The sequence below is a fragment of the Enoplosus armatus genome, chromosome 19 (genome assembly GCF_043641665.1).
Source record: "Enoplosus armatus isolate fEnoArm2 chromosome 19, fEnoArm2.hap1, whole genome shotgun sequence".
Lineage (NCBI taxonomy): Eukaryota > Metazoa > Chordata > Actinopteri > Centrarchiformes > Enoplosidae > Enoplosus > Enoplosus armatus.
In genome coordinates this window covers 8,326,838-8,387,785 of record NC_092198.1, presented here as the reverse complement: position 1 = coordinate 8,387,785, position 60,948 = coordinate 8,326,838, and the positions used below count along the sequence as shown (strand labels likewise).

At 42.4% G+C, this 60,948-nt stretch overlaps 3 protein-coding genes across 3 annotated transcripts; 1 reads left to right on the top strand and 2 right to left on the bottom strand.

Annotated features, from left to right (window-relative positions):
• Positions 1 to 20,944: 20,944 nt before the first annotated feature.
• LOC139301830 (echinoderm microtubule-associated protein-like 1) lies at positions 20,945 to 28,853 on the bottom strand. Its single transcript, XM_070925289.1, has 7 exons — positions 28,694 to 28,853; positions 25,192 to 25,380; positions 24,054 to 24,183; positions 22,197 to 22,298; positions 21,750 to 21,778; positions 21,518 to 21,544; positions 20,945 to 21,222 (listed from the first exon to the last, which is right to left on the bottom strand). The coding sequence occupies exons 1-7, from the start codon at positions 28,851 to 28,853 to the stop codon at positions 20,945 to 20,947; spliced, it is 915 nt and encodes a 304-aa protein (XP_070781390.1).
• Positions 28,854 to 36,013: 7,160 nt separating this feature from the next.
• On the bottom strand, positions 36,014 to 41,998 carry LOC139302497 (bromo adjacent homology domain-containing 1 protein). Its single transcript, XM_070926203.1, has 6 exons — positions 40,228 to 41,998; positions 39,034 to 39,392; positions 38,584 to 38,743; positions 38,324 to 38,403; positions 36,534 to 36,625; positions 36,014 to 36,203 (listed from the first exon to the last, which is right to left on the bottom strand). The coding sequence occupies exons 1-6, from the start codon at positions 41,996 to 41,998 to the stop codon at positions 36,014 to 36,016; spliced, it is 2,652 nt and encodes an 883-aa protein (XP_070782304.1).
• A 17,409-nt stretch (positions 41,999 to 59,407) lies between these two features.
• ora6 (olfactory receptor class A related 6) lies at positions 59,408 to 60,334 on the top strand. Its single transcript, XM_070926314.1, has one exon. The coding sequence runs from the start codon at positions 59,408 to 59,410 to the stop codon at positions 60,332 to 60,334; it is 927 nt and encodes a 308-aa protein (XP_070782415.1).
• Positions 60,335 to 60,948: the final 614 nt, after the last annotated feature.

The window sequence follows — 60,948 nt, the reverse complement described above, 5'->3', positions numbered from 1 at the left end:
TTATGTGTGTTGACGTTAGTATTTACCTAAAAGAACCACTGGGCCCAAGTACAGTCTAACGGAGCCGCCAGCATGGCCGTGAGCTTGTTTAAATGTATGACAGGTGTTGGACTGGTTCCAGTTCATGTCATACTGTGGAAAAATCGTGACGTGAAACTAGTCGGTATTATGATTTCCTGGTTGGTTAATTTAAACGCCTGTTAGACGCACTGACATTTAAGAAACAGTTTTCATGCTAATTCAAATAATCCTTTAATTACGTTTTCAGAGTTGTTTGTGTTTTCTTTCAGCACCAGAGCTTGCATTCATCGGTCCATGAAGCGAAATACTTAAGAATATTACTTGAAACATACTTTTACTGTACTCTTTCACAAGCAAAAATGTTTGTGTCTGGCCCCATTTTCTCACCATCAGGCTTCAAGACTTTAACATTAGTAGTCGTTATGTGCATGATACAGTACTGATTTTTAGTTTGTTTTTGATGCTGTACGTGTGTGTGTGTGTGTGTGTGTGTGTGTGTATTTGAATGCATGCCAGAGCCTGGAGACCCTGCAGAGAAGACACACACACACAAACACAGGACGTCACATGCACACACAGACACACACATACACAGTCCTAGACTCGACTGCTGAGACCACGCAAGAGCACGCTAATCTGTTGGCATGACAACTGGAGTGGAACTATCGCTTGGCCTAGAAAATATGGCTGTGAAGAAAAGATGAATGAGCAGTGAGATATGAATAAAAAAAAACAGCAACATAAGCCTTCAGACAGTCTGCTCTTTAATTACAGACCCCACTGTCATTGCAGCAGTACTACACAATGTCCTGTCTCATCCTCTGATCGTCAAACAACTGTGTCACGTGGCTGCAGCTGTGTATTATCACGGTATATGCATCCATATGAGTGTATGTGCTGCTGTGAAATACTGTATGAGCTCTAACTCCTGCCCCATAGCCTCGAAGGCACACACTACAGACTCCACAGACCGGAAAGCATATTTATAACTATTTGCGGTGTCTACTGTACATGTTGCCTTGCTTTGGGGGGGTTTGTTGTTCTCTTTTCAAACCGCTAATAAAGCCTTAAACGTCTCTGACAGTCCACGGAGGTCAGCTGGCAAGGCTAAAAGGAGTGAAGCCATAAAAACAGGTCTGAATTTATGGTTAAATTCAAGCTGAGAGCCTGTGAGGAGAGAGTGCAAGGATGAGGTTTCTTTTACTGCTGCTCCGCATGATCGCATAAAGCATTTAAGAGTTTCCTCAACCCCGAGCGCTAATGCTGAGACTCTGAAAAAGGCAGCACAGCAGTGGGAAATCTTGTTGGGGGAGGGCAGAATCAGGAGGTTTAATGTGAGATCAGGTACTCACGACTTTTATGTTTGGCCAATAACCGCATGTATTATTGAGTGTGGTGGACGAGAAAACTTGCTGTAAGATTAACGTAGAGTTTAAGTGGCGTGTTAGCGGTTTGAAGGAGGATGTTTTAATTTCGGTCTTGAGCCACATGTACAAAATTTTCAAACTCTAAAAGGCGTGCTGTCACGTCGGCAAAATGGCCGGTACACAAGGTCTAATAGAGAGCTGGCAAGCTTACTTTGGATGGTTTTAACTCTTAACTGCTGTCCTTACATCGTCTTGCTCCCTCCTGACTTATCCTCCCATCACTGTGAGAAGACGCCAGGCGGAACAATTGAAATTAAAGAGAGGACAGTCTGTGTCTGACCCCGCATGGCTTATATCAGAGAGACGGAAGAGAGTGGAAAATAACTGAGGGACTCAGCGGCAGAGGATTTAGACTTCGGATGGTCCTTTATGTCTCTGCAAAGACGGTCAAATCCTCTGACATAACAGAAGCATCGGCAGAGACAACACATGGTCAATAGATCCCTGATGAGTTGACTGCAGCCCTAAACAAACAAGTTAATCTGCTGTGAACAAACCGTCACACAGCTGAGATTTGATGAGGTGCGCACTCATGAGATTTGAGTCCTGCAGGTGCATGGAGGTCACCTTTAAGGTCGACATTTGGGGAAAAAAATGCTTATTTGCCTTCTTGTCGAGAGTTAGAGGAGAAGATCGACACCACTCACATATTTGTCATTAAATATGAAGCTACAGCAAGCAGCCGGTTAGCTTAGCTTAGCATAAAGACTGTAAACAGGGAAACAGCTAGCCCTGTCCAATGGGGAAAAAAAGAACCACACTGAAGATATAACGTGTTAATTAGCAATTCCCCACTAAGTCTTTACACTAAGCTAAGCTAACTGTCTCCTGGCTCCAGCTTCGTATTTAACAGACATATACAAGAGTGGTATTGATATTCTCACTGAGCTCTCGTTGAGAAAATGTCAAACTATTCCTTTACAGGACATTTCATATGTTTCATGTGTGGCATCAAAGGCTTCACGTCCAGCAAGAGCCAGACATTCCTGTCTAGTGTGTTCTTTGTGGGAATATTGATCTCGACTTAATGAGTATTTGCTGGAATGTTTAATACCGAGTCTAGTGCCTCAGGCCGTCCTCGTCTACCTCCAACTGAAGCTACATGCTAGTCCAAACATATTAGAGGAATCAAACTTTGTCCGCTTCCACTGGTGAGTGTGTGCAATCATTCTCCCAGTCAACCCAGGCATGAGCCCACGAATCAAATGGTTGGGCAGAGGCGCTCAGACCCCCTGCTGAGAAGAAGAAGAGAGAGCAAAAACGAGAGAGACTACGAGGGGCAGAAAGACAAATTGAAGAGCGCAGAAGGGGGAAGAGAAAGAGAAATTAAGACAGAGACAGGAAGATAGATCGAGGAGGAAGCAAGATACAGAGGATAGGGAGCACAGCGGTTGCTTTAAAAAATGCATGCGTCTCCATTTGATGGAGGGGAAAAAAATTTCCCAGCAGAGAGAAGACTGTAGGTGAGAGCATAGCTGGAGCGTTAAAACTCACACTGTCTAAAAGAAACACTTCCTTATCCCTGGAAGAAATGAAGGAGGAAGGAGAGAGTGAAGGGAAGGAGAAAAGGAAGCTGTGGAGATGCCCTGAGGCTGTGCTCTCTCTCAGCCGTGATGCCATTTAACTGCTGCTACTTACTCGGCAGCCTCGCACACAAACACACATACAAATGCACAAACACACACACACACAGCGTAGACATGTTTACATGTGATCCATTTTACAGTTGAACATTTGCTGAAGGCCATTAGGTTAAGTGCTCTCAGTTGCAGTCTACAGTAGGACCTGATAGTCTTAGTGCATAACACACACTCACAGGCGTCCATAATTGGCCGACTCGTCCTCTTTTGAAACACTCGCAGTGCCATGGCGGACATGTGGTTTTGTGTTGTTCCTGTTCGTGCCACAAGTCATCAGTCAGTGGGTTCAATGACCCAGAATATTTCACAAATTTCCAGCAGTGCTTTCTGATGTTTGACATGCATCAGGCCACAGTGCACTGCAGGGAGCAATGCAGACATTTGGACTCCTCTGAGAATCCTGAAAAACAGAGAGCCCTTCCATCATCGCCGTAATCCGTTCAGCTTTCAAGGTGAATAATGCTGCATTCACATGGATTCAGGCAAACTGGACATTATTTAAGTGGTCGAGAGGCCAGCAGAGAATTATCCTACACTAAGGCCTCACTACCCCCTTAAAATATGATGGTGTCACGATGGGGTCTAATCGCCAAAGACTTTCACATTACTATTATTTTTGACAGGAGTTGGGGGCAGACATTTAAAAAGTCAGACAAAAAGACCTGTAACATTATCAGTGTTGTGGGAATCTGACGCCCTTTGAGGACTGACCCCTCTGGCTGACACATTCCTATGGGTCATTTGGTAATAATGCCTTCCAAATCAAACCATATACGCGTTTTCTCATCTGAATATATCGCAAGTACAGCATCAATACCTTCCAAAAACCAATATAAATGACCATTACAAAAATGACTAATGTCTGTTTACTAATCTGCCGTTGGTATTGTTAAGATATGGCTACAAAAAGGAGATGAGGAAGCAATTGGTTTAAAAAAGGACAATTAGTTCAGGTTGAAGAAAGATCACAGTCATGGTTGAATGAAACCAACACTTACTGTCAAGCTGTCACGCTACATCTGCCGCTGCTTCTGAGACACAAAAGAAGTCCTTGTCAGCTAAACAAGGTAACACAGTAATGCTCGCTTTTAATTAATTACTTTTTGGGGGTTGGTAATAGTAGTTCAACCAGCCAAAATAATGCTAGTTAAGTTAACCACTGTTGCATGTGTACTGAAGTTCCATCACATTCATATCACTGTGTGGTGGATATCACACCTGAAGGGCAGAATGGCTGGTGAACAGCTAGCTTCAGCACAGCAGCTGAAATGATGGTTAAAATGAGTTTAAAACAACAGGAGGTATGTCTTTTGGTAATCCTCGTCCTTTTCTTCCTGTTTGACACAGAAAGAAAATGTGTTTCATTTGAAATATTTGATGTATTCTTTGTAATTGAAAACAGGACATGAGGCCAACAAAAAAGGCTACTTTGCTCACTGAAAATCTGCTAATACTAGGTGGTCCATCAAAAACTGAAATTATGAAGTGCTTTATAAATCTTTTTGGATTGAACATCACTGCACTGGATCTTCAGAATAAAGAAAACATTGACACAATTACTAAGAAGGTTGGGTTTCTGCTTGGAGCTTGGAGAGGCATTAAAGCAGAAGGTCTCTCTCCCCCTCTGTATGTGTGTGTGCATTTCTGTGCATACATGTACTATACGTGTCTGAGTGCTCCCATGCATTGGCCAACGCTGGTTGTCATGGTTATCTGGCTATACTGGGGCTACGTCGGTCACCAGGCCCAGGCTGCCGCTAATATCCCAGCATCCCTCACAAAGGTTTTTCCAAGGCGTGCGCCACACCAAAAACCATCATCCAACATATTTCCTTTTTTTTTTCTACAAACACTCCTTTCTCCTCTAATTCTGCTCCCGCTCCGTCCGACTGTTTCCCTCTCACATTTACAATCCACTCTCTCTTCCTTTTGCTTAGCTTTGCTTTTCTCACCATCCCCCCTCTCCCTCCTGGTCTCTTATTTTCTCTCCCTCTCATCTCATCTCATTTCCCTCCTCTCCCTCTCTCTTTTTTCCTCTCTGTCTCTCTTGATGTCTCATTTTTGTATCTCTAATCTCTCTTCTTCTTCTTCTTCTTCTTCTTCTTCTTCCCTCCCTCTCACTCTGCTCTAATGAGCTCACCTTGCTAATAGTATGGTAATTGATGCTGCTGTGCAGCCGTGTCCATTTCCCATTTACAGTGCGCCGAACTAACTTCAACAGCAAGTGAATAATCTGCACAGAAAAAGACACAGCAGTCTGTTTATTTACGTGTATTTTCAATAAAATCCCTCTCTGCTTTTCTAACTGAGTATTCATTGCATAAAATCTGATTTGTGAAACATTAATATTGCTTAAGGGCCAGGATTGGTTTTGTGAAAACACGTTGGACTTTAAACCTCTTTAATCGCTGCAAAAGCATGTATGGTTTGTGTGTGTGTTTGTTGGTGTGCCTCCCTTACGTGTCCCTCTTCAATCGAAGAAGAGGAGAGGTGTGAGGCACAGCCATAAATGTGCGAGACTGTCTTTTTTTCCACTAAAGCTGCAGTCTACACAGACACATCAAACGCTGTTATTTGCTGACATTTCCTGATGTTTGTTGAGGTGGACATTTCACACAGGGTCACTGTGGTGAGACGGCAGTGGATCGAACCTGCTTAATTGTTTATTAGGCTTAAAACACATCAAAATAACCCCTCTCGCAATGAAGTGAAATACTAACCTGGGTTAAAAACAGCAGTTACAACATGTATAGTAGCACGTTAGAGTTAAAATGTAACCTAAAATGAAGCGGGTACAGACACCCTCACTTTCTTTCCCTGTCTTTCTCCCGGTGATGCCGCCCAGCTGCGAACGCCCTCGAACTCCCGTGGAGCCACCAGGGAGCTCGGCCAGGCCGTGATAGTGACACGCTGTGGCCCCATAAAGCTGCTCCGGCCTGGAGCGCCGGCCAAACTGAAAGCTGCTTAGTGGGGCAAAACTCTGGCTGAGTCCCTTAAAGCTGCACTAATCAGAGCTGTTAGAGGAGGAATTGTCAAACGTATCGCACACAAGATTACAAGGACATCTCAGAACATGAACGTAAGGATGGATGGTGATGTATGCGGGCACAGATGGCTAAAAGGAAGCTAAAATAATTGCGAGCGTGTGCTTCATTGTAGTGAAAAGACTCATTCTCTCATGTGGACGTCACACAGCATCAGGTCTGACTCCTTGCATGCCTGAATGCAACAGCTCCATCCGGCACAATTATATCTCAACAAGACAAAGAGCAGGGAAGCTGTTGCATATCTGAGCATGCGCCTTGGAGCGCTATGCAACCATGACGGCAGGCGTCGGCTGTGGATGCAACAAGCCTCCCTGAGCACTTTCACTGTTGATTGGAAGAGGAAGAGTAGCAGAAAAAGAAAGAGAGAGAGGCGTAAACACAGAGAACAAAAGAGCCACAGAGGGCAGCCAACGAGACAAGCCTACATTGGCCACGGGGCCCTGGATGGCAAATAAAACACAACTGCTGCACTGTCAGCCCCTCTGTCCAAACTTGGCAAGCTCCTCCATAGGCCATCAATGCCCTCTGCTTCTCCCAGGAGCCTAACACTTTTCTGCACAGCTAGCTAACACATTAGCATGCAGCCCCATCCCCCTGCAAGGGCAACCAGCCACTCACAGCAGCACTCATCATACACAGAAACGCTTCATATGCAGCAGCAGCTGGGGATCTGTTGGACAATCATGATGCTCTGGCTACATTTTGGGTGGATCTAAAAGACACCAGATACAAACAAAAGCAAATGGAGACATCAGATCAGGGTGTCTCCACCATTCAGGAATTGGTGATGGATCTCTCATCTCCTGGTGGATGACACCTTTCCCACCCTTGGAAGCCTACCTGACTTTGAACTCAGTGAGCTGTGGCTGCGCCCCCAGTTCAGCACAGTAGATCTGGGGGAAGTAAAATCGCTGCGACGGAAGGTTGATGTCCATGGTGTCCACTCTCAGCAGACACACAGGTCAGCCCTGTTTCACGACAACAAAAAAGAAGAAAATGTCTGTATTTATTGTCCGAGTTCCTTTCTCCTTTGTCTGTCTGGAATTTTGTTGCTGACACTTTCGCTAAAGGTCGGAGTTGAGCGCCAGCATCCCAAGTCACCTCCTCCCCGAATGGTCGCAGGGCTACAGAGCGCTACCGCCAGGCAGGCATCCCCTTCCTCTTCGTCTCCACCTTGCACAAAACATTCAATCACCTCTGCTTCCCAGCACCGAACAGGCACACTAACCTATTTCCCCACTAGCAGCCACTGTACACTGAAGCAGCTGTGAGCACAAGAACAAAGATGACTCCAGTAAAAGATGCTGCCTCCTAAAGACACAGGAGAGACAAAAAATAGTCCTGGTTTGTGGTTACCACTTCATCCTTAAGCTGGTAGAGAAGCAAAATTAAGAAGAAAACTGAAGGAGAATTTGAACTGGGGGGGAAAGAGAGGCTTAAAAATATGAGAGCAGCCTTCAGCCACATACAGAGGAGACTGAATGGGAGATGAGAGTCCTTTGGTTTTTACGCTTCAGAGACAGAGGAGGGGGGGTAAGAGAGAGAGATGGAGATAGAGAGAGATTCCCGGTGCTGTGAGGCGTTGCCCTCGCACTGCCTCTCCTCTCTGTGTCTCATTGGATTACCTCCTCCCTCTCCACCCCCCTCCTCCCTCCTCCTCCCTCCCTCCATCCCTCCCATCCTCCCCTCCCAGCTGTGACAAGAGCGATGGGCCGCCAGCCCCTGAGGCTGCTGGTGCTGCCCCTCCTTCTTCTCCTTACCCCACCCCGCCTCCTCTCTCTCTGCTCTCCGCTACTGGCTGCCGGATTGGCCGAGGCGAGGATGCTTAAGCCTGCATGGAGAGAGGGAAGAGAGGCGAGGAGGAGGAGCAACAGATTTTAATTCATCTGATGGCTCCCGTCTTTCCTCGCATATGATTTGAGGTGGCCTGCCGGGCTTGGGTGGAGCTCTGAATGCAACACAATCATACACACCCACACACAAACACACACAGAGGAATATACACACACTGATCTGACAGCTTTTACTGGATGTTCATTAACAGAAAGGGACACAGGTGGAACTGGACAAAGCAATGCATCCCTTTGTTGGAACTCAATTGGCTGTTAATGTAAACCACACACAGTTACAAGCATGTTACACATATCTGAAGATGCATTTACATGTGCATAAGCTCTGTCTACCCAGATGCAAGGAGGAGATTATAAATTCTATACAGTAAGTGGTGTGTGGCCGTAACACTAATCTTCTGGGTAGGTTCCCCATCACAGCGGCCTGCCAGTAACCAATAAATCCCTCCCATATTTACTGTACATCCTCTGACATCCCAGGAAAATACCCCATCCGAGGTCTCTTTCTAGTAGAGCTCACCCCGCTCACATCGCCCACATCTGTCCTGCTGTCTTTTGCCAGCAGGCAATTTCATTGATTGGACAGGCTATAGAACTGTTGGATGACATGGTTGGCACTGTAATCGGTGTGGACGGCAGTGGACACCGCAATTTGACAGCAATTTAGCACTGTTCACTCGCCTGCCGACAATGGCGTTTGGCCACAAATCTTCATGCCAATAACATTTCCTTCTTGTCTGTTTTTATAGCCGTGAGATATTAGTTCACATATTTGCCAGACCCTGGAAAAAAAACATATTTACTTCAAATTAGATGCAAACGTCTGCTTGCAATAAGTTGCATCATGCAGGCCTCTTACAGAAATGAGGCATCATTACAGCTCCACAGCGATTTAAGCACAGGGGTACTCCGGTGATTCAGTACTGCACTTCCACAAAGTTGGGAAGCTTAAAAAGAAGGGCCAGAATGACATACATAGGTGATTGGTCACACCCACAAGTGTGATACATTTGGTATAATGCGCCTGACCTGAGGGTGATGAAAATAGTTAGTTTCACTGAAATGAAATAAAACCTAAAATTCCTTATTCGGTTAACCATTACAGTTGTACATGGAAGAGCATTTCTATGTGTGTCATAGGTGACAAACAGCAAAACAAAAATATACATAATAATAAGTTATTTTATTTTATTTTATTGGGACATCATGAGGTGTCCCAAATGCTGCGGCAGTTGTCTTCTACTATAACAAGAGCAACTGTTGTGCCCTAACATCTGTCAGGTTTGGGCCATTACTGGACTGTTATTGTGTAGTCTGATCCCGACATTAAGCCATTTAATCTCCTCTTGAGACCTCAAATTTAACTTTCTTAAAACAAGCCAAAAAATCTGCCAAAGCAGTGAGATGATTTAATCTATTTTTGACGTGTACCCATCTGTCTTTGTCTGTCTTGTTCATCATACCAGCAATCATTACTGGGATATCCTTGAAAACAGAAAATGTGTACTGTAACAAACTGATTTTTTTCCTCCCACTGGCACAGGACAGTTAAATCAATAAGGCATTCTTTCCAAATTAAACTTTAGCACGCTACTATGATTTACTGACAGAGGACACTGGAACAGACTGAAGGCTATATTTCTATTAAAGCAAATGCATGAATTTGGCAGTGAAAGACTGCTCGCTGACTGAACAGTCACAAGTTATTCAACCTTCTCTCTCTTTTTTTGTTCAAGAAGAGAAGGACTTGTTTACCGTTATATTCTAGTTGTCACTATGGACGCCTTCGCCATAGTGTGTTTGTATGTATTCACTGTGAGAGAGTAGGTCCTTGGTCTCTATCTGAGCAGTGGAGAAACTGTCACCGTGAGCAGAAACACAAGAGAAAGTGAGTACAAGAGGGAAAAACATGCAGCAGGCTGACAGATCAGGGGTCACAGATGGGGAAGAGAGTAGGGATGATTTTACAACAAACGGATGAGGGAGGGGGGAGTTGGAGTAAGATTTGGAGTATGAAAAAAAAGGTGGCGTGAGGGAAGTGGATAGAGGAGTTGACAGATGGACAGACAGGTAGAGCTAAATGCCTGAGTGAGATGGAGATAAACTGCATGGAGAGAGAGAGTCAGGGGGAGGGCATGAACGGGGGGGAGGGAAACAGGAGAGAGCAGGGGGGGAAAAGATGAGAGAGAGAAAAGAGGAGAGGCAGAACAGGAAGGGTGAAAAGACATCCAGCCTCCACTTACAGTATACACCCATCCCCCACCCCTCTCTCTCTCTCAGGTTAGACCCTGGCAGCAGATTGTACTCTAATCCTCAAAGCTACACACCTTCTCTACTGTGTGTGTGTGTGTGTGTGTGTTTGAGAGAGAGAGAGAGAGAGAGAGAGAACAGTGCTACTGTAATAACCTGGCTATTAGCATACAGCAGGAGGGATGGCCTTCTGTCTGACACACAGCGTGACTGAGTAAGTGCATGTGAGTGCATGTCTGTGTTTGTGTGTGTGTGTGTGAGAGAGAGAGAGAGAGAGAGAGAGAGAGAGAGAGAGAGAGAGAGAGAGAGAGAGAGAGAGAGAGAGAGAGAGAGAGAGAGGCAGGGTGGAGAGGACAGACTGGGAGGATGTGATGGAACTTTGGGGTGAATCACACAAAGCAAAGATGGTGAGAAAAATTAAGAAATGAAGCCGCTGATGAGAAACTGTCGGGAGCAGTTTCAAATTTTGGTGTAATTTAGGCTGTATTGCTAAGAGGGTTTTGAGTTTAAGCTCTATTAGGTGGTCAGACTCAAACACATGATTTCCTGGAGGCTGCTAGGTAAAGTAGTCTGAGTGACCTTTAATAAGTATAAATAAGCAGATTTACCTTGGTGCATACGAACTGTTCACATTCGACTTTACAGTTGATGCAACATTCACAATCACAAAGTCTAACGACAGCAGAACGGACAAATGGATATAAATGACTTGTCCAGCTTTAGCTCCATTTTCCAAAGTTTTTTTTATTGAAGCTGTATACTTCACAGCAAGTGCAACTGCATTGCCATTTTCCAATTAAAACAAGTTTTATAATGATAAAAACTTGTACAGTTAATATTCAACATTATTTTCCTTCCTCTAAAGTAACTCAGTAAATTCTACTGAGTACATTTTGTAATAAATGAATATTATTATATTATGACCACAGAAAATTTTTGTCTTTGATTGTCTTGCAGGTGTCTGTTAAAATCATAACATTATAGTTATTTTCATATATCACAATACCTTGTATTATGTATTGTTGCTTGCTCAAGTTGTTGTTAATCAAAGGTCGGGCTATGCTTGAAAAGAACTAGTTTGTATGATGAATCGCCCGACCACACCAGAAGACGAAAGTGTTTATGGCTGGTCCAAAAGCCTACACTCAGAGGGCAGGGTGAAAGCTCTGTAATCACAGAGAGGGATGGGAGGATTTTCTGGAAGGGATTCATACTGTTGCACTTGTTGCACACGGAGAGTGACAGATACAGTTGTGTAAAGAATAAAAGAAAAGCTAGAAAGAGAGGTTCCAGCCATGCAAACCCGTGTGTATGAATGTCAGATTGTCAGATCTGCTAATGTCAGAAAAACACAGATATTGTCGGATGCATCTCAACAGTTCTTCTCCTTGAGCAGCATATTGTAGTATCATTTCCAGCAGTGTTATTTCCTTTATCCAGTTTTTGGCACTGCACAATGTGTTTACATGTAGAGGTTCCGCGAGTGTCTTGGCTGCATCCCATCATGTAACATCTCGTGAAAGAGAGAATGAAACTCTGCAGGAGAGTATCTGCTGTGCAGCAACAGGGTAGTCCACAAAAACCTCTTGCTGACATAGTTGCACGCCTCTTTACTTACGATTCACACACTAAAATACACCACATGAAGGCGCCGTCACTGAGTAGACAAGTCACACACTCGCATGAATGATGTCGAAAAACTTCAAGCTGTCTGTGTACAACATGCATCCACAAACACACACACAGGACACACACATGGCCACAAATACTCACATTTGCCCAGAACCAACACACCACCTCTACCAAGTTTGACTTGTTTGATTTGTGGAGAACTACAGGACATTCACTTACTTGTTTACTGTAATCTTTATCCTTTAGTCATATCAGGGGTTTGCATCTTTTGCTGAAAAGTACTGAAAAGTATTTTTTATCTCCTGAAGGGGTTTTCCGCACCTTTTTAACTCTTCCTCTTACATCCAATACACTAGTCTTCTGTGGTCTGTGGTCATTTGCAATGGCTTCTTGCCACTTAGCAGAGCACCAAACTACGTCTCAGATTGCCTTTGATTGGTTCTTTTGTCCTTTAAATCATGATGAAATAAAACACACCTGCCCAAGAAACACCTGCGTAGCCAATTGTCAAATTGGCTCCTTGAAATTGGGGGACAAAAGGGGGATAAAAGGTGCTACAGTTCCTACACTGTCCACCCAATATAGATGTGAACACCTTCAAGTTAAAGCTGCTCTCTTGTGCAAATACATGCAGATTACACTGTATGTTTCTCTAGCTATCCAGTCACATGTTCTTCTGTATAATCCAATCTGACTTCCCACTCCCTCCATCCCCACCAAACACCCACAATCCACCTGTATGCAGTCATGCTACACAAGGTAAAGTGAGGTGGAGAAAGAAAAGGGATTAAATGAGCGTGAGAGGTGTGACAGAGAGGAGGTTAAAGATCTCTGACGTTTCCTGTCTTCTCGGTTAACTCACACTGGCTCATCCTCTCAGGCCTGGGGATTGAATTTCAGCTGCAAACAAACACACACACACACACACGCAGAGTGCACACACAGTCTGACTCACATGAACCGATCATTTTAATTACGCCACACACCAATGGGAGCTGGCAGAGGAGATGCAGAGGGGGGAAGGGAGACAGAGCCGGGGGAAAGGAGGAGGGAGGGAGAGATTTCCCTCTCATTCACAAAGATTTGATTACCTCTCTCGCTCTCTTAAACACACACACACACACACACACGTCTATGTAGATCAACTTCAGTGCTCTGCCTTGTGACGCCTCAGTGTGCATAATTATGACTCATAAACCACACTGTTGTCACCCAGAATGCACTGTGTTATTATACAGACTCACAACAGAGACAGGACACGTGACCTCACACCTGACACTGGATGTCTCATAGTGTGCAACGTCCTTCTCCATTTTGTGTTGTGTGTGTGTCGGACTGCATTATGACAAACGTTGCTGTTATTGCTCCCAGATGTGATGTGGCTGCAGCATCGCGCACAGGCGTCATGGTACAATCTGTAAGCTACAGCGTCTGCAATATGTAAATATATACAAATCGCTGGAAGTCCAGTAATTTTCCTCATGCAAGCAGAGAAACTAAACAACAAGCTGATGAACTTTCAGTGCTCATACACTCGCAGATGTCTTCTTGTTTCTGTCCCACTTCGAAACGCCAGGGGAGGGTTGAAAAGTTATCTGTTTCCACTTTAACAAAATAGTTCTGATAAAAGTTGGCTTACAATGTAGCTGGCAAGTGCAAAATGAATGAGAAATTGATGACTACAATAAAAGCATTTCAGTTCTTTGCAGCTTTTAGTAGAAAGACTCAACCCTATGTCTACAAAATTGCTGCCTGGATTATGCTCAGTGGCTACATTTTTTCCAGTCCACGGAGTGCTGCATTCTTGTCACAGGGAGGTGGCCGGGGCGGTTCAGCCCGAGGTTCAGGTCAGCTTCAGATTTTTCCGTATTTAACCAAAACCACAATCTTTCCCTAACCTTAACCAAGTCCTTTGAATTGCCTAAACATAACCAAATATGTTAATCATGCCATGGACAAACAAGTAAAACACATCACTGAAAGTTGTGCAGATATAATCAGTATGAACTGTGCAAGTGTGTTCATATAAATTATTTCCTCATTCTGTACACGAAGATGTAATCTGGTTAGGTTTCTTTCTAAATGTGTTTACTCTTATTTGCAAATTAGTAGCATATATTTGTTGGTAGTGTATACTTGGAGACAGAATTGAAAGAGACTGAATGTTTGCATCTGTCATTGTAATCTAAAAGCCGTTGTCCTTCACTTTTTATCAACTGTAATTTAGTGCTTGCCAGCTAGCTCTGTTAACCTATCAACATTATGCAACGTTTAGCTCAAGTGTTCCACATGCAAAATCTAGTGGTGAATAACAATCAATAATGGGAGTCAATATTTGACAAAATAGCAATCAACTTATTAATTCATTCCAACATTTCAAACTGATATATCTAAACATGCATTTCAGATTTTTAGATCACTTGTGTGCAGGAAACAAGCTATAAACACAACACTGACATGTTATCAGCTTTGAAGTTGAAAAGGCTAACTTGTTAGCAACTTGCTTATTTGCACATCCAGCAGCTATGCAGCAACATTAGGCAACAACAAATATGCTAAAACGCACTGTAAAGCTGAGCAGAACCAGGTGATAATTATTTATGGGTTCGTCATGAGTGACCCCTTTCACATTGACATAGTCATTTGATCTATTGTTCATATAAAAATATTTATTATAGCAGCTTTAACTACTAACCAGATGGTGTTTTTATGGTTAAAAACATTGAAAACTGATGTTAGACATATTTTCAGGATCATAAACGTGTTAAAAAGCAGTGCAGTGTTTACCATGTTGAGGGAACATCACGGCATCCTGTGGCTGAAAATTAGTCAGAATTTCCAACATCTTTTGAATAAAATGCAAAAAAACTACCTCAACTTTAAGGTTGTAACTTTGTAACGAGGGTGCAATCAAGAACACACACCTGTGCAACTTCAAAGCACACAGCTGGGCACTGAGAACAATGCACTAGAAATCTGACCTTCACTGCTAGTCATGACTCTGGTACAGCGGGACATTACAGTCATGAACCAAGACATTTTGAAGTATTTCAGTTCAGGCACCAGATGCACCGAATATTGGTTTACAGTGTAGGTGTATTATGGAAGTTATCAACCTCTTTGAAGCTTATTTTCCTCTTACAACACAGCTACAGTGCAAATCATACATTCACTTCAGCACTTCTATGCACTTGCATTAGCCCGTTGTTATGAATGAGTTCCCCTCTATGTGTTCGACCTTGTCCCACATTAATTCAGCACACAAGTTACTATTAATGTTAGTATTCATATGGGTCACACACATACCACCAACTGCTCCTGTCAATGCACATCAGGCAACAGCAATGATGCTGGATCGATGGAGCCCACACTTCACTTTCAGAGCGTAATGAAACACTCACACACATGGAGGTGGTGGGAGGCCACCACGGGCAGGCTCAGGCCGCAGGCAGGACCACACATCAATCCTGATGTCAAACTCCATGAGAGGGGCGGGTCAGTCACAAGCAAATGTATAAAGCAGTCATTTAGTTAGAGAATATGCCACTTAACATGTAGTTAACCGGTACACAAGGCTTCATCTTAATCAACGTGGCACTGTGACGTTATTTGTAGCACAGGACATTCAGTCATTTGCATAAACTGACAGTTAATATGAACTGATTATGAATGATTTCTATATGAAATGTCAAATTTGAATTGAGTCAGTTTTATGAGAAAGATGGTCATAAAAAGAATTAGATAGCCACAAATGTAATAACAAAATAAAATGCTGCTGAAATAGTGTTATTCAAGAGCTTCATGTGAGAAAATGAAAAAAAAATCTGCCATTTTTTTGTCCTTAAAACAGCCATCTAACTTCAGATCTCTCTGTGAAGGGAAAAATGTTTCATTTCATCCCTAGAGCCATGCTGCTAGCGTGGCTATATGGCATGAAATTAACCATTTCTTTCCGGTGATCTCGTAGATTAGATCTTTGTGTTCAAGAAAACACTGCTCTGTGATCAGCTCTGTGTAGTACTAAGGTCTGCATTCAGTATGAGCAGTCAATACGCCAGCAGCATCCACTGTCTGAGGCGCAAAAAAACGAGTACATCACATATCCAGGAGTTATTGGTGTCAGACCAGTAGATTAACGTGGAAAAGAGGCTGCTGCCTTTACAAATCGCAGCCTGTTAATCAATAAGTGGGGAGGGAGGGAGAGACGGTGGAGAAGGAACCTGGAAAGATAAAACGATTAGCCTCCAGAAGAGGAATCAGACATTCAGGCTCCATCAATCCAGGGATCAGTCCTTCAACCCAAATCCCAGGCTAGAATCACCAACCCCGGCTTTACCGTCCCTGGATTTTCCCCCCTACAGCTCCGTCAACCCCTCCACAGCTGGAGATAATTACACTAATAAGTCTAATCTTGACAAATGAGAAACAGATACTGTAACTGTTCGAGCTTTTGACTCCCTCAGTAATTGAAAAAGGAAAAACCCAAACAGGATTAGATATCAAGATCCATCAAGCATGAACTTTGGTCAATTTTATAACCAAATTCAAATGCTTATATAAGATGATATATACAATATGGCTGTTCATACAACAAAGCAGACTATTCTGCAAAGCCAGAGTGTTCTATGAGAAATCACATTTTTAAATATTGATCATGCCTAGAGGGGACTTTATATGATGTGATAGAATTGATATATACTTTGTGTTGATATTAAATCTAAACCCTGGCCAAAAATAAAAACACTTCAAAACAAACCAGCTTCTGCAGTTCGCCTTGATACTGCTGTATATCTGACATTAAGTGATGTATGTTTGAACTGCAGCTCACGGCACTGAGATCAATGCTCATTAGATCACAGCACAACCGTTTGTGTCCCACTAACATGCATACTGTAGTCGCCGCATCAAACTGTGCTGTATGAAGCAGTGGCTTGTTGTGGTGAGTCACAGTCTATGTTGCCACCTACAGAGCACCTCTGTAAAGCACAGAATCACCCATACTAAATCACAGGTGAGTATTTAAATGGCGGTCAGACAAAACCTATAACACGTGTATCAGCTCACAGCTTGTCAGGGTAGTTTACATCAAGCAGACGCTCCTCCATAGTTACACTTCTTTGACTGGCAATGGTTTGTGGATCTATTTACAGCCCTGTGCATTTTGCTTAATGTATATTTTAATATGTTTTAAAGAAGTTGAGTTCAGTGACAATACAGGAATACAGTGTGTCAAAATCCCATCCAGATATACTAATTAAAGTATACTGAAAAAGTCAGTGCGCTTGCATACTAAAAAACATTTGATTTGAGTGTTGATGTACGCTATCGTCCCATAATGCAATGCACAAAGGAAGTGGAGGTTCTGCTCTTAGCTAAAAGAAAATATTAATAAATAAATCCAAAACAAACTGAGAATTGTGGTAAAACAGCTTGTTACCATCAAGATCAGACAGAGCTGAGATGACAGCAGAGAGGCAGCACAGAGAGAAACAGTGAGAGGTTGAGGGGGAGGGGTCAACTTGTTAAAAGAGACACTGACCTATAAGGTACCCTGGTGGCAAAATTCCACTCTGACCTTGGGACGCAGCCTTACACACACACACACACACACACACACACACACTTTGCAATGCCAACAGCAATTAGAGTCAGCTCAGGGTTCCTCCTGTTCATGGTGAACCTGTGCCAAGTGCTGGTGCCTCACCCACATATGTGTAGCAGCAGGCTTGCAGCTGATTGGCTGTAGAGCTGGGTCCTGCCAGTAACATCTCACCTGATAGGCTCTTACAGTCAGCCAGTGCTTGCATCCCCGAGACAGCTGTGTCTGGATGCTGTAATGAATACTCTCAGCTGATTGGTTCTCAGCTGGGAAGGTGTGTGCGCGTGCATGCGCATGAGGGTTTCATCTATGTGCGTGCACACACATAGTTGTGCTTAACAAAATGAAACACATGTGGCTGCTTTGTAAATCCAGTGATCAGATATGTGTCGCCATTAAGTATCATAACGCTTATAACAATTCTGCACGTGTAGTCTGGTTTCCATGACAACACGTCTTTTTCTCTGCAGACAACCTCCACGTGACACATCACAGAGCGAGCTGGAGTCAGAGATGTTAGCTGGTTGCATCAAAGCCCTGTCGCTCTGTATTCACGGCTCCTCTTAAAGGTCCATATTCTGTCGGCCAACAGGTGACCCGCCGGTCAATAAGAGCGCGTGGTCCTCTGATACACCTTTTGTGCTGCGGTGACATGCAGCTCACAGGCCTCTGAATGAAACTGCGCCCACGAAACGAACAATAAGCCCGTTAATAGGATGTTTTGGCTTATCTCGCTATATCCTTTAATATCCCATAATAATGCGCAGTGAATCGCAGCAGCCTGCGCTTTATTGTGCAGCAAAAGAGCAACGCATGCTTCTGCTTACCTCATCTTCCTCTCCCGCCCGTTTGAATAAGATGAAAAATGTTTCCTGTCTGCTTTGTCCTTGAGTTGAGTTCAAGTAAAAAAAAAATATCCAGACCCAGCGACAGCAGCAGCTCTGGGTGTTTTAATAAAAACAGCGATGCTGCCAGCGAAGCCTGCAGCCGGCTGGATGTGCAGATGTTGAGGGTGGAAAAGGCGACAGGGTGTGGAGAATGCTACACGGGTGTCCACAGTTTTCAGGTCTGTCTTTTAAAAATATACAATTGTTCTCCGGTGTCTTGTCAGGCGGCCGGTGGTTCGGTCGAGGCCATTTCAGATGGCAGCACGCCGCTGTCCGCAGGACGAGAAGCCGGGCGGAGTGGCTGACAGCGGCTTCTGAGGTGCCATCTTTTCCTCCCTTCAACCACTGGGAGGCTGGATGGAGAGAGAGAGGCAGAGAGGCACAGAGAGAGGGAGAGAGAGGGAGCAGCCAGCTGAAATATCCACGTCTTGGTGGTTTTGCTGCACGGTAGCGCCCTCGGTCTGGTGATGCAGCTACCGTGCAGGCAGGTGTAAAAAAACAAAACAAACTCACACCGCTTTCTTTGAGAATAAGTTCTGACAAAATAAAATAAATTTATATATGTTTGTATCTTGAGAAAAATAACACACCTACTGTTCTAAATTTCACAGCAAAACAATAAACAGTTTCACATAAATATTAGTGATATGAGTGGATCTAAAATACCACGATTACCACAAATACTTTAAGCCTTTAAGACCCTGCAGAAATAGTTTTATATTATCGTATGGTGTGAGTGTGTGTGTGTGTGTGTGTGTGTGTGTGTGTTTTATTTCCTTCCATCTGATATCTGAAATAAATAACTCAACTCAAAGGCAAATATTTTATGGCATTAACTAGTAAATAAGTGTAATATTTTCATAATATTACATAATATGTGAACTTTCCCTTCCTAACTCTCTTATTTCTGGCTATACTACATGCTGCTGTCCATCTGTCTATCTGGGCAGCAGGGGCGTCACGTTTATTATGAAAAAGAAAGTGAGTGTGTCCTCAAGAAAGAACTTAAACAGATCAGGATCACAGAAAAACGTGAATCTTATTTTTCATAAAAGTGTGTTTTCAGAATGAATTTCTTCATCGGTATTTGCAAGACGCAAAGTGAGAAGTATGAACTAGAAGTTGGTGGTTGTTCAGTAATTTTAAGGTATTTGTATCAAGGTACTGGGTATCTACTATGTACATAAAAGTTCCACCTAATATCCTGCACACCACTCCCTGTGGATTATTTAATATAATAAAAATATTTAAATGTATGCTTTGTTTTGAATGATAAATACAGCTGTTAAATGTCCCATTGCACAGTTTTATGATAATTCAGGTTTTTGCTACATCTCCAGCATTAAAATCAAACTTGTGGCAGTGTTGCCTTCTCACCAGCAGAGGTCCTCCTAATTTCCACTGTGGTTCAAACAGTGGTGAGGATCCACTCTCAGGTTATAGTGGCCTCACATTGGCTTGGCGATCATCAAAAAGTTCATCCCCATGTTGTAAAGGAACTTTTATTTGATTTAGCTGTTCTGGATTCATCGGTGCAGCTTTAATACCCACATGATGTTACCTTTCTCTGAGGATCACTCTTGTCCCTGTTTGGGGTCCTTTATCTCCACAGGAGGGCGCTGAGGCCGCGGACATTTGGAGCTCATTGACTTCATCATGAAAGGTCACAGAGGTAGATTGATCACTATAGATGCACTAAGATATATAGATGGACGCACCTTTTGACTTAAGCTTTATTGGAGTGAAATCGAATCCTAAAATGAGTTTTTCCAACAGTGAGGGTGGAAAATGTAGCAGGCACAGCTCTAGTATTTTCATAAGTCTTCATTTGACTGTTTGTCCAACTGAAAAGGTCATTGCACATGACTTTCACCCTGCACACACTCACACACTTAGCAGCAGACAACATAAGGAAAAGCCATCCCATTAGTGGTCACGTTTATTTATTTTTTATTGTTTTGTCCTGAACTAGAATGAGCCTTTTCTCACTGATTCTGCTACATACTGTAAACCAGTTATGCTTAAAGTGGAACATCAACTACAAGACTAGAAACATCACAGCACTCAGGCATGACACGGACTCAGTGGCATCAAACATAGCCGGGGCTCAAAAGACGTCTACAGACACACGTCCTTAGTTACAAAACTTCACGTACAGAGTGACGGAGAGGACGTTTACAGTGAACACAGGCATTCAGTGAAACAATACGCAGGAGCTAGCACGTGAGAAAATGGAATCTACGACTACACTAAACATGCATTAAAGCTTTCATACTATCCTTGAAATAAATAATCATGCCATAAAACACTGTGTTGACAATTTCAGTTACTCAGTAGAAATGTTTCGTAAGTGCTCATGTTGAACATAACAAAGTCAGGATGACCTACAGAGGAAAATCATGCCATCCCTGCAATTTAAGAAGTGCATTCAGCCCCATTTTAAAATGCATTTCTTGTTTTATCAACATCAGAAGAAAGTCTTTGTTTGGATCTGTTCAAGTGGGCGATTGAGGCTTTTAATAATTAGTTTGGGTTTAGTTGACTCGATGGAAAGGACACATTTGTAGTAAATCTATCTCTATCCGCCTGCCTCAGTAGCAAATCTGAAAGTACTGGCTGGGCGATTTTGTGGGGCTCTTGTAGTTGGACGTGTCCTGCGCTGTGTTCTGGCTGGTTGTGGTCTTCTGCAGGTTTAAGGTGAAGGACGGGGTCGTTTTCCTCGCCTGCTGCCTGCTGCCCCCCTTCGCCCCCTGAGGGTTTTTAGGCGTGGCCGTGGGCCCGCTGTTGGACAGCACTGTGGCCGCAGATTTGGCGGTCTCAGAAGATCCAGTCTTTCTTGTGAGGGGGCTCAGATAGATCTGCATAGTCACTAAGTGAAGTGGTGAAATGAGGTGAGGAGGGTGAGTGAGTAGACAGACAGTGGGGAGGTTGGTCAGCAGGAAGGGTTGGAAGGGAGAAAGAAGAGATTAGGTAAAAAAAAAAAATAAAATAGGGGTGCAAGGGGTGAGGGAAGGAATACAAGTCATGGTGAGATGTGGGGGAAAAATGAAGGATAAAATAACAGCTCGGACACAATGCTCTCAACCTTTCAAGATTGTGCAGATGTAAGTGGATCAAGACTTTATAATGACATGTTAATGAATATTGTTTGGGGTGAATCCTACCTTTGCAGTGTGTCACACGTCTTGTCCCTGCACCAACATAAGACACAGGCCGATTCATTTACAGCACATGTAGCAAACACTGTCATGTCAGTCTTTTGCTAAACCACTTATTTTTTTTATTTTTTTTATAGAGGCTTAGTCAGCAGCTGTTTCACATTCTTGTTATGACTATACTGCCAGATACAGCCTGGAAAAAAACAAGCGCAGAGAAGCAGAGAGGGCGCTCACTTACCTACATTTACTGCAGCCTCCTTGGACTTGCTGCTGTTACAATGAGACACAGATAGAATTTGATATAGAGACACAAGAGGACAGGACAAGGAGAGGAAGAGATACAGCGACAGGGGAAGTCAGTAAATCTGACAACAGATTTTGTGACAATGAACACGTCAGATTGTCAAATCAGTTTCAGGTTGACTAAACAGTTAAAACATCCCATCTACTGGTAATGTTCCTCTGTGGTTTGAGGTGTTTTCACATAAAGCAGGATGTCGTGGGTTGGAAATAATCTTGATTTGATTTGAGAGAAATAGCATTTTAACATATAAATGGGGAGACTGTATTGTGAAATTGCATTTTAAGACATATATTTTAGCTATATAGACAAGACACAGAAAAGGCATTAGTCTTTTCATGGTCTTCTGCATGGAGGTTTAGAAATGCAAGAACAGCTTCTTACCCTTCTGGAAGTTTCTTACAGGTGGAGGCTGCAGAGGTGGGTCGTGTTTTAGTGGTCTTACACGGACTGTCCTTGACACTCCCTGGTGGGCTCTTCACTCCACTGGAAGGGGGAAAAAAATACTGTAAGGTCATGAGACTGATCTGAAATACTCTCAGGCCACAGGAAATGTCAAAGAAGTCAGAAAAGTGCATACCTACTTGTAAAATTTTAATAATTTCTTTATACTTAATGTTGATATGTTGAAATATTTAACTTTAAACACCACCTCTCTGATTGTGTGTGGTCTCTATTCATCTCTTTGGAATTTCCAGAAGGTCATTTGAAGTTGCACAATTTCAAGAGCTTGATTTTAAGTATTTTTGTGGGGTTCGCAAATTCAGCATTATATTAATATCAACATAATCAACATTTTCAGATCCAAGAAGTGAAAAAATCTAGTTGCTCAAATGGGATTGATGAAATTCAGACACTGATAATTCAAGATAAAAAACTTGACCTCTTGAACAAAGAACAGTAGTCTGGAATTGATTGATCAGACTTCTGTCCAATCAGGTTACACTCTGTCACATGATCCAAGAAAGAGATGTTCGGACGAGTGACTGGAAACCTCGGTCATTTGAGTTCTCTACCTGGATTTCAACATTAAGTATTAACATTAACATAAAAGTATTGGTTACATTTCACAATTAGGTACTCAGTTGCTTATAAAATTCAAATCATTGTCTTTAATTAGCTTCCAATACGGCTGCCTCTGGCTCAATAACCACTTTGAGTTTCCCTCAAGTACCTTCAAATTGAGATAAATAGCTCTACATCACACATATTGAGTGAAACATTACTGTAAAATCTGAAACGATTTTGTATTTTCACAGGTGCAACATGTCTTATGCATCAATTTAAACCCATTTTCTTGGGAATTCAGCCTGACATATTTCTGGAAACTGTTGAATTGAAAATAAAGTGCTGTGGTTTTGAACGCTTGGCTGCAAACTGTAATGATGGACCCACTGAACCCGCTGAAGTGGTCAGCGGGATGTTAAATATGCCTCAGTTTAAATATATGTGAGAAATACATGTTTGAGAAAAGGAGGAATGACGAATGGTTGGGAGGCAACTGGAGGCAACAAATAATAAATATAAAAAGCAGAAGAAGAAGAAGAAGAAGAAGCAGGTGTCAATACGAGTGAGAGAGAAAGACCACAGAAGGTGAGATGAGATTAATTTGTGGAGAGAAAAGGTGAGATGAGAGTGGAGGGAAATGAACGACTGCTGCTAATGATGACGGTGGTGGTGCTGATGCTTCTCACTTCATCCTAATACTGAGCGGACAGCCTTAAGTGAATGGAGATTTACCTCTCTCTGTGCAATTATATCAGCATACCCCCGATATAGCAGCAGCACATTAAGGTACTACAGAGAGAACCTCTGAGTAATGCTATCTAATGGCAGTATCATTTGAAAGGTAATGGAGAGGAAGATATCTGCAGAGGATGGTTTGCTGCTTTATTGCTTTGAAATAAAGGCGAGTGTTGGAATAATTATTGAGCGTCCACGTGCAGTGTTTCCTGGATAATGGAGGGTGTCTGCTGATTGCTTCTGCACATTAGATAATGAGAACTGAAGCTTGAGATGTGAGGCTGCAGTTTCATTGTGAGCTTTTCTCATTGGTGTGTAGAAGAAATCAAACCTTTTTGTTTTACTATTTAAATACTGATAAAGGGTGAGTATCATTAAAACAAAACACAAAATATACTTAAGATTAACATTAAAAAGCAATCTTTTACATTGCATGCAGATCTTGGACCGTGTTCTGTTACAGCTCCCAGCCTGCAGACTGAGCAGCAGTGCTTTTACCTGCGGGGTGGTGTTGGGCTGTAGTTCCTGGCTGTGGAGCTGGAGGGCAGCGTGGAGCTCTTCTTCAGGGAGGCAGCGCTGGAGGTCACCATGGGCGGTCTGGAGGGCAGAGCTAGAGACACTGGTCTGGCTGTTTGGGACACACACACACACACACACACACACACACACACACACACACACACACACAAATGGGGTATGATGTAGTATAATGTATTATATATTATGTGTTACGGTGGATAAAAGAAAACTTATGGACATCCTGCTTGTGGTGATTGTTGTGACAGTTTGTCTGCACAAATAAAGCTCCTTGTTGAAAAAAATAATGGGAATTGGATTGTGTGCACGTGTCTCTATGGATGCATATAAAGTACAGAAATATTAGACTAAACTGGTTTTCTGGATGCTTTTTCCATATGTGTCTTTGAGTAAGTACAGAAACATGATGGACTACAGCCTGATGTTGATGCTTCTACTGATTCTTGGGGGTAAAATCTTTTAATATTATATCAGTTGATAATCTTTTTATATAAACTATATATGATATATATACAAGTATTAGGACGGAAACAGTTTTTATCAATTAATCAATAAGAAGCTTAATCGGCAACTAATTGATTAATCGTTTCAGTCATTTTTCAAGCAAAAATGCCAAATATTCTTTAGTTTCAGCTGCTCACATTGTTTCACTTTGTCTTCTATGATCGTTAACTGAACATCTTTTGACATTTTTCACTTTTTATAGACCTTTATACATCTTAGCAAGTGTCCCTCAAACTTAGACATCAGAGAGTTGTGACAATGATGTATGCTGAACATACAATAACAACACTAAATTACTTATTTTTTCCACATTATGTATTATAAATGCCTCATGCATGTTGGCCAACATATAGTGAAAACTTATAAAACCAATATTGCCCAATAATCTCCTGCCGTCCACAATGAACAACACTGGGTTTAACTAATTCCTTAGTAAAGTTCAGCATCAATGATCCATAAAAGAAATCAGTGTCTCTTCTGATATACAGTTCAGGTCTCCAAAGCTGTTACATACATACTGTATTGACATACCTCAAATCCTCAGACTGAGATGTGGGTAAATGTGGCAATAACCCAAACACAGATCTTTGCTCACCTTTGGCGCCCGATGATCTCCTGCCGGCAGCAGCTGCTTGGTGCTCCTCAGAGATGTTGAGCCTCTTGAGGACGTCAGCCAGTGCCATCTTCAACAGCTGGATTTCATCCTCCTGCATCTGCATCCTCTGCTCCAGGTAGGTCAGCCGGTCGGCCACGTCCAAGCCGCTGGCTGCCGAGCTGCGGTCGTCTGAAGGAACGATAGAAAACAAGATGTGTAGGTATGATAGATGTGCTTAACAATAGTGCTGGTCCGTTAAAATAAGCAGAGGAATCTGAGGCATCCATTGAACATTTATCTGTCTCCAAACCATGTCTAAATATGTTTAATTATGCAGATTTCACAGAGCAAAACAAAGAACAAACTCACAAAAACTCACAGAGCAATAGTCAGAAAGACCTTGTTAACCAACAACTCCACATCCAAATGTCTACTTTTAAGGCTCATCTCTTGTGGCAACAAGATATAAATATAATCAGAGAAAGGAGTAAGCTCTTTATCCTCCCCTGGTCGTGCCTATATAGCAGAAATCAAGCTAATGAGGTCACGGCACAGCTGGACACAGCGGATCATCCACACTGTCATCACACAGCAGCATGTAAACAAAGGTTGCTGAGCGCACATCCAAAACACTTTCAACTGTCACCGATATTGTTTTTTCATATACTGCTGGCAATCATCAGTCCAACATAGCAACAATAGTTCAGAGGTGGATACCGTGGGAGACACTGGACACTGATGAGGAGTCAGGGTGCCTCTGCTGGCCGGGTGGGCCCTCCTCCACAACACCAGACGTCTTCCTCCTCTTCCTCTCCTCTCGCGAGCACACTCTCCTCTTTCCTCCTCTGGCTCCAGGAGGACAGGCCGGCTCTCCTTCCATCTGATTTTGATCCGCTGGCTGGTGTCCACTAAGATCTCATCTCCTCATGCAAACACACACACACACACTCACGGAGCAGCCTGTCTGATGTTTTGTCCGCCTCTGTTTACACCTTCCAAGCAGTATTACAGGATCTGCAGCAGAAGATGAGGTTACTGATGTTTTGATCCTCCCACGATTCCTTGGTGGTCGCCTGACACAGTCTGGGGTGCGGTGATGTGTATGACAGCGCTTAAAGCCCTTTTGCTCAGGGTGTGTGCTTGTATAAAGGTGGGGGTGGGGTTGATAACGCTTAAAAACTCAGTAGTCGTCCAATTCAGCCTAAATTGTCTGTGCACGTGTGTGTGCGTGTACTTGCATGTGTGTGTGTGTGTGCGGAGTACAATGATAATCCCTCAGACTGAGCCTCTTTGACCCCGCCCCCACACATAAGCCCCATGTCACTATGAGAGATTGAGACACAGAGAGGAAACAGCAGAAATAAACCTGAAATGTGGCCTGTTTGTGTGTGTGTGTGTGTGTGTGTGTGTGTGTGTGTGTGTGTGTGTGCTTGTCTTGTACATCCACAGAGTTACAGAGGTTACAGTGCAGGTCACTCTGAGTAATAGGGAGGATGAGGAAGAGGCAAAAACAAAAACCAACGCATGCTTTACTGTAGTTACCGAGTGAACCCCAAGGCTTAAAAACACACAGGAGTCAACTATGAAATGCAGTTATGCAATAAAGAATTCTTTTCCAGCAGTTTTCAAATAAAATTGATTATGAGCAAAAAGGATCAGTTGCATAATCTCTGCTCATGTGTGTATTTTTTCACTTGAACTGAACCAATGATTCCAAACCAATGCACCCCAGGAGATATGTCTGCAGTTAGAGAGAGACTGTGACTGTGGAGGAGCTCTTATGATCTGATTAAAAAATCTATAGAGTCAGCTATATATAACTCCTGTTGTGATAAAGAGTGCATGAAAACTAGCAAGTGAACAAAGGTGAAACAGGTAGCTCAAAGTAATTGATACAAGGTTGAGAACAGATAAATGGTGGAAATATTTATCATGAAGTAATGATCAAAATAAATAAAAGTAATGGATAAATGAAAAGTCCAGCTTTCACCACTCCAAATTGTAGGAGTGCAAAAGTGTAACTAAACAGACCTAAATATTTATTATATCTAGGTACCTTTATATCAGTAATAGTTAAATAATTAAAAGCGTAAAATCAATTTAAATGATATTTGAGTTCATGTGACAGGGATGTGGGAGTTTAGTTCAGAGTTTAGTCTATGAAGCCTAAAAACCTGCTGTATAGTTTTTCTAAAAAGCCTGTTGTCTAATGTTCTTGGGAAGATGTGACTCTGACAGAGATGATCTGTTGTGGGCGAAGACTTTCAGTGTAATCATTCAAGCATGCAGCCAGCAGTAATCTGTCTCTCGTGGAGAGATGTGACTCTATGTAGGCCTGTGATTTTCTCTTCCTCCTCTTGTCCTGGCCGTGACATCATCCTCGTGCCACCTCCACACACCCCATATGGGATTGGGATTAGAATAGCACATAATCCCAGCGCTGTAAAAGGGAATTAGCAGCCCAAAGCTCAATCTCTGCACTAACTCAGCTATACAAAGAACCGGCAGGCTCCCTGGACGCCTTTCATGCAAATGTAAACACACATAAAAACACACGCATTACGTATATCTCTGTGCCTCAGACTCACACACACACACACACACACACACGTACACGCAGCTGGGACAGCAGTTCTGAAGTTCATGTGTTCATACATCACACAATTTAGCAAGATGAAAATACATTAAAGAATAAATGCGGCATAGAGAAGCAGTGGAGTGGTTAAATCTCAGCTCCCAGATGGTGTTTCTTGAATGAAGGAACAGCGTCTGTCTGCTCATATCAGCACCCTGCATGCTGACATATACAGTACAAGGCCACGTGTACACAAACAAAATCCTTCACATATTAGTCCACTGATACTAATATCCCTGAGGGGACAGGGCATTTCCCTAAATCTCCTCAGCCGAGGCACATTCCATAACACCCACAATTTGACTGCGTGGCATGTGATACACAGGACAGGTATGCAGGACTAGTGTTTGAGTTTAACTAGCTTGTTCAAATAAAGCATCATACAGCTTGAGTGAAAATCTGTAGTGCCAACATAGACGAGGGGAACAAGAAATATCGCTCTTCCCTGACTGTTCTCTCGAGGCTATCCAACAGGTTTGAACAGAGTACAAAATGTAGTATTTTCACTTTTTCTGCCCTGATGAGGATCCTGTGAGATCAAATAACCAATATGTCTGACTAAATAACAGCTGTTAATATAACTTCTCTTTGCCTAAAAGTGCCTAAAGAACGTTTTCTATTCTGTCGCCAGGCTTTGGAGGGTTTTTATAAACCAAACTGAAACAGAGTTTTTGTATGATATGAGTAATATGTCTATGTTAACTCTGCCCAGAGGGTGCATGTTAATAAAAATAAATCATATAAAGTCCTATCAGGCACACCTGTTATGCCAGAATTGCAAACTATCTGCATGGCTACATACCACAGGAGGTAAATGAGAAATGTATTTGTGACCCTTTAGCTTCTAAACCCGCTCATCTCTCTAACCTGTCATGAAGTCAGTGTCGGGTGCCAGCAGGGAGTCACTGTGGTAGATCTCCTTCAGTGAGGGCCTCCTCAGCAGGTCGTTGGCCGTCTCCTCCATCCCCAGACCCTGGTCCAGCAGCTCCTCCATGTGTGCGTTCTCCTCTGCTGTGCCCGCTGCCATGGCTCTGACGGAGTGTGTCGGGTGTGATCCTGTATGCTCCTACCAAGTCTCCTGTGCTGGGCTAATTCACCTTCCCTAAACCACCAGTGGCCACCACCTCTCGCTTTCCCTCCCTCCCTCTCCCCTGCTGTCCTGTGAGGAGTGTGTGGAGGGTGCGGGGAGAGGGTGATGTCACTCAGAGGACAGATTAAGGACCTGGTAAGCCATCTGAAGCTCAGAGGAGGACAAGACTATGAGAGAGTAGGAGTCCGTAGAGTGTTTGCGAGAATGGTGCAGCGTGTAGACAGGGGTCAGGGAGGCCTCAGACAGGGAAAACATCTTCACATTAAAGGCCCCAAAATAACTTCCTGAAAGATAAGTTGCATAACTCCCATCTGCAAACATACAGCTACTGCCTCAAGGAGGAGACGATGAGTAACAATTACTGACCTGTGTGCTGAGAAAACACACACTCCTGACAAAAACAAAAAAAAACACACAGCAGGGTGGGACCACGCAATTTGCTATTGCACGCAAAGTTGCAGACAAGCACACAATTACACTCCCAAAAAGAGCTTACATCAGGCTGCCATCCGGTGTGGCCAGCCCTGGTGTACCGTAAGGATGATGAGATTCAGAGATTAGGGAGCAGAACTTGATTAATTACAGTCATCAAGAGGACAATAAGCCGGACGTGGTAATTAGACCAACAGAGAAAGACAACAGGAGCAGATGAAAAGCCAGTTAGGCGATTGTGTCGGGGGTCTCCCTCAGTGTAAGCTGGCTTTCTGTCTATTTTGCATTCACTGGATTGATTCTTTCTCTAGCAGATGCTTCTCTTTGCTGATCTGTCGAAGCTTTCAGGCCACATAGCGTAAATCCTCCATTAGACAGAATGTAAAAAAAAAATGCTTTGCATTACATTTCTTTTCCTGATGTTTCACAAAATCATAAATGAGAAATGGTAAAGCATTGCTGACCATAGACCAGTGATCAAATGTAAAGAGAAGCAGGGTTTCGCCTTTCTGTTCCTCTCATTCTCATGTTGTTCTCCTCACATTTCTTTTGTCTTCACACACAGTCACACTTCCTGTTACGTCTGTGTAGATGTGCATGTAAGAGAAACAGAGAGAGACCGTCACTATATGAGTGTTTCATTGTATTGTTGTTTTCCCCAGAATTACAACTACAGTACACTAATGGTTCATAATCCTACTATTATGATTACTGTTGCTATTATTATTGATATGGGACACAACATGCTGTCCAATTTTGGAAGAAAATAAGATACAGTCAGATCTATCTATACTTAATGAGGCTGCAGTAAGTGCATTTGGGATAAAAAAATTAAAAAAACTCAAGTAATAATACAAAAGTAAGCCATTAAAAAAAACTGGTGAACTGGTGACTCTTAAGACTTATTTTATAAAATTGGTTTAAAGGTGATACGTAAAGACAAACTCCAGATCCTGAATGCCAACACAACCCAATCTTACCCACTCCCTCGTTTGAACCCACTGTGTCAGTTCCTATACACTGCCAAGCAGCCAATAATCTTACAGTAGGCTGGCACACCTGAGAGGCCCTGAGGTCAAAGTGTGTTGTTGTTGTTGTTTTATTATCACGAGACACTAATCGACTGCTTTGGCTGCCTGTGTAACAGAAACTAAGGCCCTGTGGTGTGTGTGTGTGTGTGTGTTTGTGTGTGTGTGTGTGTGTTAGATGGACATTCCTAATGCCCTGAGGCCTGAACAGGGATAAAGGCCAAAGACAGATAATGACTGTGCTGACAGAGGACATGTGGGGAGAGGAAAACACAGGAAAGGGACAGGAGAAGGTTGAAAGCTGTCTCCTGCTGAGTTCAAATTATCTGATGACCACGAACCGTATGTCACTTGGTACCTAAATGAAAAGGTCAAAGAAGGCGTGACCCTGACCTGTGACTTCTGTCTCACTGCTGACCTCCTGTGGAGATCGTACAGCACGACAGTTGCTTGCTAGAGGAACTTCCTATTGATCACATGAAGTGAGAACAGCTTCCCATTTTGCACAGTACAATGTCACATAGACTAGAAACAACATAGCTGCAGAGGGTTTGTGCGAGTTAAATGTAATAAATAAAGAGCGTCACACAGAATTTTCACAAAGGACTTAAAATTTATAAATATTCTTTCAATGGAACATTAAATCAGCAGGGATGTTACATGATTCTTCAAAAAAATCCAAGAGATTTTCAGAGAGCATGACAAAGTGACAATAATCTTATACACACATTGCTTCTCTACTCCAAAAATATCTAGATTTTCACTGTATATCCCCCGTTTTTTCCAAATATATCAAAATATATGTTGACAATAATAAGCATCAATACAGACCACACAGAAAGCAGAATCTCATGGGTTGGTCGGGTCCCTTTGTGTTTTTGACTCATGGAGTGAGCACACTTCCTGTGTGGCTTCAGTAAAGGTCACTCGGTGTTTGACCCCTGCCACTGTGGACATCCTACGTACACAGAAACTGACTTCTCCCCCGAGTGCTGGCCCTGCCTTGTCGCCATGGCAACAAAGGATGCAACTGTGTCCGTGCAAAGCTGCTAGGAAATTAAGTCACATGAAAAATAACATACAATCTAGTCCATGCTTTTTTTGCAGGGCTGGCCAGCACTTGGGAGGATGACTCATGACAACTTCCTTACTAAGTTTTCTTCATCTCCTTTTCACTCTCCGTAGCCAAAAGATTAAGGATGCAAGGACAAGAGGACAAGGAGAGGAAGCTGCCAAACAGCGTTGGGATGTGGCCATGAGACTGTTGTGCCCACATAGGATTCCTGCCCTCTAGGGGACAAACACCATCAATGCACATCTGGGAGAAAGGCTACCATGGTCAGCCGGTCTGATGGTGGGAGAAGCTGTTCAGCAAATCCTCAATTTGATCTACTCATTAATTTCCCCTGAGCCCACTGGAAAACCTTGTAGTTTCAATGACTTAAACAAGGGACTGTTCGAAAATTATTGGGATGGGGAGGGGGGCAAATGTTTATATTTTATTTTGTAAAAAAGCAAGGCCCTACACAGCAGTATTAAAACTGCAATACCCACCCCTAAATATTTCAAAATAAAATATTTATGGCAAACACACAAAGTAGGGACTCTACAGTCACTCCCTCTTTTTGAGAGCTGCTCTACGTTTAGGTGCCCGCTCTTTTGGTGCTGACAAGACTTGAGCACAGCAATATTTTCACCCCAGAATGAATGAAAAAAAATATATAATTCTGGGATGAGAAAATGCTCTCCCAACACACAAATAAAAAAATACACAACCCGCCCTCCCTAGTGAATTTCGTACAGTCCCTAATTTCCTAATTTAGAGGAGGGAAGCTGGTCTTAGATCAGCGCCGAGGGGATCTCCTACCTGGAGCTCAGAGGACGTCCTGTCCTGTCTCAGGTGTACAGTTGCCGTCTCTCCCCTAATAGGACGAATCAATAAAAGCTCAGGTGACCATGTTGCCATGGCATTCTCCCAAACGTCACACTTAAGGTCAGTCAGGTTAGGCAGGAGAGCTAGAAGTCGTCTCTTCCCACAGGTCTCAGGTCAGATTCAACTTTTTAAGTATCTCAAAAGGGGAATCGTATCTCAAAAGTCTGCGACTTCTGCTCTCCCATCTGCCAGGGTGTGCTTTGGTCTGGTCTCCACCCCCTGACAACTAAATGATAGAAACTAAACAACATTTACATCTGTCAACAACCGCAATTCAATCATTTCATTTCTAAACTTATAAGTTACAAATAAAACAGAAATCATTTCTATCCTGAAGCACAAAGAAACAGGATATAGTTAATCAATTAGACACAGTATTTCCAAATAAGTTAAATTGAAATCTTAATATATTTTATTGTTTACTCCATTTAAATATTTTTTTTCTTACTTTAAATATAATTATTACAGATCTTGCAAAAATACTACACTGTGCATTGGCTGTCTGCTTGTTTAAAGAGTGCCCGGTGCTTCCTGGGTTCAGATATGTACACTTCATTAGAAATCGCCTGGAAGGGAGTTTCTCACTGCCTATTATCTACAACCTTAGGTCATATATGACGGCATCAAGTCCCTTCATTCTCCTCTTTCTTTCATTTGGTCAAATCTCAATTAACGCTGTGATGATTTCAAACTAATTTGAAATTAAATAAAAAAGAATGCATATTCTTTTCTTGATTTGTTAAGTTCATTTGTCCAAAAATAGTAAGTCTAAAAATATATTGCATATGCCATCTTAGGAAATCGACATAATAAAATATTCTTAATAAGGAGAAATTGTAAAGTAGGAGAATATATATTACCTCTTTGAAGAATCTGGGCGTTAAGAGAAATAAATAAAAAAAACCCAATCATCAGGTTTTTGATTTTGTTTTGGGTTAAGAGTCATGCTGCTCATATAGAGAGAGAAAGTTAAAGATGGCTTTAGAGTGTTACGGCTTATCCAATGTTGAAGAACAGGGCGTCTGCTGTGTAGGAAAGCAATCGGGTACTCTTTAGGTTTTTAAAATAAGGTACACACACTCCGATACTACTCGCTTTTCTGAGTGACAGTACAACACTTGCAGGTTAAAAGGCAATGAATGAGCGTGGTCTGAAATGTACCACAACTCAGTTATGTATCAAATACCCTCCCACACATTCCCACCCACAACCCCCCCCCCAATCCAAATACACATCTAACATGGTGCCATACGTTTGTCCGCACAGCGCATCAGTTGAAGTCTAATCACATTAACAGTGTGGATACTTACATATATATATATACTGTATATTTATATAAGTATGTCAGAGCTGATGGATAAATCAAATGGAATGACTCTAGTATAATTATATATATATGTATATATATATATATATATATATATATATACACATATATATATATATATATATATATATATACACATATATATATATATATATATATATATATATATATATACATATATATATATATCCATGGGATTCAACAGGTTGTGCATCAGGTAACACGATGAACACGCTGGCCGGTGAAAGAATAGAAATATACAGCTTGCACTGACAAAAGCAGCCATGACATCCTTACTGTTTCCTTCTCTACCAAACACACATATATATATATAAATGATACACACTACGTTCCCCCTGGTAAGATATTTGTACTTGGAACAAAAAAAACAAACAAAAAAAAGAGCTGAACACGTTTGTTGTAATTGAGGAATGAATTAGTGCAATATAAGAAGGGAACGAGGGCAGAAGTGCTGACAAGGAGATGAAGTGCGAGGGAGGAGACGGGGACTCTGGCTTGTGTGACATCCTTTGGTTTATCTTCAGGGGGGAGGCGGGAGGAGGGAAGGAAAACTCTGTGAGGATGTAGAATTAGAACTGGTAGAATGGACATTTTCTGGGACATTGCGACGTTTCAGGACGCAACGCGAGCAGCTAGAGTGCAGCAGCAGATCGACGACATGAAAAGTGCACCGTGTTTCCAACCAGTGTAGAGCTGCAACGATGAGTCGATTGATTAGTCGGTCAACTGAAATAATCATAATAATTTGATAATTTAACATTTCGTGGTTCTGGCTTGTCAATTTTCGGTCTTTGTCATACATGATAGTAGACTGAATATCTGTGACAAGGTAATTAAACATGTCACCTTGGGGAAATAATGGCATTTTTCACTTTTTTGTGACATTTTACTGGCAAAACGATTAATCGATAATGAAAATAATCATTAGTTGCAGCCCTAAACCAGTGCATTTTGTCCAGTGATCGTGTCATAGCTGTCAGTCGATCAGTCAGTCAATCAGGCAACAAAATCCCTTCTCTTGGGACTACAGTGCACCTGTTCTACCACTTCCTAGTTGTATGTGGTGAGACTAGCTGCCTAAAGCTCTATCTGCAAGTCATAAGGCAAGTCGAAGGGAACAGCAAAGGTGAAAAAATGTCAGGAAAAACAAACAAAAACACAATGAACGATGACCCTCGCTCAGGAGCGTCTCCACTCCTCAATAAGGGCTCTCGCTATTGGACCCTCAGAAAGAGCCTCTCTAAAACAAAGCTTCTTCAAGCCAGGACTGTGGCTGAGATGAAAGTTAGTTTGAAAATCCACAACGGCTTTTGGCTCGTGTGTGTTTTCATTAATAAAATCAGTTTAGAGCCATTTTTAGTGTTCTGACCCGAAGTTAAAGAGGCCCTGCTCTACTGTGGAGTTTAATAAGGAAGGATCTGTCTCACAAACCCCCTTTCAGGTACAGTATTCTAGTTTGAGCAGAGCATCACGTGAGATGAAAATGTATCTGTCAGTGTCAGGAGAGAGGACGGGGAGAGAGAGAGAGAGAGAGAGAGAGAGAGAGAGAGAGAGAGAGAGAGAGAGAGCTCCACTTCCTCTAAAGCTGCTTGTTTGGTTTGATTGCCTGAAAGCCTCCTAAAAAAACCATCACACATACCCACATTTATCCATTTATCCACACTGACAACACTCGCTCTCCCTTTCACGCACGCAAACACACAACTGAGACAAACTCAAAATCAGGAGAAATAAGACGACACTCTCCATTAGCTGCTCCTTCACCCTGGCTGGTTGAACACCGTTAACATTGAGCTGACAGTGCGGGCTTGTGTTCCCCCAGAAGCATCTTAGTGCCGGACCATTCCTGAGCCATTGGCTTACAAATGGAACAAACATGATTGTTGTGCTAAGATGCTTTGGGGGAAACGTGGTCCTGACAGTAGCCCAGTTCAGCCTGGTGTTCGGCGTTCCTGGCAGGCAAATGGGGGGGGGGCACACAAGCCTCCATGTAACCTCAGAGTTTTGTGGAAGCTGAAAAATCCAAGCTGATGAATGAATTCTCCCTTCCTCGCTCTTCCAAACCAGGAAATATTGGTGCTCTGACTGAGACGGATTCACCGATCACATTGTAACCCCTCTTTAGTCAACTAAAGGGATCTGTGCTTCATAATGTGTCACAAACACTTTTTGCTTCATCTGTCCCTCTCCAAAACCGGCCCCTCCCCCTTCATCCCCCTTTCCCTCTCATCGTGAGCGTCCCCAGCAGAAAAGACAGGGGTGTTCAGTCCTTCAGCACCCCCCCCCCCCACACCTCTATGTAGGAGGGGGGAGCCATGTTATGATTAATTCATGGGTGCGACACCCCCTCTACCCTCTACTGCAGGTTCTTCAGGATGCGTCCATAGCGGAAGTCGTAGACGTGCCGGCAGAGATACACCAGCTCGGGGTCGACGTCTGTGGGCACACAGCGGTGGGAAGGGGGGGCAAAGTCGGGGCGGCAGGGCACCACGCTGGCGCTGCCAGGTGGGGCGCCTTCAGCGCGCCGCTTCACCAAGGCACAAAATCTACACACACACAGAAGGAAAGGTGACACTCTTAGTCTCTACTACCTGCAGAGAAATCAAGTACAAATCAAATACATCTTTATGCTACTGCACCTTCATTTGAAATGAACTCGAAACAGATATTTGCAAACGATGTCTAAGCAAATGTTCACGGGCTGGTGTTCCCTCGAATTCATTAACAGATGCAGTGTCACGCTGTGCGATAAGGAAGTCACAAAAACAGGCTTCCACATATCTCAGAAGCTGAGGTGTTAATTAAAAGGAACAAACCTTTTAAAAAAGACTATAGCTGCGTTGTATTTCTGTGTGTGTGTGTGTGTGTGTACTTACCTACAGTACTGGGCTAGTGGGAGAACGTAGCATCTGTCTTCTATGCAGGCCACACTATTTTCATCCTGATGCCGAGAGGCGAAAATCTCATTCTGAAACCACAGTGGGTGTACAATGTCACATATCGACACAAGCGTCTCCTATTGTGCTGGCTGAAGGCTGAAGAAATGACAACACTTTTCAAACCGTGAGCACAGTAATTGTTCATATGCAATAATATTGTGCCTCTGTGTTTCCACCCTAAGTGTCACCATATACAAAAAATAATCCCGCTCTACTCAACACGTGCTGTAGACATACATTGTGAATAAATACATGAGTAGTCTTTCACTGTTTCGCTTTCTAACTGTGAAATTGCTCTTTTCTGTTGTTCTTTGTTAGTGCAAGACTGTGGTGGTGAAGATATCATCATTTTGGCATTGTGGTTACACTAAAGAGCTAACCAACCATCAACAGTTCCAGGGCTGCTGAGAGAAAGATAATGATGCCTCCAGCAGCAGCGACTGTCTAGACTGCATAGAGAGAAAGTTCTGTTCACCTCCTTCTTGCATATTATTTTTATCATTATGTATATAAGGACACTTCATCATGCATTACCAATTGAACACGAACAAATTATTGATAATCACAAAATGTCTATTATAGCTATATATAAATGACAATACTTGCCCTGATTCCTCCCACATTCAAACACATTATACCAAATTATGGGTTATAATTTGAGAAAGCACAGTATTTGTCTTATAAAGATGGCTGTTAAACTAAAGAATTTAACGTCTTTTCTGTCTGTTTTTTACAACAGTTTAACTTGGCAACTTGAAATTGTTTCTAACACATTATATAAGCAGTATCAACAATAAATGTCGCCACATTCTTAAATAAAATGAATAGAAAATTCTCTGTTCTTTACTCGGGCCTTAAATGCGGCACACTTCATTTGAATTATTACAGTGTGTCTTTATTTTCCCGCTGTGCTCAGTATGGTGGGACTGTCAGTACCTGCATATACTGTACAGCTAATGTCACTATGTTGGCTGCGTCTGGGTAAAATTTGAAATCCCAATATTTTCAGTAAAAAAACCTATGGAGACCCAAAGTGTCCAATATCAAACGATGAAATGTCATTATGAAATACATAATCATGTGACTACATAGAGTCAAAATACATAATTAAACCATGAAAACGTGAAATAATTGAAAAAATTGTTAGAACTCAGATTTTTATTATAGTTTCACGATCCCACTGGCTCTGCCCTGTTTGGTTCGCCTGATAGACTTCGGGAAGAAAAGTAGCATTATGAAATAAAATGGTCATCGGGGGAAAAGGGCAGTGTAAAATAATAATTGCTGGAATTAAATAAAAATAACCTTCAATAAACTCTTACTGTGAAAAAAGTGGGATGAAATGACATTTCATAATAATGAGTTTTAAAACTGGATTGGATTATTTCACAATGTCATGGTAATATTATATATTTTGTCTGTATGTATTCATATGATCAGTTGTAGCGTAATTTCATTATTATAATTATTATTATGAACACTTTGAGACTGCATAAAAATGGGACAGCACTAATTAAATAATTCTATGTTTATAAAAATAATCATATAGTTTTCAGTGAATGTCAAATACTCATCTATGAATTGTACACATTTCCATATCGCACATTAATTTACCTCAGTTATTTTAGTTCGTTTTTAATAGAGGACACACAGTTTTTACTGTTTTCCTGCAGAACTTGAACCACTGGGAAACATTAAATCACTGTTCCAATCCATTCGAGCCTCACCTCACAGTGTGTGCTGGGATCTCGGCCTCCCTGGGTGTGCTCAGGCCGGTAGTACCAGAAAAGACTCATCATCAGCTCTCCTGAGGAGGCAAATTGAAACACACACACACACACACACACACACACACACACACACACACACACACACACACACACAGAGGTACAGGTAAACAATCTCGGCCATATGTCCCTTCGTCCATCTATCCATGCACACAAACCACCAAATCTATCCATGATCTCCCCCTCCTCGTCTCCCTTACCTGTTTTGGGGTCCTCCCAGAGCGCTGATATCTTGGCAACATATGGGAGGGATTTCTTCCTGGGGCCCGATCGCAGCAGCACAGTGTCTCTGACATGTATCACTTCACCGTCTCTCTCGACTCCTTCATAACACTGCCGCAGGGCCGTCTCATCCTCTCCCTGAGACAGACACATACACGTGCACGCACACACACCGACAAGGACAGATATAATTCTCATTATAAAGACAAAAAGGAATCTGTCACATGAAGCTGCGTGGTCAAAACACAATTATCTCCCACCCCCCACAAGAGCTGATTTTTTTTTCTCTCTGCCAGGCAGCTGCGTGGATGCTAAGGTTTTTACTAGCAGGGTATTACCTGGTGGTGGAATACAAGAAAAAAATCTTTACCAGAGAGAGACAAGTAGCTCTCTAATCTTTTGCTCATCTTCACACACAAATAACCTACCGCAATAAAGACCTCCCTCTCTGTGGGCATTCCAACAGGCCGCCAACCGTTGGTGGCACGTCTGCGGCTGACTCTCTTTTGTTTGGCGCTGCCGAGGCTTGGCAAGGGCGACGGCTGTTTCTGGGGCAGCCGTGTGCGGCCCATGGACAGGGAACCGTTGGAGGGCTTGGTGCTCTGTGGGCATTCCCTGGCCAGCTTTAACCTGGCCTGGGGCTGGTCTCGCCCCGACAGGGGGGTCAGCAGGTGGGGTTTAGTCTGGGTGGAAGTGGGCACGCTGGATAGAGGGCAGCTGGACATGGGCAGGGAGGGGGGGGCGAGAAGGGAAGGGCTGTGGTCACCCTGAGGGGAGGAGTAACCCTCTGGAAAAGCAAAGGATGAGAGTAACACTTTTAAATTATAGCACAAGAAATTTGAGCTTAAAGCTAGACTATGTAGCTTTTGAAAGACAAAATAAAACAATCTTCCTCTTACAGATGAAAAGTTGAATTCATAAGCAATAAAATGCACTTGTGATCAGTTCAATACACTCAGTTGTTTTGCTGCTACAGCCTTACTTGGTCTGGTATGACTAGTAGCTAACGGTGGCTAATGTTAGCAAACTTAGGGTCGCACGTTCAGTTGCTGCGGTTCAGGAAAAAGTTACATAAACTTTAAAATTAGAAAATTGCACGGTTCCCCCGTAAATCAGCTTAAAAGCAACCTGCTTCTTTTATCTTATTCATCAGTCCAACTATATATAACACAATTGTTACGGAAACATGTGAGCCTAGAGCGCCTTATCAAGAAACATCCAAGTCAGGGCCTCAAGCTATGGACACTTTCAAAGCTCATACCAACAATTAAAGACAACAGAAAAGACAGAAATGTTCACACTTGTTGGTCCACACAACTAGCTTCAGGCACACATTTAACAACAAAGGACTCTTTAGTTCTGTAGCAATAACTCAACATTGGGATAATGGTTTCTTTCAAAATAACAGCTATACAAAGAGGGCTTAAGATGAGTGAATTGAAGAAGTGGCATAATATTGAACTCAGTCTGCTCCAGATCTACTAAAACAAAATACTAAATGTGGTTCAGACAGCCTCAGTGGTAGTTGGTTAATGTGATATTGACTATTTACTTAACTTACTTACTTCCTTCAATAACTGTCTGGACTTCAAATGATCAACCAAACCTGAGTTTTCTCTCACCTGTTTTGATGCCGTGTGTGCATCCAGTGCATCCTGTGCTGAAAGAACAACCCCTGCTGGTGACAGGAGGCATGGCTCTGTAGGTGTAGCCACTGATCCCGCAGGCGTCACCGTAACAGGGTGAAGTCACCGAGTTGCAGTAGGCGGGGTGGGCCAGCCCTGAGGCGTGGGACACCCGTGGACCCAGCAGCTTGGAGCCAGTCACCCGATTAGGGCATAAACTGGAGGGGGCAAAGTTCAGAGGTCGCGGAGCCAGGCTTGCTGACGTTGTTCCAGTGTGTGTCGGGTGGGCGATGTGGACGTAGTAGCTGGAGAAGCAGTGGTCGGCGGTGCAGAGGCAGGGGTGGGGGCTGAGGGTCAGAGCTGTGTGCGGGTGGGAATGCGTCAGGGACGGTGAGGTTACGAGGCACTCGCGCTTCACAGGGGCCATGGCTGGATTAAGAGGCTGATCGTCTGATTCTCCATAGGGCTGCTGGCCCAGGAAGAAGGCCAAGCGGTGGCAGTATTCCACTGAGCCCTCTGGGGGACAGCAGTAGTATGGGCTCAGTTCGGTCTCCAGCTGCTCTTCCTTCACTTGCTTTAGCGGGTACGCTAGCATGCTTCGTGACTGGTAGCCTGGTTTGGTCAGTCGATGGGTGCAGCTGCCCGTCTCCCACTCCACTTTGGGCTCAAAGTCCGCCTTCTTCTTGCAGGCTGTGCAGCCACTGTGCAGGGGAGAGACCTTTTTCCCCTTCTGCTTTTGGGAGCACCCCTTGTGTTTGAGTTTGACTCTGGAGTGCTGTTTTGGGGTTAAGACCGCAGCAGGAGCCTTGCAGTCTGAGGTGATGGTAGCTGTGGGTGCAGCCTTTACTCTCGGTTTACTGGTAGCAGAGGAGCTGGTTAACTTCAGCAGGGCTGCAGCGTTGAGTCCAGCCAATCTTCTGGGGGTGGGGGCATCCAGACTCTCCTGACTCATCCCCCTGCTCTCTTCTCGCTTGGCTTTGGCCTTCTTGACCCGCTTAGAGCTTTGGCACAGTTCACGTTTGTGAGATGTGGAGGCTTTACTGATGTTCCCTCGTGAAGCCTTCAGACCTCCAGGAACACCACTCCTGGTTGGATCTGTGTCCAGGGATAACCCTCCATTCGTAGGCCCTTCCTGTCTCCTGGCCTGCTTGGCTGCTGGCTGTGGGTCAGTAGCTCTTTCAAGCAGCAGACTGTTCACCGCCTCAGCATTGAGAGAGGCCAGCCTGCGCTTGCGGGGTTGTGGGACATGGATGCTCTCGCCGTGACTCGTGCTGTTTGACTTTGATTTGGCTTTTGGTAACGACTTCACCTCTTTTCTTTCGCTGCTTTTCCCTTTTTTGGGTTTGGGTTTGAGAGACGAATGTCGGCGCACATCCTTTCGCTTCCTGTCTTCAGAACTCTCCTTTTCACGTAGGCTTTCCTCCAATCGAGTAAGGAGGACATGGCAGCTGAGCCCCTCCCCATCTGAAACCCCAGTCCTCCCCCGCAAAGGATACAACTTCCGGTCCCGTTTCTTATCACGCCTCCGGTCGAGTTTTCTGTTCTGATCTGATTTTTCTGTCCTCTCTCTCTTCTCATTCATCCTCTTGGTCATGCCTTTCTTTTGTTTGACAATCTCACTTATCTTCTTTGTCCTTCCGAATCGTAGCGAGCGCTCAGGCCAGGCGCCCCCCATAGTGCCACCATGTGGCCAAAGAGTGGAGTTGTCCCACCACTCAGCACTGCTGTCGCTCTGCCTGAGGAAACCCTTCTGCCTTGCGTGAGTCATCACATGCTTCTCCACGGGGCCTAGAGATAAGAAACCGACAAGTGGTCAGAACTACAGCTTGTCCTAGTTTCACCATGTGCTACTACAATGTTCACAATCAACAGAACACCCAGTAATTTATGCAGTAGTTCAAGTTACTTAAAAAATAAATCTTTTAATTGGATCCATAGAGAGCTGGTTCAGCCCTAAACATGTTGAACATCTTCATAACTTTATCTTGTTTCTTATAATTACACAGAAGACATTAAGATCAGCAGGGCACCACAGTTTTGGCCATGCTTACTGATCAGAACAGGATCAATGCTCAGAGTGGTAGAAGGTGTATTATGAAGCAAGTAGGGATCATTACCATTATTTCAAAACTAGACAAAGCTGGAAGGGCTTTGGTGGTGTGTAAAGCACTGCGGCACAAAGAAAATGAAAACAAGCGAGAGCCAATGAGACACAAGCATAACAAAGATATCGACTCTATTACATAAGCCTTCAGTTTAGATTCAAACACAAAGACAACATCTGATGTAATACATAAAGAAGCTTAATGATGAGCAAATTCAGCTGAATGGTTTGGTGATCAAACTGAGTATATTTTATCATATGGCGAGCTCCAGCTATTGTATGCCTGTTTGAGATCCTGTCATTGGTTTGTGTGTGTGTTTTATGTAGCATAGAAGAAACTGATGCACTCTGTCATTCATTCACCGCTCTTGTCGCCTTATCACCTAGTGTGCACACAGCATGCAAATAACAGCTTGTTAAGGCCAATTGTTTAGTCTGAAGGGAAAATGTCAAAAAAGCCTCACTACAATATTAAGCTCAACTGAGGGAAATATGACAAATAAATAAGACAGCTAAATGCCTGTTTGAACCAGGCAAAATGACTGTCTAGATGTCCATATTATGTAGAGAAATGTATACATATATGACACGACATACTGTAAGTACTCCCTACGCTCATTGTGAAACCAGTTAGCAATTAAACTCAATTAGCAACAAACAGTTGGCTTGGGAGTATTTTTACAAATACTCCCTGAGCTCATTGTGAAATTGCAACATAAACAACCAAAGAATAACTCCCGTATATGTTTAAGCAACTCTTCTTTAAATAATGCATCTATACAGACTGCGCCTTTGCTTAAGTGTTTAGGGAAAAGATAGAACAGTGTATTTTTATACTGCTGCTTCGGTCATAAAGATTCATTGTCTGCCTAATGAGATGGGTAAACTTGTAAAGACTACGATCTGCATTTAAAAAGAAAAAACTCCCGACAGCAAATATAACTATAATTTTTCCATCATTCAACTTTCCTTTTTTCAAACACACAAGAGCTTCATGACCCACACCATTACTTCCCATAATTATCTATAATCGGTTAATGGATTTCCCTCTTACAGAGGAACTACACACTACATTTTCTTTTTCCCACTGTACACGTCATCACATTCTTGTTAGCATATGATGTTAATATAGGTGATTTTTCAACAAATTGTGTGGGTGTAAAAATGTGTCTGTGTATGTGTCTGCTTGGATTTGAAAGTTTGGTTCAGCCGAATTCTGTGAAATAGGCGTTCACGCCGAGGTCTATAACGTCTGTTGTTGTCCACCAGACTCCCTGAGCGGTGGTCAGTCAGACTCGCTCGTGTCCCTTGACCCTCTGCGTCACACACTACGTGAGGGATGGTTCTAGCTGAATTTGAGGGTGTAGTTACCTTTTAAAGACTATGGACATGCATATTTACAGTGTGCGTGTCTCTCTATTCTCTTCATGTTAAATGAGTGGAAAGAGACTGACTTTGTGAATTTAAAGTCTTTAAATAAGCTTTGTATCATAGCAATTGCATAGCTATCAATTCATCACCAGAGGAAGCAGTCATCCAAAGTTGTATCACAGTAAGCTTTTTAATGCTTTCCAGTTCATTCTGTATGGAGCTGTGCTTCAAGAATTGCAGGCCAGGGCGTCTGTTCAGACTAGCATGGCTACGTGAGGCCTGATGGTTGATGCAGATTTCTCTGTAGTGTGAACTCATTGAAGACTGGAGATTTTGGCCCAACCGACGACTCATTTACAAACATTTTTCAAACATGTTGGATTCTGTCGGCCCCAATCTGACTGGGCTTGTGCAGCGTGAAGGCGGTCCAAGGCTGAAATGTCAAGAGTGATCCTGGCAATAGCCGATACGAGTTTAGCTCCAGGGGTTAACGAAAATTAAGTGCAACTCCCTGAACTACAACCCCCATTCCCATAGAGTTTCAAAGGAAATTACAGAATTTCATGGAAACACTTGCGATTTAAATGTAACAAAAAGTCTCTGGAGCAATGGCCGCATGTTAATGACTGACAACATCAGGTAGTGTGTGCGATCCCTCATCTTCCGTCTTTGCCCTGTCACAGGGCGGCTAACTCCAGGCTCTGCTTCTCAGACAAGATGTAATCTGTTTTGCAGTGTGACCTTGCCGGCTGAGACTGAAATTCAATACCAGAATGACATACTTCAACCCTAAAATTCAGGTGTTTAACTTCATATTTAACTCTGAATTCAAGAAAGGCTACTGGCAGATGAATGCTCTAAATTACCTCAATAATACCTCAAAGTCTGCACTTGTTTGTTAATTTAAAGCCAGTCTTTCACGGCAATCCAATAACCTTGATACTGAGCTTTTATCGTGATCTCTTTTAAACCATGAAGACAATTTCCCGCCAGCAGTTGTGGGTCACTGCTGAGAAGTGTAGGTGGGGAAACACTGCAGGGAACAACCTGTGAGATATTATCTCATGTGGCAACGTTCTGGCCAAACGGCAATTTGGCTCTTTAAACACAGTTAGCCCTGGTGATCCTCAGGAAGTAATCTCACATTTATGGGGAGATCAATGACCCTGCGCTCTGTCTCTAATTGGTTAAAAAACAGATCATCAGCTCCTTTCAGAGCATCAAACACACAGGGCACACCAGGATACTTTTTTATGATAAAATATATTGATGTGCAAGATCTCCCAAGACTCTTGAGACAATGCGTGTAAATCAGCAGCCCATATGGGTTTAAATAATGCTTCAACAGAATCAGGACACACAAACTGACTAATGCAATTCAATAATTATAGATAGACTTCATTAATCTCTTTGTATACTGTGAAATTGCAGGTACAGCTAAAGCAACCATCAACTATAATGTTTCAGTCCAATACAAGTTTCATGCACTTCCCTCCCAATTAAACTATAAGCATTGCTATAAATATTAATATTACAATAGTTCATCTAAAATATCTAATCCAGCACAGCAGACAAAACACCAAAACACAGTAAGTTACTATTGAGCACAAAAGTTCAATACTAAATCCTGTATTATATCAATACAGTGGTGATAAGACATGAAACTGCTACAGAATATACACTCAAACACTGAAGATAATAATACCACACACACAGACTGGAGTTCTGACATTGAGTCAGAATATTACATGAACATATATTTATAATAAAAGCCCAATGTGTCCCAAGATTATTAAAAGGAGAACTAAGGAGAACCAAATCTGTTACAGAATGTTTATCTCTACGGTATCACTTGATTTAGCTTTTATAAACAGTATTAATAAATTGTTCATAACAGACTGTAATGTAGTTGTAAACAGATAGGAGGACATTGCAATTGATTGTTTATGTCTTTGTTAACAACTATGACACCTCATTAATTATCCACAACTGAATGTCTTCAGTAGTTTCAAATACCTTTATAATCTTGCCTGTGAAACGATTGTAATTTTACTACATAGTTTCACTTTACTTCAGGTCCCTTTTCAAGGTGATAAATACTTTGTAGGTTAGGGTTTATGATTATAACGTTATACTGTGTTATCAAGCACTCACTCACTGTTTATAGACCAGTGATGAATGCTGATATGTAGTTGTTAACAAAGGCATTCATAAAACAGTTATAAATGTCCTTAGGTCTGTTTATACAACTACACTATAGTGTGTTATAAACCATGTATTAATTGTTTATATACTGCTTATAAATGCATCATATTTTATTTTATAAATAAGCAGCATAACTTATATATTTTTTGGACCCTCCCTCTGACTTACAGAAAAACTGAAATTTGAAAAACTGAATTTATGGCAAACATTGAAAATACAGCCACTCTCAACACTCAGGCCTCCACACAGGCACCAAATGAGTGAACTCTGGTGGTGCTGATGGACTTTAGCACTGCACTGCTGTGCAGTTTCGCTGCACAATGAATGTGAAATGTTTAAACACTCCCCGATCGGCTAATAAATAAACACTACCCTCCCTTGACCAAAAATTAAAAAATACATACCCCTGACTGCCCCCCCCCCCAAATAATTTTCATACAGTTCCTAATTTGTAGATTCTGCTCGTGGTGTAATACCTCTTTGAGCCTAAAATTCTTCAATTAAGACAAATCTGAGGCAAACAAATCACTTTTTCGTGGAACTGCTCACAACTTATGTCCGCTCTAAGACCATAACTTATGATAAGGGGTCAGAAGTAGGACCGGCTTCATTTTAAAAAGGCGTCACTGAGCCAAAAAGGTTCATAAACCACTACATTATCCAACCAATAAGCAACATGCAGCACACCTTGCGGAAAGCAACTCCAACTCTGCTCCAGATCACTTAGTAACACAATCACAAAGGACTCATCAGCCAATAAATACACCTGTAATTAATAACACATCATCCTCTTGGTTATTTAAATGTTTCTCCTTTCAACTTTAAGGCAGAGCCAGAACACATCAAAAATGAATAACCAGCAGGGTAACGTGGCCCATTCGGATCACATTGAGAAGGCTCTTATTTTACATTTTCCATGTCACAGGTGGTGGTGGCAGGCAGTTACGAGCACGAGGCGCTGGCATGTTGAGGTTTATCAAGAAAGATAATAAAAAAAAGACCAGAAGAATTTGAAACATTAGGTCACTGGGTTTTTCTTCTTTTTCCTCCAAGACTTGCACCGCAGCCTTGAGCTTGATCTACACCACCATCCGCCAAGATGTCGAGGAAGCTTTGCATACATGTATACAACACCCGTAAATATATACGTGGAGTGGCCGAGGGATACAGTAGGATGGGATACAGTACAGCTTGACGTAGCTTGCCCATCTGAAGTAGCCAGCCAGGCTCTAAATATGGGCTGGAGAGAGGGGGGGGGGGGGGGGCTACCCGAATACACACATACACACCAAGCAAAATAAAGGGCAGGCTCCTGATCATATTTTCTAACCGGATTCCTCGTTACCGACACGGCGGCTGTTGTGATCACAGTCCCCCGGCTGAGACCTGCGAGGATATGGCACGTATAGCAGCAGCCCCGTGTATCGCTTCTGGTGCACGAGAGCGAGGAAAAAAATGGGTTCCTGCGCTCCTCTCTGGACGGCTGGCCAGTCGGAACAACTTCAAACATTCAGGGCGAAATAGCAACAAAAAAAATCGAGGTGGTAACTTACGGCTCGCCGACACGCTTCCTCCTGCCAGCCGGGAAACGTCGAACAAAATCTGCGGGTAAAAAGAGGGGGGGTGGTGGTGCTGGTGGTGGTGGGAGGGAGAGAGAGACAGAGAGAGAGAGCCGCCGGACTGGTGCGATGGCAGAGCTCCGTAAACTGGGAGAGCTGGGGAGGAGTGGAGAGAGGACGGTCGGTGGCGCTGCCTGCGAGATGTGTGTGTGTGTGTGTGTGCGTGTATATACGTGTGTGTGTGTGTGTGTGTGTGTGTGTGTGCTCTTCCTGGTTTGGCTTCCACCGATTTGCAGAAAACTTTATCTGAACCAATTGACACCCACGTCCTCCAATGACGGACAAACAGCTGTTTATTGTGAAGAAACTAAATATTTGCAGTATCAGAGGCAACTTGCTTCCACTACATTAAAACACGGCGTCTACATCATGGGCGATGGACGTTTCTGCCCCCCCCCCGCAACACACACAGACACACAGACACTACAACGACAGACAGCCTCACCCTGTCATTTGTCGTGACCAAACCACGACCAGTCAACCACCACGAGACTGTTAAAAGCACGTCTAGAGAAACTCACACGAAGAAAGGTGAAAAAGGAGGACGACATTTAAAACGATATCAACCGTGTCCCATGTGGAGCACGTGAGATATGGGTTTTAATGCTTCCCATTTAACAAAGTTCTCATGCGTTATAAAAAGATCTCACTTTATCAGCCTGACCTGTATACTAGTGTGGGACCCATGTAAGTAAATGTGCTTTCAAGGGTGTAAATCATAAACTAACTTTTCTAAATGTAGTCAGAGCACCTTCATTTTTATCTATCTGGGATTGGAAATGAGGTGAACCAATTAGACTACAGATCAACCACCAACATGCGCTAACCAACAAGCTAACTCCATTGAGCATTGTTGGGGTGTGTTGTCTAACTATAGCTCATATACTGACAGTGGCAGAGGAGAGTATTTACACTCTTTACGTCAGTAAAAGTAGTTATACCGCACTATAAAAATACTTAGCACAAAAGCCCAGCATAAAAAATGTTACTTTTGTCAGATATGTCAGTATCCAAACTGAAGTGCTCATTATGCATTTTATTAAGCAGCAGTTTAGTGTTGTAGATGGTGTAAGTGGAGCTAATTCTAACTACCTTGTGTAGCAGAAACAATCATATTTTCAATATAAGAGCTGTAGCAAGGATTTTTTAAAATTCAGTTTTAATTTCCAACACAGGAGTCTAAACGCTGTTTCAAAGCCTTGCTAATGTGTTGTGGTGTGGATATTCTGAATCCTTTTTATTTATCTTGTCAAATAAGTCACATTTGAATACATTCAGTTTAATCTATGTAGAAAATGCCCACATTGTGTACATTTTTAAATTGTGGAGTGTAAACTTGGAGCCAAGTTTGAAAAATTACTCAGGTTTGCAAAAGTGTAATCTATTACATGTCATATAAACTGCCTGTTGACAGTAGACTGAGGATGAGTGATGAGGATCTGGAGCACATATCTAATCTAAAACCTGTTTTTAATTGCAAGAAATGGTGGTGAAAGTCAGGGAAGCTGAAAGAGCTGAATTATACACTTAGTTCAATGAAAGACTTGAATACACAGCCATTACATAAATTCAACCCCTTCAAAAAGGTGCCCGTTAAAGACCGAGCCTTTTAGCAACTCAACTGATCACATTGTGTAATGTCAAATAATCAATCGCTCCACTTTTTAGGGAAGCTGATCCAATCAGTTCTACTGTTACTAATCTACTTATTATTTGTCTTAGAAAACAAGTTACATTTTCTAACCTCCACCTGTGGATGTGATGTAGATTTGATTAGAGAACAGTTTCGATAAATCCACCGGGGTGAAACAGGCAGGGTCACTGACCGTGTGGCTAACAAAGAAATACATTTCTTTGTCTAAAGTTACACTCAACCCCAACAAAGTAAGAGTAATGAGTAAATGAGTAACAAACAATCACTTCCTCTAGACTGTCTGACTGTGGCCAGCTTTGCTTCATGTAGGTTACAGTGGATTCATACAGTGAACAGCATATAGATAGTATGGAAACCTTTGCAGTATTTTCTCATACCACTCCTTTTCTACACATCCTTACGCTCAGCATGTTTATAACAATCATATTCCCAGTATCCACAGGCAGTGCTTCAGATTAAATGACTCTGCAGTACTTGATTTACTATTTAATGCCAATATTCAGCGCCATTGCAAGAACTTGTGGTGTCCAAAGGAAAGGTAAAAGGTGTGAAGGTAATATGTTCAACTCGTGCCCCATTTCAGATGTTGGCTTTTTAATATATTTAAAGCTGTAATAATTCTCTTTAACATATTTTTTTAACAGAGATGCTAACAGTGACAAACTGAGCTCCACTACCTGCAGCTATCACAATTGTACTCAGACATATATTTAAAAAACACTAGGATAATTCACTTTCATTTATCAGCCTAAGAACATTAAAAAAACGTAATATTCCTTTCTTCTATGTGTTATGAATGGCACTGATTATTAATTCCTTATTATGTTAGATTCATTATTATATATTTTTGTATGGATGGTTTCTCACAAAGAAAAGCGGAGACGGTCACAGACATGGACAGATCACAGAGAGTGACATACAGAGACAATCAAACCTCTTGTCCACGCATTCATATCTGAATGGATCTGAGTGCTGAGCTGCCTCAAAGGACGACACACACTTAGTCTCAGTTCGGCTTGTTCGGTAACTAATATTCGTCATTCACTTTCCTGTTTCATACCGAGACATGAAAGCATCAGACTCACTGTGAACGTAGAGCATGGCAGGGCATTGAAAATTAATTCAATAATCAGGGCAGAGCTTCTATAGTTAAAGGGCCACCATTGGTTCATTATGAAAGTAAACATATATCGCCATGAAAGGACAAAGCTGCGCATATTAAGATTTCCTGTTATTCACAAGGTCAGCTCTGGCTAGCTTTTGTTATAGAACCGTGTAAACTGTGAGGCTGATTCATTTCAGAAAAGTAAACTTGTGCAAACCTGGTGTGTAGGTACAGGGTTTCCTCAGGACAATGACAGCTAATGAACATAAACAAGCCTCTTCTAATGAAACCAAGCAACCGTTACACTAATCTCGCCTCTCATCAGAAGGTGCTCCTGTATGGAACTGCTCTAATGACAGCCAGCGTAAACACACGCGGATGCACCACATATTTGACTAAGTGTAACACTCACATGAAATGAAACTTACTTTAGAGACTTTAAATGGGGTTATGTTGTATATCTTTGTGGCATTGCAGGTAAAGGAAAAAGCCAAGTTAGTCAGTAGTGGATCATTAGTAGAGGTGTACAAGAGCAATAGGCTTTATCGTATTGTATCCTTCAATGAGAGTCTTAAGTCAGTACATCATTTAGTTCAAAATCTGATAAACAATACAACGCAATACATTACACCTAATTGCAGTGATGGAAGAAGTACTCAAAACCTTTACTTAAGGAAAAGTACCACTACAACAATGTAAAAATATCCCATTACAAGTAAAAGTCCTGTATTCAAAAAGTAAAAGTACTCTGCCCCTGTGACCGATAGTGCATTATTAGATTGTTAATCAGGCTCTTTGAAGCTGGTTGAGGTGGAGCTTGTTTCAACTATTTTCTATATAGTTCGTTTTCACCAGTGGTTCCAAATGTAGGAGTCGGGCCCCCTCCAAAGGATCACACTATAAATCTGAGGAGTCATTTTTCTCCAATCTTTGCTTTTTGCTAAATAGTGGCTCATTTTACCTCTTTGGGCCTCAAAAAGTTATTTAAATTAAACCGTCTAAGAGGTTTAGAGGGGAAATGTCTCTTTGGTGGAAACTGCTGACACTTCATAGACATCTGAAACCTGTAACAAGGTGCCCCAAATAGACAGTTTTTTATTTTGTAAGGAGTTTCATATTGTATTTTATGCTTATCATATGTTTTTATGTAGAGTACATAGAGTGTTTTTAAAAACTAACTAGTAACTACAGCTGTCAGATAAATGTAGTGAGGTAAAAAGTACAATATTTCCCTGTGAAATGTAGTGGAGTAGCGTAAAATAAAAATACTCAAGTAAAGAAGTGTACTTAAGAAATACCATCAATGCTGTGGTATTTCTGGTATTTCTGTTGAAGAAATTGCAGAAAGTAAAATTAAGGCCATAGTATTGTTAATGATTAGCACAATTAGCAATAAAATAAATGAAAATAAGCATAAGCATAGACCGTTTTAATATCCAAAATATACCACTAATCCAAAAAGGGTTCTAGTGGCTTGTATTTCATTGATGACTGCCTTCACAGTAATGGCTCAGATATTAGTCCAGCATGGCTATTTAATGACGGGTCTAGGTGTGAGTCATTAAAACACTTCTATATTAAGTTTGATGACATTTATGATAGTTTAGTGAGGTGGGTGTGGTCTGCTGGATCAGAGAGGAAATGTAATAAAGAGGTGCTGCCTGGTGAAGTATAAGTCTGCTCAAGAAACTTAATTAATGTTCAACTACAACAAACTGTGTGTCAGAGAGTGGCCTCGGACATCGGTTTCTTCATTTACACTGAGAGACAGTCTTAGGCCAGTCATTTATGAGTGTGTGAGGCTATTGGTGATTATTATTATTATAACATAAAAAGAAGCCTTAATGGGTAGGAACGTCTCCTTTAACTGAGCCACTAAAAACTGCACCTCCTCTGACATTTAGCCAAAATGTTATTATTATTGAGGTACTTGCTCATAACTTGAGTATTCCCATTGTATGCTACTTTACACCTCTACTCCATTTAATTTCAGAGGGTATTTTGTACCTCACAACATTTATTTGACAGCTAGTTAATACACTGTAAATAATTTGTTCCCTTGCTGCTTTAAAAATGTGACTTAACTTAGGCTGATTCATTAGTTCAAAGTCATCTTGTGAGTTTTGGAAACGTAAAACCAACTGAGTTAAGAGAGAGAACAAGTTCAACAAACCTAAGATTTATATATATATATATATATATATATATATATGCTTGATGATGATGATGACGGTGAAAGCTGGAGAGAGACAGGAAAGGCAGAGGAGGATGACATGCAGCAAAGAGCCACTGTGGTAAGGACTCAGCTTTGATATGGTGCACTCTACCAGGTGAGCTAACGGGGCACCCCCAAACTCAAGATATCAAGTTGATATCATATAGGTTTGTCAGTCAAACTGACAAACGTTATAGACAGATATGCTTTCCATTTCCATTTTCCCAGTTTGAAGAGTCGGTTCTTTATTTGACATGAAGACTTTACAGCTGCAGCTGCTCCTGTTGGAGCCCCTTTGTACCAGAGTCAGTGCAAAAGCAAACATCTATCCAGTTTATTTCGCATAAAGATTCAGTCCAAAGTCCAAAAAACGAATACAAATTTGTGTAGCAGGACTTTTCTGCTTTTCTTCGTTCCTACTTCATTAATCATCTCATGACCCCTAGGTTGGGAACCTCTAAGGTAGCTAACTATATCAAAAAATCTGAAAATCAAGCTCCACCTCAACCAGCCACAACAATAAAATGCTGCTAAAACATTGATATATCCGCATTCAATCTAATAATTTAATAAATAATAATATATAATCACATGGGCCGTTTTCTGCAGAAGGAGTACTCTGTACTTTTGCTTACGTAGAAGTTTGATTGCAGCACCTTTACATGTAATGGAGTATTCAAAATACTGTATTTTACATTGTGGCATTGGTACTTTTACGTAAGTTAAGGATCTGAATACTCCTTCCTCCACTGCTGATCAAATATTTAAACACAGGTTTGTGACGTACTATTGAAAGTGCATGAATAGCAAGCACCAAAATGGCACGTGCCCCTATTGTGTAATCAATGTATTGAGTTAAGGTGAAGAGTAAAATAAAAAGTACAGGATTTGGAATTAAACAATTATGACATTTAACAACAACAAAGTTTCCAGTCAGTATTAAACTGTACAAACAGGAAATTGTCATCACACAGGCATTCCTTATGCATAGCCTCATTAACTGTGTAGTTTAATAGGCTACTATTAAAGTGCTGAGATATTTACACCTGACTGATTTCATGTGTGTGTATAAGTGTTAATTCCATGCTTCATTATAATAAGGCCAAAGAGAAAACTGATGAAAGGAATCCCTTCTAATTATTTACTCACTAAGACCCCTCTGTTGCCACTTTGCCCTCAAACAGCTCTCACGTGCTGAAGATCATTCACTGACAGCTCAAGCCACTATGATGTCATAACAGCATCATCCCTCATGAGCTCATTGCTTTTATGGCCTAATTGGCAAACGGTGATGTGGGCCAATTGCTGTGGCATTTGTGAAGCCTCTTCATTTGCCTCGTTTACCTGAGCAGAGCAACACGCTGGATTAAACCAATGGCTGCTCTTCCAATTATCTCTCTCAGTTTACAGGTTTGTTTATTTGCACTCGACCCAAAGTAGCCCGATAAAGGCCCAACGCGAGTCACACGCTGAGAGCAAATCATAACCCCCTAAGAAATGCCTCAGCTGAACGTACCATAAAGTTAGTAACCCCCCCCACACACACACAGCCTTCACACCAACACCCCCCCCCCCCACACACACACACACACACCAGCACACCCCCACCCCCCCACACACACACACTGTGGGACTGATATCCAGGTGAACACACCGCGCATCCATGCAGCCAATCATAATATTAGTGAGCTCACGGGATACTGTGTCCCTATCATTGACCTTGTTTCAGTCTATTCCGCGGACAAAGCACTATTATCGCTTTGGCATTACACTTTGGTGGCTGCTGCTGGTGCTGGTGGTGGCGGAGGAGGGGAAGGGGGGGGGCTATGATAACACACACTGCACGGCCAGTCGGACTGAGTACCACTCCCTGGGAATCTCCTTCATCATCATGGCCATTATCTGCCTGTGCAACGTCCTCCAGACATGACTAAAAAAGCACACACAAAAGAGGAAAGCTGGCCGTGCAACCCCTGCTCCGCCTGAATAAAAAAAAAGACAAGAAAAGAAAGAAAGCTCAATGAGAAGAGATAATGTGGAGCAGCCGCTACTTACCGTACCGTAGCTGTGTGTGTGTGGCAGGCACTATCTCGTCTAATTTTCAATGGTTGTGAGGAGCCAGTCGGGGCACCTTGTTTTCCAAATGGCTAGGTAAGGCAAGTCAGCCTCGTCCGACTGGTTAACCGATGCAGCTCAACTCGAGGAAATAAACACGAATGTCGCCGATGTTTCGCTACTCCACTCGAGGGAACCCCTTTAAAAAAAAAAAGAAAATCGATGCGAGGAGAGAGGAGAGACAGAGCAAACAACTCTCTTCTCGTAAGAAGAGGCAACACTCCTCTCCGAGACGAGCAGGGTTTTTTTTGCTCAGGATGTTTTTTTTTCTATCCCATCCGCTCCTCCAACAGCGCCGACACGGCTGCGAAACCTTGAGTGACGCTTCTGGAGACACAGTCGGCAGCCCGCGCACACGTCGCTTATATCCGTCACTTGGCATTAACACTGTACGCAGCTTTCAGTTTGCGCACCAGTCGGTGTGTTGCTGCCGAACAACAACTAGCAGCACAACATGACTGACTGGCTGGCTGCAGCGCTGACAGGCGGGGTGGGCCGGGCCCCCCTCTCCTGCCACGCGAAGTGAAGAAATCCTCAGCAGAAGTCTCTCCAGTCTCGTCCGAAATGACAGACGAGGCTACATAAAAAAACATGTTTTACATAACAACAACAAGAAGAAGAACATCCTCATCCTACTTCTGTGCTGGAGCATGTGATGGCAACATGGTGAGTCTTTTAAAGGGGTATCAACGCGCAACTGCAGCCAAGGGTTGCCTCTTTGGATCCACCCCGTTAACTTTCTTGGAGGGATGCGCTGTGGCATTAAGTGGACGCGGTGATGACTGTCAGGCAACCTGGAAGCACCTGTGTACAAACCAGCGTGGGATTCAGAGCCAGGAAAACCTCTCCTGTGGTGGGCTGCATGCCAAGGGTTGCAAGTATGGGTCCGGCCCAAATTATATTCCCAATTAAACTGAACATAATTGTGTATGTTTTCCGTATAATTACACATGACTCTCAAGGCATAAGCCAGGACTTAATGGAGACTCCACTTTGACAAGAAATGGACACTTTCCATGCTTGCTCATGAAAAGTGGGCAACTGCCTCTGGGCCCCAGACCCCATGTGATTTTAATAATCTTTAATAAATTTTTGTGGTGCATATTCCTAGCACCACAAAAATGGAATTTAAACTAAGGAGAGTCCTGGATTTGTGGTGCTGCATTATTACCTAATCTTATGTCCCTGTCTTCTGTCCCTGGCTTGTAGACAGGCTTCTGTCTTCAAAATCTATTTCAAGACTTTACTTGTGTTCATATTGTGCTCATGGAGCATATTCTTAAATGTAGTTGTGTCTAATCAAAATGGCCTAAAACACACAGACAGCCTAGGACCAGATAGTTTTTAGTTTTTCAGCAGTCAGTCTCTGGCTCTTCAGGATAAAATGAAGCGTGCAAAGGGCGGTGGGAGGGCGCTGTGATGTCTTCATTGTCCGCTCCCCCATAGAAAATTAACTTTTCCCTTGCCAATGTTGTATGAGTGGTTCTCTCAAAGTCTGTTGTTTCCAAAATAAAAATAAAATATCTATATATATATATTTTTTGAACTAAGTCAAAGCTTTTCACTTGGGTAACAAAGGTTTGTCTGTCGCTGTGCGAGTGGTGGAAAAAGTAGAGGTCTGAAACCACAGGACAGGATTTTTTTCCTCTCACACTCCAAATCAACCATGCATTTCAGTTTTTCAGTCTCCTCTATAAACTCCATTTCACACCCTTAATTAACTCCACAGACAAGTGATTTTTAAACAGCTAACAGTTCACCATGAATGTCGAACACAATTTATTTTGACAAACTGGTAATTAAATGTAATCCTTTCACCAAGTAACAGCAGCTTAACAAAGTGATTGTCGAGTGATGCGTTGTGATTGCTGCAGCTCCCGCATATTAACATTTAGATGACATTTTGTTGTAGCCGAGGTGCCGTGGCTCAAGTCCAAGTTGAGTCCTAAGTCCCAATTTCTCCAAGTCCAACTCTCCACTTCCATACAAGAATTTAATAAAGAGAACATTTAAGAATGACATACAGAATAGGCAGGAGACATTTTGACTTGTCACAGTAGGAAAAGCACACATGTTAATAATAACATTAATGATGGCTCTGTTCTTTTCAAGTGCCATTTATTTTATTATTTACACCCCTGATTTTTCAACTGTGACATGTCAAAATGTCTTCCGTGAAAAGGGATTATTTCATTTTTCGGGATACTTAACATCATGTACCTGTAACTCAACCAATCAAAACTAAGGACTGAATTTTGTTTACAAATGTCATTTCCGCATAGGTGTGTTCATATTTTGTTCCACACATCGCAAATACAAATCTAATGCTTTAAGCATGTTCAGCCCCTCGGACTCACTCATCCCACATGTCTGCTGCATCAGCTGTAGAAACAGATCATTATGTGATCTCCAATGAAGCGTCCATTTCTCCTGTCCCTTCCTCAGTGTCACTGCTCTCAGGCAGCTTTTACATTTTTACAAGCCCTCGCACCCACGCAGGTGTTTTCACTTATTCTGATTAGATTCTCTGCTCAGGTTGAAGTCGGGCGAAGTGACGATGGAATTACATGAGGTCACCAAACTACATGATCCAATAAGAATGACACAAGTGTAATTTTCCCACCCAGCAGTTGCCACAAAACTAGTAGGAGGGTCAGAGAGGTGTCAATCCATCACAGGCTGTACCCGCCCACCTGAGAAGAGGTCCAATCAGGCAATAAGTGGCAATAGCTGTGTGGGTGAACCATAGGTGTGTAGGGCCTTTAAGTACATTTTATTAGCCACACTAGCAGCATGGCAATGTCAGTAGGTTGATCAGTCATTTCTCAACAAATTCTGTTCACACATCCATGGTCCCCAAAGGATGACTTCTCCTGATTATGGTAATACCCTGACTTTTTCTCTGGCGCCACCATGAGGTTGACATTTGTGGTTTTGAATCTCGACAACTATTGAGTGGATTGCCATGAAATTTGGTGAATACAATCAAGCCCCCCTCAGGATGAATTGTAACAACCTTAAAATTCATTAGCTGCAACATCAGAATCAAAATTGTAATTAGTTCCGTACTTTGGTTTGTGACCAAATACCTGCAAAACTATTGTCATTCATTCCCATGAGCCTCAGCTAACATGCTAACATGATAAATTAAGATGGTCAACATGGTGAACATTATACCTGCTTCTGAGCATTAGCATGTTAGCATTGCCATTGTGCGCATGTTAGCATTTGGCTCAAAGCATTGCTGTGCCTATAGCTTCACAAAGTTGTTAGCATGGCTGTGGTTTATGTGCTAACGCCTAAAATCATTTTTTGTGGTGCAAACCCAAAGCTAAAATCTATGTCATTTCAGTCTAATTAGGGGGGTTATAGCTGGGGTTTTCCACAAGACACAGTCCAGTGAGTGTGTATACAAAATAAGGAAGGCATCAGATTGTGATTAGTGGAAACCCCCAACTATATCTCACCGTATTAGACCGAAACAGCAATGATTTTACATTAGGTTGGAGTCACAATAAAAAAGAATCACATATAAAACACAAGCCTGGCAGCAATCAAATTTACTATGTTGCACAGTAATGGAAAGAAATAATAAAATCACTCGTAAATGACAGAAATGATCAGGTCTCTGAATGATAATTATTGGATGGTGAGAAAGGACTACAACTTCCTAAGCTGTCCAGGCTCATTACGCAACACTTAGTTTACCCATTTACTGCCAGTGTAGGGCTTATTCTTAATTACACACACACACACACTGGGATTCACAATTAAGCTGAATCAGGATGCAGGGCTTGATTGAAGAGAACGTCTGCTAACTAGACAGCGCACTAAGAGAGGAAAAGAGACAAGCTGGAACATGAACTGGTCCTGTGTGAACAGCAGGGTCCAGAAGCTCCCGTCCCATTATGTCTTCTTTTCTGTTTGTCCACCTCCACACGCACACAGACCCTGACACATATTCTCTATGTTGATATTTCAATTATTTACATTAAAAGTTAACTACCCTGGTTAAGTGAAAGAGATAAGATAGTAAAATATTTTGTCCTTTTACTGGTTTGCCAAAAAGACCACATTTGCAAGGACTTCTCTCAGATTCTCAGTACGCAAGTAACAGGAAGTTTCCACCAGTACGTTGTGTTTAGAGACACAACTGAAAATAATACTGGTAAATTATGAAACCACTGCTGAGTTTCTAAAGGTCAAAAGCTCACGGCCATTTATATCACTGTTATTTCTATTTCAATATCACAATTACATGTCTTTTAATTTCCTGAAGCGGTAACAAGAGCTTTGACATATCCCCTCAAAGTTTTTTAAACCTCTAATTAATGGGTGGAGAAACATTACTTGCTAACAAATGGGCGATAGGGGAGATGTTAAGAAAGACGCCATTTAGTTGATTTTTTGATGTGTCATAGCAGTGTATTGTAAGTCAAAATATTGCATGCCAATTAGACCTCTTGCAGGAATTGTATTTGGTGGTGTCAGCCAGTGGGGAGACATGTCACTGCTTTAAATCAGACCCATGTGCTGGTCTCAAGATGAAGCTCAGAGGTAAAACTTTAATGATTCCCAGCCTTCGATGTTTCCAGCATCCTCTTGTTTGTCTTTCTCTATAATGAGCACAGCCAATCACCAATCTACATTCTTGCCACCTTTGAGAACTTGACAACAAGGGTGTGTGGTCGGTGGTGCTGCAACTTCGTTCCATGCTGGAAAGTCATATCTCTGCCTACTTCTGTGGCAAGAAGCAAGATATTTCGTGTGATCCAGCTTGTTTACAATAATGATTGGTTTCTCTGTCAACCTGCTGGGCTTAAGGATCTTTGTTTCTTGCATAGGACTTGTGGGTAATGTATTCCTTATCCTCTCCATCATTCAGACCAAGTTCTCCCGCGTTAAATCCTTTGAGTTGTTTCTCTTGGGACTGGCTGTGTCTAACTTGGAGGAAATTCTCATCGTGAACATCTATGACATTATTATCCTCCGGACTTCCTCCACCGCCACTGATACTTGGTCGTGTCGCACACTCAAGTTCCTGACTGTGTTTGGGGAAATTACCAGCATCCTCTTCACCGTCCTCATCAGCATCTTCCGCTACCAGAAGCTGAGAGATGCCTACAAGAGGGTCAACCTCCCAATCTACCTGGACAGCCTCAGGTCAGCCTGGATGGTGAGTGGGGTTTGCGTGATATTCTCCACACTACTGAGTCTCCCCGTTTATGTCATAAGCCTTGAAGGCCTTGCGGAAAACGGTACAAGAAGCAACAGTGGCTGCCCTCCAGACTTCTTTCAGTGTAATAAGAATGATTGTCCCATAGCCAACGGCTTCTACAAATACCTGTTCATCCTGGTGTGCAACCTGCTGCCTCTGATCATCGTCACAGTCACCGGCTGCCTCATCATCACAGTGCTGCTGAGCCAGAGGAAGACAGTGACGCCAGCGGTGAGCGTGAGCGGGTCAAGCCAGTTCGGCAGGAAGAGCAGAGGTCCGAGGCTCCAGCGAAGCACTATAGCTGTGCTGGCGGCCATGGGGTTGTTCCAGGTAGACTGGACTCTCTACCTGATCTTCCAGCTGACTTTTAGCCCCACTGACTTCCCTTTTTGGTCTGAAATGGAGTTCTTCATCTCAACTTCTTATACATCCATCAGTCCGTATGTGTACGGGATAGGGAATAACCTGTTCTCTCTCAAGAACTTCATGAAGAAGTAATGCATATTTTCTTCAGGCCAGACTTGTTTTTGAAATTGTGGTAAAATATGATTAAGCAGAAACAAGAGCAAGCAAACCTGATGTGGACCAGTGTAACCCAAAATAAGCACCAAGGATGCAACAAGCCAATTGCCTATTTTTCAATGCAATTCTACACGCAACAGCTGAATTTGTTAGATGAACTCTTGTGCACAGACAAACCGACATGAACTGTGTTTACAGAACAATAAGTGGAGTGAAGAAGCAATTATGTTCTCCGCATCGTCTCACACAAAGAACCAACAGTGATGACTTGACCCCGTCTCCTTTATCTATTCTCTACTGCTCTCTCTGTAAATACAGTTGTTTTATATTTGTGGATAAGATGTGCAGAAGTGATAATTTATTGACATCCCACTCCCTTACGAAAAAGACTCTTGGTCTGTTACTGTCACTGTAAGTTTAGGAGAACATTTAATATAATTTAAATACATGTATTGATTCTGTTTTGACATGAGTCATGTGCAGGATAAATCTTGTGGTTAGGCTTCATAACATCACTTAAAAGACTCATCGGCTCCTGTTGAAAGTGAAAGTTATCATAGTGGGTCTGATTATGACCAATTTAGTTAGAT

Excerpts from the sequence above, each read along its gene's own strand:
- LOC139301830 (XM_070925289.1), bottom strand. The coding sequence starts at position 28,853 with ATGGCAGCGGGCACAGCAGAGGAGAACGCACACATGGAGGAGCTGCTG. Across the intron at positions 24,184-25,191 it reads GAGATCATCGGGCGCCAAAG|CCAGACCAGTGTCTCTAGCT; the intron begins GTGAGCAAAGAT and ends TGTCCCAAACAG. Across the intron at positions 21,223-21,517 it reads ACGTGTGACACACTGCAAAG|TGACTATGCAGATCTATCTG; the intron begins GTAGGATTCACC and ends CACTTCACTTAG.
- LOC139302497 (XM_070926203.1), bottom strand. The coding sequence starts at position 41,998 with ATGACTCACGCAAGGCAGAAGGGTTTCCTCAGGCAGAGCGACAGCAGT. Across the intron at positions 39,393-40,227 it reads CACACACGGCATCAAAACAG|AGGGTTACTCCTCCCCTCAG; the intron begins GTGAGAGAAAAC and ends TTGCTTTTCCAG. Across the intron at positions 38,744-39,033 it reads AGAGGGAGGTCTTTATTGCG|GGAGAGGATGAGACGGCCCT; the intron begins GTAGGTTATTTG and ends TGTCTGTCTCAG.
- ora6 (XM_070926314.1), top strand. The coding sequence starts at position 59,408 with ATGATTGGTTTCTCTGTCAACCTGCTGGGCTTAAGGATCTTTGTTTCT.